Raw genomic sequence first — 72089 nt, forward strand, 5'->3', positions numbered from 1 at the left:
GCTATACCATGTACTGTCTTGTTCTGTTATACCATGTACTGTCTTGTTCTGTTATACCATGTACTGTCTTGTTCTGTTATACCATGTCTTGTTGTTTGCCCTGCTCTGCGGACCTCATGTGTCACTCTATAAATAAAGGTAAATATAATAATAATAATAATAATAATAATAATAATAGTAGTAGACTGGTCTTTAAAGTTGTATTTGTGCACTCTCCACCAAGTGAATTTCCATCAGGATCTATAAACCCTTAGGATTGATATAATTGGGGGATTTGCATCTATGTGTGTGCTGTACGGGCAAATAGGAACATTTGCTTATAATGAAATGGGTTACCATTAATAAATGATCATATATTAAATATAGTGTAAACTTAATTACTGTGACCATAGTGGTTTTCATAGTGGTCATTTTCTCATTACTATATTCTATCATCCAATTATAGTATATGGTCCTGAGTCATTAAGAAAAGTAAAGCAAAAACATGAGTAACCTTGGCAAAACCAAATTTACAACGCAAGGGGTGCAAATGAGTTTACTATTTGCACATAAGGAAAATACTGGCTGTTTTTCCATGTAGGACACAAATACTTCATAACTTTACTTTTACACTGACAATAAAAGTTGATCTTGGACATGTTCTATCTCAATTAATAATCTGCCATCACATTTTAAATTTACCTCCTCCTCCAATACAATATGGTTTTGCCAAGGTTCAAATTTACTCATTTTTTTTGCTTTGCTTTCCTTAATGAACGTAAAGCAAAAAAATATGTATATATTTTTACAAATCTATATATATTTTCATATATGTAGAACATTGCTATGCCAATAAATAATTAAAAATGATGAATGATAATATTTGGTACTTTATCCATTACAATAAAAACTTTCCACAACCTGTTTACATGTACAGTGAGGGGCTACAAGCACTTTAAGACCTAATTGAGTGTGTGAGGAGTCTGTGCTGTTTCATCTTGTTTTCAGCTGTACAAATATTACATACTTTCCTCTCCCCCAGGGGAACCCTACTGTCGTCCGATAAAACATTACCATGTACCGGGGTAATGATGACTGAGGTTCTGCATGGTGAACTTGGAATCATCAGCGGCTATCGCCTTAAGTCCAAACAAAGTGTCAAGGTTTATTTTTTGCAGTCCTCGTATAAATACAATTTCCATCAGTAAATGGGTACGGCCCATACAACATGTTTTAGAACATAAGTGTGCCTTGATTTGAGACATGGTGTTAATCAAATGAATAAGGAACTTTGATCTAAGTTACAGTTTATGAATATAGCCAGAACAGCTTATTCAAACAACCAGTTAAATGTGAAAAAATGTTAATGTGCCATGTTGATCCAATATAAAACGTTATTTCATAATAGATCCAATTACATAGGTAAAAATTCCCATACCAAAATTCTACAATATTTAATCTCATTAGCTATATTATTCCATTCCCATCGGCTACATTGATGGCACCGGCTCACGCATGTTGGTTCGATTTAGCATGATCTCTAGGCCATGGTCTACTCGTGACAACACTAAAAGGTCAGTTAGTAACCCCAACATTTGCAGATGCACAACACACTTAGATTTGTGCAAATGCATTTATTTAATGGTCTCGTGCACTCCAACTTCCAACTTCAGGAAATGTTACTGTGCAAATGGCTTGTGCAACCATTGTAGTATGAGATGCCCAAACGTGAATGCGGATGCTGGAAAAGTTAAAAACATCACTTCAAAGTCAGTCTACAGTCACTTTTGTATCACCCTTAATTAATTTGAACGTTTACATTTTTCATTCAAAAATACTACTTGCTTTTGCCTTAAAGAAGTCATGGGAGTAAGGTGACACTTGGACCATATTGATAATGTCACAATGTAGTTTTTTATTTTTTTATTCTATTGGTAGAACTGTGCCAAAAAATGTGTTTTTACAAATAGAATGCAGCAGTATGGTTCATCGTCATCATCATCATCATCATCATCATCACCATTTATTTATATAGCGCCACTAATTCCGCAGCGCTGTACAGAGAACTCATTCACATCAGTCCCTGCCCCATTGAGGCTTACAGTCTAAATTCCCTAACACACACATACACACAGACAGACATATAGACTAGGGTCAATTTTGTTAGCAGCCAATTAACCTATCAGTATGTTTTTTGGAGTGTGGGAAGAAACCCATGCAAACACGGGGAGAACATACAAACTCCTCACAGATAAGGCCATGGTCCGGAATTGAACTCATGACCCCAGTGCTGTAAGGCAGAAGTGCTAACACTTAGCCACTGTGCTGTCCAAAGGCTTCCCATTAAATGTGTAAGCTAACCGTTTATTATGGGCACAACATCATATCTCCATTTGCACTATTGGTAGACAGTTTTGTAGCTTTGCGAATGACGCTTTTGGCCTGATTCATTAAGGAACTTAAATGCCGAAAAGTACTGTATTTAAATTGCACTGTGTATGCCAAGAAACAAACTATACACCAGTGACCACAAATGTATGCAATTCATCTTCACGCACATGGGTGGAACAGGGTGATTGAGGGTCGTGTGCACATAGTTAATGTACAGTAAGGGAGTGCCAAGCTACAGCACATGCAGCAGCGTCTGATTGAATTATTTTTTATTGTTTTGTCATTAATGACCATATTATTATTAACAGGTGACATTCATTGATTTTTTTTTTGTGTGTGCGTTCTGCTGAGACATTATAATCCACATGTGTATTGTACGTACCCTGTAGTATGTTGTGTCTGTCTCAATATGATATGTACCGTATATGCAGAACGTACCTAGACCCGTATTCAACAAGAGATGTTTACAATTTTGTAGTTGGTAGAGGAAGTGGATCTTGAGAAGTAGGTAATAGTTTCATAGTTTATCTGGGCTTTTTTTAGCTGCACCAAGTTTATTTCATGCCCTTATTTACCCAAACACTGTCCCTGTTCCTGCCCAACCACTTACCCATTTTACCAACTCACTCCAGAGCTACTTCTTATGACTCTTGACCATTGGTTTGGACAGCAACTATCCTCTATTGTATTTTTTCTGTTTGAGTTTAATTCTTCCTTAAGATAACTGCTTTCATACTTTGGGATTGATTTTAGTACCGGTACATTGACTTCATATATTATACCCTCTAGGAGGAAATGACACGTGCTACCCATCACAATATTTACAGTGGAACAAAAATGAAGAAAGGAAGATCGTGGCAAGATTCTGGTGGTCCATCTTTTCTGTGGCAGATGGTGGCATTGGCAGATGTATTATTTAAAAATAAGAAACCATATGCATTTTTGTTATATCAGATAGCCTTATATAAGTGTTTTTATATGTCTAATCCAGGAAAAATATGACTGCCACTTTATAGCCCGGAAGAATTTCTTTTCCCCGTTGAGACAAATTGGCAGTGACTTCATTTGGTGTTTCTATTTGCTTTGCTCTGGATTAACTTCTTGATGTTTAGTAAAGGCCGAACTTGATAGATTTATACTGTACCAAACTATGTAACACTGTTTTACATAGTGACAAATCATTTGCCATAATGAAACATTTCATTTAACCAAAGCTATAATAAGCACGGGTTCTTCTACTCCCTCAGACCACTGAATAATTACAGTGTACAGGGTCAGTGATGTACCAATGTAATGGAACATTTAGAACTGTACCTAATAGCTGCCCAAGTACAAACACCTGCAATAACAAAATTATCCCTGTAAATTTGTCTAAGGCAAAATGATTTCCAGTAAGCTAAAGCTTTAATATGCACCCCATTTAGCAAAGTCCAAAAATAACAGAAATAACATATTGGGGCAGGAAAATATTAGAATAATGGATAGAGAATATGATACTTTATTTAATGTATAGGAATGTCATATTAGAAGTATTTTCTCAAAGAATAACATAGAATGTGAGATGATTAATAGTTATATAAATCATTGAACCAAAATTAACGTATCCGACACTGAAATGTGTGTTTTACCCACTTATAAATGGTTCAATGTATAACAAATGATTCTATTTAATTTTGTAAGGGTCATTTTGCTATGTATCATTTGTCATCTTGAAATAAAGAATAATATTAATAATATGAAAGTCATTAAAACTAAGACAAGACATACATGATATGTTTATGGGATGTTATATTGAAACATTGCTTTTTTAAATATTATATGCAGTGGTAATATACCAACAAATACAAAACTGCCAAAAAATATACCTGACACAACAGAGGGCATTCTGTGATGGGCAGAGCGCAATTCAGGGAAATGTTGTGAAAAATCTACTAGCGAATAAGTCGGATAGGTTAGTATGATAATGAGCATTTACCTTATACACAGATATCATGATTACAATGTTGTTACTTATAGAGAACGAGAGTGTCAATGCAGAAAACTGGAAATCACAGCTATGGAGCCTGGAATATGATGAAAGCATAAGCATAAACCAGAGAATACGGGAAATGGTACAAAACAAGTAATGCAGATACTGAGAAGGACTTCTGAGTGAAGCTGAAAACTGGTAACAATACGGAATACAGCTGATGAAGGTGGAATTACTGAGTAGAGAGAAATCCGGTACAGAGGTGTCAGCAGCTGCAAGTAAAAGTCCCAGAGAACAGGAGAAGCAGGAGAGCACAACAATAAAGAACAGCAGCATAACAACAATGACCAGCACAGGTAACTGAGAGACGCAGGTATAAATAGGGAGCCACCAGGTACGGGTGATTAATTAGAGCCTCAGGTTAACCCCTAGTAGAATGAGGTAGCAAGGCACAATAGCAGCACCTCTGGTGAAATAGAGGTACTACCGGATAATACATTCAAAGTAAAGTCCAATATAGTCCTAGAGGCAGGAGCTGCTAATACAGAGCAGTATGCAGATGTAGTAAAGGTGAAGGCAGATCCTGACAGAGAGAAGCGGAATTATGCAGTTGCCAATACAGAAACTAGACATGAGCCAAATTTTCAAACCTGGTCACAATATAAATTCGCCTCACTCAACATTTGCCATTAAATTGTGTACGTTTTGCTGACAAAATTTTTCCCTTGAGTATTCCTACTTCTACCTGAACCATACCACATACCTACTCATAGACTATAAAACCCATAAAATGTGAATTTACAAATAAGGCATGGAATGCAATTCTGCAGAATGGCAACACAAAAATGGAACTAGGGGAAGGTATTCTTAGAATTTCAGATTGCTCCGCTTGCAAAATGCAATATGCTATAAATGTCTAATACAAAGATGTCTAAAAAATAAATGACAATGTTGTGTTTGATCAATTATGTGATATGAAGTTATAATTGGATGATGTTGAGAAGCAGAATGTTACATTAGCCAATATATGTTGTGAGTTCCTTGCTTAGTATGAAGTAGATGCCCCGGTGTGTTTAGTGCAAAGATAAGGTTTTCTTTAAAGGACCAAGATTATTCAAATTAAATAAAGTGGTGGAGAGGGAGTAATTTTAAGCAAGTTCCTTGCTTTGCAGAAGCACTCCTAGGGGTAAATGTATCAATATGCGGGTTCTTCAACACCCGCGTGTTCAGCCTCTTCCGCGATTAAATTTCAAGCGGCGCTGTATTGTAAAGGGAAGTTAACCCTTTACAATGCAGCGCCGCTTGAAATTTAATCGCGGAAGAGGCTGAACACGCGGGTGTTGAAGAACCCGCATATTGATACATTTACCCCCTAGTCATTTTCACTCTATAAAGGCTCTTTAAAGTGACCTGGGTGACACACAGGTGCAAAATCAAAGAGGTTTGTGTTGCACAGTCAATGCTCTTTGTAAATGAGGTCCTCAGGCTCAAACGTACACAAAGACTCACAATGACACAACGAATCACAATGACACACAGAATTACAATGACACACAATCTCACAATGACAGTGACTAATACATAGAATCACAATGAGAAAAAGTCAGAATCTGACTTATTTTTTTTTTACAGACGTCCCCCAGGTTCATCTCCTGTCATCATTCCTGCTGCTCTATGTGGTGCCAATTAGAAGCTGTTGCCACTGATCCTGCGTTCCTGCCAAAGCAAAAACTGAGCAGAAAGAAGCAAGGGACAGGAAGTCACAGTCAAACTTCCTGTTTCTTACTACACAGGTTACATCCTTGGCCCAAGAACTGCTGTGACCACGATCAGAGCATGGATTTATCCTTCTCGCCAGGAAAATGTACCTTTCATGCATAATCTTCGCTTTCTGACATCAGATAATGCAGAATATACAAATACTATTTAAAGAAATGTCAATTAACTAGGTACTTAGATGTGTATATTATTAGTAATAGTAGAAGTAATGGTAGTAGTCATAATATGTTTTAGTAAACTCTGCAGGCAGAACTCCAGCAAGGATTAAAAATAATAAAATTAGCTGTTATTCCACAAGGACGGAAGAAGCTAAACAAAAAAAACATTGTTAAACTAAATATAACGAACAATTATTTTAATATAATATTTCTGTCAATTTCAATAGATAATAGTTGTAGTAGTAGATGGCAGAGCAAAGCAAGTACGACACAATTTTATAGAAAATACTTAATTTTACCTTAGCCATGCAAACAATTTGACAGCATTCTCTACTGCAAAATATTATACTACAAGTGACCATGTAAGTCCATGACCTGTGTATCGACATGAGGGCCTAAGGGGTATATTTACGAAGCTGCGGTTTTAAAAAGGGGAGATGTTGCCATAGCAACCAATCAGATTCTAGCTGCCATTTTGTAGAATGTACTAAATACATGATAAGTAGAATCTGATTGGTTGCTTTGGCAACATCTCCACTTTTTCAAAACCGCAGCTTCGTAAATATACCCCTTAGTGCCGTTAACGTCTTAACTCTGAAGTCTTCATTCATGTAGTTCTATTATATAAGTGAAGGGGAAAGTATTTCTTGTAATATGTATATTATCATCTTAAACATTAAATTATATATCGCCAGCATCTTCCGTAGCGCTTTACAATTGGGAGCAAACACAGTAATAAAATAATACTGGTTAATACAGATGGAGAGAGAGGTAAAAGGGCATGTATACAAGCACATATAAACACAAGCATATACTTTGTATACCTTAAAACACACACACATACATATCACAACATATAGACAATGATTGCAAAATATCCTTCTATGCACTAGTCTCCTGGGGACCAGAAACACAGATAGGCTTGTGAGATTGTAAAATATTGCATTATATTTGGTGTGGCGTATAATACATTATTTTACAGAAATATTGACACATGTATATCTTTAGAATAAATATTCCTAAGGTGTTAAAACTATTATATATATTTTCACAAAGAAAAAGAAGCTGCCTGCTTAGTGAATGTTTTTTTTTTCGATAAAACACTTGCGTGGGTTTGTATTATTCTGGGGTGGGTCTCAGCTTCTAATAATGAATATATTTTTTAAGTAGGGTGATTCATATGTAAAATATTTAAAAGTAAAGAGGTTTGTGGAGTTTTTTTGTTTCTTCTATAATGTGACAGTCTCTGTACAGTTGGTAAGTAAAAATGAAACTCTGTTAGTAATATTTACTGTTCTTTAGATTCCCGTATTCAACTTATTTAGAAAACAGGTGAGGTTAATATATACATGATATATACTATATACATTAGGCTGCTGGAAGAAGCAGCAATTTCTAGTATCTGGTTTAAAGGATCTTTAGGAATGAGGATTCCACACGGTCTGATGATGTTTTAAACAACCCCTGGAATAATAAACGTGTATCCTTTTCCTTCATGACTGGGGATAGTCATTATGTTTAAAGTTTTCCAGTCCAAACCATGTGTCTTATGCTTTTTTTTTTTTACACAAAATATGATTATGCCTATATTATTAATAGAGATGTGCAAAGGTTCAAAGGTGCACATTAAATGCAGGACTCCATTTATTAATAAATAATAATGAAGGGTTCAAATGTGCTGCAGTTCATAGCAACCAAACATCTTAACTTATATTATTCTTTGATAAGTGAAATGAAATATCTTGTCATTAAACAAAGTTTAAAATTTTTTGGTTCAGCTTATGTATGGTGGTTATTCGTTTTCAATAACTGATTTCACTGCATAGCTCTGTTTTCTAGACACTTTGTGGTAAAAATGAGTCGCTTTATCCACCGGAAAAATAGATTTGTTAAAATAATAGGCATTTTTTGGACCAAATTGGGATGTGCAGGCGTGTAAATACTGGCAGCTCTGAGTAAATGTGCTTCTATCTGTAACTGAAACAATTTAATGTAAAGGCTGGTGCCGTCAACATCCAAATCCTGTAAGTGTAAAAAGTCTATCTAATGAATTAATGAATTCAACATCAATTGCCAAAGTAAATTTTACTAGAGTCTATAAAGCATTAAGATATTAAAAGCAGGCTTGGAAGTTGGGCAAGACACTGTGCCACGCAATTACAAATCTTGCAAAAGCACATAGGATGCCTAACGATATATACTTCTGTGATTCATATTAGGTAGACAAACGCGGACAAACGCGTCAGTGGAAATTAATGATTGGAAAGGACACAGGACACCTTTACTTGGAATCAGCCAACAGAAGGCGCCAATAGTAAGTGTCAAACTGCAAATAGTGACTGTTCATGTGAAATCATTAAGAGTCTTTGTTGCACATGCCCGTAGGTCTGATTGGCAAATGGAGCTCAGGCCAATTGGAAACGTATGCTTATTAGACCTGGAGTATTGTCCACCTATGTTTTTCTATTGGAACCAGAGCCACTAAGTTTGACGCATATGAATTAACTCTTGATCCTTTTCCACTAGAGGAGTCACAATACTCGCCTATCAAGCAGGAATATAACGTATATATCATTTGGTTGATACCCTATAACAAGATGTTGCAGTTTTGTGGCTTTATCTTGTATATTTTCTTAGGTCTGATTGGCATTATAAATTCAGACCATTCGTAATTTTATGTATATATATATATATATATATATATATATATATATATATATATATATATATATATTATGGAAACATTGTCCATCTATACTCCCAGATTGGAAAAGTAGCTGTTAATCTTGGACTATATGAAAAATCTATAAACTATACTCTTCTCTTTTGCTGAATGTGATATACAGTGTCTCTCCATCCAATAAACAGGAGTGAGAGGATTTTATCTCAAAGTGACATATTGTAACATTTGCATTATAGAAGCCTCCAAACAAAACAACAATGACAACAATAGCAGTTTGCTAAAAAAAAACTTCACAATTTTAAGCACACGGGCAGTCACATTAAATTTGAATTTTTATGAATTTGCCAGCCGGTATATTTATATATTAACATTAAAGATGGATTATCACAGGGCTGGAAAGCCAGATATAAGGGATTTTTTCTGGTTCCACATGAGTGAGAATCTGATATATGTTTATTAATTGTAGTAGATATTTACAACCACAAGAGGAAAATTTATGTCCAATGATTCGATCATTATCGATATCATTTTTTACCAATTATTTATTTTTGACTGATAGTGGCTTTATATAGTTGTTGGGTTTTTTTTTGGGTTTTTTTTTTTCATTTTTTAATATTTAATGATTTTTTGAACAGTGGATTTTTGTCATATATATTCTTGTGGTGTGAAGGATATAATTCTCTACAAATCTTGCATGAAAAGATTGGCAAGCAAAGGCCCATGTTTGAGATATGGAAGAAGTATTTCTCCTCACACTTAAAATAGTCAAGGTAAATCACATATGGTCAACTAGAACATCAGCCAACGATTCATAATGGCATGTCAGTTGGCTATATATACATCGTCATCTAGTATATAGATTCTTAAAATTCAGGATTGAGGACAAAATAGGATCATTGAGAAATAACAATATTTTTATAGTACTTTAATAAATGTCCCAGAATCCTTCACATAAGATATTATGAATTTAAAGAAACTATACAAGTACATGGCCAAAGGCTAAAGTAGAAATTATAGGCCTACCCAGGAGAGACACCAGGGGGTAAATGTATCAAACTGACAGTTTTCCGGTGGGTTTGAAAAACCAATCAGATTCTTGCTATCATTTATTTAGTACATTCTACAAAATGATAGCCAGAATCTGATTGGTTGCTATAGGCAACATCTCCACTTTTCAAACCCGCCGGAAAACTCTTAGCTTGATACATTTACCCCCAGATCTGTATGAATTGCCAGATAGTGTATATGATAGGACAGTAATCTATTAAATTAAAACTAAATTCTCTATCAATTCATAACCAATATCTCATTTATAACTAAATACCAATTGAAAGTTAATCTGATATATACATTGCTCTCAACAAATTGACCAAAACGCCTCTCAAATGTCATGTTACTAAGGTTAAATGCTACATTGTGGAGTATTTTGGAGGGTTTTTTCTTTGGACACACACCTTTTTTTTACATTTTGGTCCTTTGGTGGTGAGAACTATGCTTTATATAATTTATTATGTATGAAAGCAATAGCATTATGTGTAAGTTTAGCCTGACAGTTAGTGTCAGAAGGAAGAGTTAGCTTAGGTTTGTGAATGGTCTCTGCCTTGGAGAGTTCCACTTTCAAACTGGACAATTGTTTGTTAACAAATTGTTATTGCCATTAGTTCAAAACTGTACTTATTCAGTATAGCTCACCATTCACTACAATATCCATCACTCTACCTGTAATGGTTATAATGCAAAAATCTAAAAAGTCTCATAATTATATCACTTCCTAGAGAACACTTTTACATACTGTTCATGCAACAAAATTCCAACTTCTGTTTTTTGCAAGTTAACCAAACGAGCTGGTTTCTTACCTGTCTGCTGCTCAACTGTGTGGTATCAGATTTAGTAAAAGAAAGCTCCTGTTTGGTATCAGTCATGGACACTGCAGAAGAATCATTTGCCATAATGAAACAAGAAAACAATCCAGAAATATCCAATGTATACACCAAACAAAAGTCCAAACGGCTGGTGCAGAGTGAGTACTACACCAGTTTGTGTAGCATGTTTTGTATGAAATCGCTCTGTGCATCCCCAGAAAATTAGATATACGCATATGCAGCCATGCATGATTCTACCACTTACGTCTGACCTGGATGGGGGCATTCTAACATAGGCCAAGTAGAGTAAGGACATGTTTGAGCAACTGCAAACAGATGCAGACTGGAGCACAGACTCATATGCCCCTGAGGAAGCCATATTATTTGTGAGTGGTCAGGGCAGAATTGTAACTAGAAATGTTGGCGTCTGATGCAAGAATAAAATATTATGCCCCCAAAACCTCAGTTTTAATCAAATTAATGTAAATTCTCAATAATTCCCTGTCCCCAGCTTTATGTTTGTGCCCTGCGCGGCCGCCCCTCTCGTACAGCCCTAGTTACGGCCCTGCGTCACGAGTGGGTGCAAATGTGGATGATGATGATGATGGTCCCCAGCACTAGCAATTTGCTTGTGAGTTTCTGTTTGCGAATGCTTCTCTTACGCTGATTGGTAATACCATATATTATGTTTTTTTGTGCATCTTTAAGCAAAATAATTTTTCAGTACACGATACAGGGAGATGTTTCTGCTCTCTTTAAGAGGTTTTAACCGTTTTATTGATTATTGATGCCTAATAGCGCATATGTTTGTTGCAAGCAAAGTAAATACTTAAAACATGGTGGCAAGTGGGAAATAAGGGTATGTGACTTATCGCTACCGTAAGCCGTAAGCTATTCATATTCTCCTATGATGTTAAAACCTAGTATGCACCAGCCTTAATTGCAGCGGTATGCACTGCCTTCAGTTTTTAGTAAATATGTGAAACACAAGAGTAAGCAAAAAATAATTGACAGCTGAAAATAAATAGCATATGCAAAAGTAAAAGCAAAAAACACTTGAGTGATTCACATTATATATTGTGTATTTTTGCTGTGTAATTTTACAATAAGTAGTTTGCTAAAAAGCATTTAGTAATGTAGTAATGTATCTCATGAAATAAATCTGATTACAATCTGCGTGATGACATATCATTTTCTAAAATAAAAACCTTGTATTTAATTTAGTTATTAATTTAAGAATTCTACACAAAAATAGAACACAAATATCGAACTTCCAAGTTAACATTACATACAGCCAGCAGGGGGAAATGTTGTCTAGCTGAACAGCAGGATATGTGGCTTGGTGTTGCCTGTAAATCTTTATTTGTGATGTATGTAAATACAAAAAAAGTAAAGTTCAAAAATATGAATATAATAAAAAAAAAGAATGAGAATACTATGCTGTATATTTTACCATCATATATCGTTGGAAATATAACTTTTTTTATTCTGGAAATTAATTAAATTATATTTTACACTGCTGAAATGTAAATTAAAAACATGCTAATGAATTTTGCACTGGACATCAGTATGTGAAATATTTAACTGTGTCCATGTAAAAATGCTTAAACATAATATGAACACTAAAAAAATGATATTAAACAAATTTAAATTGAAAGAATATGGATTGATAATTACAATGGTTTAGTTCATTTTTTAAGTGTATTTTTACATTAAATAGTTCACTTTTTAAGAACCTTTTTTCCAATAATTTTTTTCAGTACTATTGTCTTTATACATGTAAATGGTATGTGTATATAGCCGTGGACATCTTAATGGGCCTGTTCTGACCACTCAGAAAAATCTATTAAAGTCTATCATTTAAAAAGTAGACTTTCCTTTTAGAAGAATAGACAATATTTATGAAAATAAAATACTTTACTTTATTTTATTTTTTTTAAGCTGTTGCAATTGTTACAAATGTTCCAAATGAAAATTTCAATTATGTAACATTATTATTGATCTTGCCTATGCCAGAATAAAATAGGATATTTTTAGATAAGACAGCACTATTAAGGATAGGTGTAAAAGATGATATTTGCAAACAGGAAATATATCACACAGGTTATGTTTCAATGCATACTTAAAGACAAATCCTTTACACTGACTTAAATCTGATTACTGTATTATTTTAGTTATAGTTTATTAATAAGCAGTGCTAGTCTAATATGATCTATTATAGTACAATAATGTATGTATTTATTTATTGGAAATGATCTGAAAGTAAGCTTAGCTGTGCTAATATGATTTAATGGAAATAAAGTATAATACACAGCTCTAACATTTTCAGATTAAGCTGCAATGAATTTTCACTTTACATTATTTTTTTGCACAATGTTGTAAATTCTAAGAAAACTCTTTTAATAAAAACATCAACGTTTTGTTTTCCATCTACTTTTAAGTTATTAAAATTGATTGAGCATAGAAAAATATTTGTTACCTTAGTATCATTTTAATTGTATCAATTATAGCATATATTACTTATTTCTAATATAATACTTATTACTTATATAATATTCGTTTTGTCCTACACTGTATTTGTTAAGAGTGAATAACGTTTCAACAAGACTGAGCAAGTTAATGAAAAATTCTGGTTTAGCAACAATTAAATACTATTGTGAATGAATAGTGTATCTTTCTATAAGCTTGAATAACAACTAGCTATAAGGAGATCATCATTTACAGTGATTAATTTTGCTTGACACATATATTCTGCTTAGATGCATTAAATCACTGCTGCAATTGTTGATTTCATAACAGAGTGAATGGAATCAGTATTGCCTGTAATGTGCTACTTGTTTATTTTCAGTGTTTAACACACCCAACAATACTCAACACTTACAGATAAACATGACAACTTGAATCTTTCAGCTGCTCACACGATAACATTGCTTATGCTCATAACAAGGCATGTTTTTTAAAATAACTTTCTTAATTGCACTCGCTAAATGAGATACCATACACATATGTAAATAAAAAAAAATCACTGAATCACTGAATATTGTAGAATATTATGTTTGCAATATTGCAATTATATTACATATATTATTCTGTGCATTGTCATAAGAGTATAAAAAATGAGAATATAAAAAATTGCAGACTAATATTTTATATGGGATTTATATGTGTGTATATATATATATATATATATATATATATATATATATATAACTTTTATTTCTCTTCTTTTCATTTAATATAATTTTGAAATGCTAACATCCTATTCTATTATTTCATCAAGGCTTTTCCTACTTTTGTTGACATATTGTCCCATATATGCTGACTTATGTACTGTTAAACTATTTATTTTTAGTAAAAGCTATATAAAATGCAATGTGTAAATATTAATTTGTTACCAAATATAGTTCATATTCAATTTTTCTTTATATCTAAAAGAAACGAGATGGAGTGGGATCTTAAAAAGATATTTCCTAATATAATATAATATTTTTTAGTTTTGCAATGCACTTTCAGTCTGATCCCACTTAAAAACACATTCCAAACTGCACCTAGCTATTCTCTTTATGACATTTCACTGAAGTTCCTCTATTGTTTCATCGCTCCTGTCATCACTCCATTAGTACCTTCATCAAGGTTCATAGACCAATTCAGAAAATACACCTGAACAAGCATAACAAGAATGATTATTCTTAATTGTGCATAGAGCAAATGTTTCTTTTTAAAAACATAGCAACCTAATGGCAAAGGGAAAGATATTATACTTCTTTGAAACATGTTAAAGTAACATTGGATGCTTTCAAAGAAAATTACATGCCATAGCAATGTCAGCAGTACAATTGTTTACTAATTACTTCAAATCAATGGCAGGACTGTGAAGGTGAAAACATACAATTAAGTGTAATTTAACACACTTTCTTTAGTGTAAGACACATTATTGTGCACTGCAGACACCACAAGTAATAATTCAATAGTTAAATTAGTAGAATTTGTGCCAATTAAAATATAAATCAGAGGACTAGGAAATGGCATTCTATGAAGGGATTAGAAATATGTTTTTACAATATGTAACTACATATACTTGCAGTAGTAAAAATTAAGTTATGCTCAAACCAAATTTTGATAATTATCAAAAATATTAAAAACACAATAATAGAAAAAATATAACATTATATATCCAAAGGGTGAATGCTGTGTAAACAATTTGGTAGACAGAATACAAAACAAGTAATGAACACATATATATATACATATATATACATATATATATACACATATATATATATATATATATATATATATATATATATATATATATATATATATATATATCTTATATAAATATATATATATATATATATATATATATATATATATATATATATATATCTTATATAAATATATATATATATATTTACATTTACATTTTTGTGCTATAACTTTATTACATTTTCCTTTCGTGCCATTACATTCTTACATATGTTTCTATTGTATTTTTACTTTATATTAAAAAATAAAATAAGTACTTTATTTAAATTAAACTGAGCAAAATATTAATGGTGTGTATATGCCTATGGAATATGCTGGCACTATATAAATATATGTTACAAATAATAATAGAAATAATAATATGTCTGCCTGTTACATTTTAGTAGACTAAAAATATGCACTGTTTAAAACTCCAACATATCAATAAAAGACATAGACCAATGAAATAGTTCCCATATCCAGTACAGGAAAGATCTTTATGTAGAGTAATATTAGTAGACTTTCATAGATCTTACCATATTCAAAAAAAGGTTAAGAAACATGGTGCTCCAGTGATGACTCTTTTTGCAATGATTGTGTCAATGAACTTCAGCTCACATCTTTCATTGTACTTTGCATGAATTACAGCAGCATCTTTCTCTTTCCTGTTACATCATCACTAAGCTGTAGGCAGTATATTTGTATCAGTTAGTGTGTGAATCCTGAGAGTTAACACCTGCAGAATAGGAAACAAAAAATGGCGTTTGAGGTGGGAGTGTTTGGGCATAATGGTTTCAAAGTTAAATATCAGCGTGTGTTACAACCAAACCAAACAATATTACTATAAGAAGACCAGATTTAAAATCAGACTTATCTTTTCGCCCCTTGGCAGAATTATCCTTTAAGCCCTTGGATTATAAGATTGCTAAAAGTTTGGCCACTGTGATTGGTGGGTTTTCTTGTAGTGCTGCAGTGGCCACCAAGAAACAAGCAATGAAAAAGCCAGAAATAGAGGGAGGCTCTTTCAAAAGCCACAATCTTTATATCCCTGGGTCAGAAAAACTTTGGGGCACCCTTTTTTGGATGGTAAATGTTCCATATTTTAAACATTTTTCATCAGCAGACAATAAATAACATTAAAGCAGATGCAAGGGCTCTAAAGAGCTCTGATCTTACCTCCTTTGCTCCAAAATGAAAGGGAGAAACCCTTAATTTAAAGAGTGAAATTCCCTCTATTGAATGAGATAACTCCTGTTTAAGTATTGCCTGTTGATGAGCGGGCATTAAAAAAATATTACAATAGATAGGAAAATGAGGGCACCGAGACCTCGCACACTGCTCTGAAATAAATGAGGTCACCTTCAGTTTAAGGAGGGGAGGCCCCTCTTTAAAATTAGGGTGCTCTACTTTTTTAACTGAAAATTGGTTATAAATAGAAAGTGTTCTTCTGGAACCATGATCCTACTCCCCCATGAAGCAGCCTTACTTAATAGAGGGGAGTCTCCTCTTTTAAACTACGGTGTCCTTTTTCTTTCTTGTAATTAATCATGATCACAAAGCAAGTCTTCCCACACTCTTTATGTGAATATATCTGGTAGCACTTTCAAAAAACAAATTTCTGCCCCCTTTTCCTTATTCAATATATGTGGAGGAAGACACATTTAAAGAGGGAAACCCTCGCTTTCAAGCAACAAAGACACTTTTTATTTACTGTCTGCTGATAACTTGGGATCATCAAACAAACACATTTATGTAAATAAAAGTATTAGAGGCATATGTGCATTCCTTGTACCCCTTTATGCTAAGTCAACCAATACAAATGTTATATCATTCTGATGGAACGTAAATACCTTAAACGTGAGCTACAAATGTTTAAATATAAATTTGTATCGGGGTCTGTTGACAGTTGTACCCCAAACATTTTAGTGTTCATCAAACCAGTAAAATTGCAAACCATAGATACATAACAGTGCACTGTCGTCAGTTGCATAGGCGGATCCACTGCAATACCACATACAGACAACAGGTGGTGGTGCACCATAAACACTGACAATGGCATATTCTTTTTAACTAATTGCAATCAGCACTTTTTAGTTTCCTAGTTTCTCTGCTGGTGTTTCAAGAGTCCTGTTTTGATTGCATGTTTATCAACTGTGTCATTGTTTCTCTTGATTCTACACTCTCCAACCCATCTACTTTAGCTTTGTCTCTCACGACCTCTCATATCAGGAGTAAGTACAGTGGCCAGTTGTGGTGTGTCTCTGATAGCTACCCCAGACAAGTGGTTCTCTCCTGTGAATAACCAGCAATGTGACTTTCTTCTACATGTGTGTTACAAAAGGGACAGTGGGCTTGATAAGGACATGTGCCGTGGTTTGTTTAATGTGGGTGTGCTTGATATAGCCAATGAAACAGCTGGAAAATTGTTATTTCAAAGAACTATAATCACATACAACACATACCAGCCCCATCTGACTACTATTCCATTAGAGACCATTCTAGTGACCTACCAGTATATATAATACCAACATCATTTTGGTGAGCTATATACAGCGCACAGAAAATTCCAATAACATCGATAAATTACACAGAGCATTCTAGCTACATATTATACAATGCAAAGAGCCTTCTATATGCAAGGCACAAAACATTCTAGTGATCTATATACTACACAGAGCATTCTAGTGACCAACATAAAATGCAGATAATATTTTAATAAACAATAATCTAGCATTCTAGTGATCTCTATACAAAACAAAGAGCATCCTATTGACCAATATATACAATACAAAGAGCATCCTAATGACCCATATATACAATACAAAGATCAGGTAATGATTGATATACAACACAGAAATCATCTTAATAAACAATACTCTAGCATTCTAGTGACCTCTATACAATACAAAATGCATTCTAGTGATCTCCATAGAATACAGAGAGTATTATAGTGACTCTTATACAATATAGAAATAATTTCATTAACTGATATACAATATAGAAATAATCTTAATAAACAATATTTGAGCATTCTAATGATCTCTGTACACAGAGCTTTCTAGTGACCAATATACAATACAGAGAGTCTTCCAGTGACCTTTAAACAATACACAGTTCCTTCTAGTGATATTTATACAATACAGAGAGCACTCTAGTAACTGATATACAAGAACTAAAGGATTTTAATGATGATATACAACACAGTGAGCATCTTAACAATTCATATACAATACAGAGAACATTCTAGTGATCTCTTTATGTTTTAACCACCAGTCAAAACACATTGCACACTAATGACTACTATTCAATGCCAACCCTTCACAGGAGACAACTAAAAATGTAGACTCCCAAATCTCTTTTGTAATGCAATTTCTGGTGGCTTTACAATGCCGACCATTAAAAGAACTAGTGACTTTATAATGCAGACTACTGAGATATTTGGTGGCTTTACTATACAGACCTATACCTATGGTGGCTATAATGTAGACTCCTCCCCTAATCGCTGGTTGATTTACTATAAAAAAAAACAAGACCTGTAGTGGATGCATTATACAGAGCTCGGCTTTCTGGTGGCTTTACAATGCATACCTTACATTAATTTCTAGAAGTTTTACTATATATCCCTCAACCCATTATACCACTCTGTGTCTCCTGTCAGTCTCCCCTCACCGTTAGATTGTAATCTCCATTAAGCAGGGCCCTCTTTCCTCGTGTCCTCCTCCTCCTGTTTGCCTTTAGCCCTCTGCCTCTTCTCTCGATTTTGTCACTTGACTCCTGCTGCCATCTTTCTTCTTCTATAGTCCCTCCTCTTCTCTGTCTGCATTGATCCTGTAAGTGGTGCCCACTCTACTGGACACTGACCCAACCTCTTTTTCACTCCCCACCTCCCTCCTTCAATTCCCTCTCTATCTCTACACTTGAAGTCACTTTTACCTCTTTACTTTCACCTTTCTCTGATAAGTTGGTAATTATTTGTACTTATTGAACTTTGCTTTTACTGCACTTTGTTTCTCTAATACCCTGTATGCCATGTATCATTACCCTGTACTGTTATCCCTTGCCCTATGTATGGCGCTGCAGACCCTTTGTGGTGCCTCTTAAATAAAAGGTAATAATAATAATAATAATATACAGCCAAGGACAGAGACAAGAACATGATGCCCCCTGGACATTCTGATTAACAGACATGGAGCATCCTCTGCCTGCCACTCAGCCACCAGGGGAGGCCATGAACTGTGCAGCTAGACAGGGGCAGACCCCCCTTGTCCTGCTATTACCTGACTCCACAACAACTCCCTCCTTTCACGTGCTATACCAGAATTTTATACACAACAAACCGATTTACCATACATAATCTACCAACTTACATGTTTCTGCCCTTTTACTTTAGATTGTAAGCTCTTTGAACAGGGCTCTCATTGTCTCATGCTTGTTCAAATGTTAAACTATTGTAATTGTTATACTGTCCTGTATGTATTGCTTATTCTGTACAGCTTTAAAAATAATATTGGAACTTTATAAATATATTTATTATTATTTGTAAACTTTGTGCATTGCTTTGTCTCATTTATTTGAATTCCTACATAAACTACAGTAACCCTTATCTGAGTTATAGATCATATGTTATGCGCAAAAAATAAATATATCGCACTTATCCAACTTTTCACTCTTTCTCTCCTAGAGATCCCGGAGGAGAGGTGAAGTGTGAGGATGAAGGGGGGCGGGAACGCACCACAAGTTGCGTCATTTTTGGCCTCGTCTCTGAGATGCAATGATGTGAAAGTGCCATTTTTATGTAGGGGGTGGGGCCAAAGTGCTGCGATTCACTGTGAATCATGGCATGAAGCCTCCCATCCTGCTCATCTCACTAGGAAGTGGGTAGCTTGCAGAGAATGGCCTGCTCTCCCGGGAGTCTGGGAGACCTATCCAGAATTCGGGAGTTTTCTGGACATTCTGGGAGAATAGGCAAGTATCATATCATACATATAAATGCAGTATATATATATATATATATATATATATATATATATATAAATATACAGTCAAGTCCATAAGTATTGGGACATCGATGCAATTCTCATATTTTGGGCTCTATACACCACCACAATGGATTTGAAATGAAACAAGATGTGCTTTAACTGCAGACTTTCAGCCTTAATTTGAGGGTATTTACAGCCAAATTAGGTGAACAGTGTACGGACCAAAAGTAATGGGACAAACTAAACAATCCTGCATCAAACTTTCACTTTTTAAAACTTTGTTGCAAATCCTTTGCAGTCAATTACAGCCTGAAGTCTGGAACGCATAGACATCACCAGATGCTGGGTTTCATCCCTGGTGATGCTCTGCCAGGCCTCTACTGCAAATGCCTTCAGTTCCTGCTTGTTCTTGGGGCATTTTCCCAGTTTTGTCTTCATCAAGTGAATCGGATTCAGGTCAGGTGATATACTTGGCCATTGCATAACATTCCACTTGTTAGCCTTAAAAAACTCTTTGGTTGCTTTTGCAGTATGCTTTGGGTCATTGTCCATCTGCACTGTGAAGCGCCGTCCAATGAGTTCTAAAGCATTTTACTGAATATGAGCAGATAATATTGCCCGAAATACTTCAGGATTCATCCTGCTGCTTTTGTCAGCAGTCACATCATCAATAAATACAAGGGAACCAGTTTCCTTGGCAACCATACATGCCCACACCATGACACTACCACCACCATGCTTCATTGATAAGGTGGTATGTTTTGGTCATGAGCAGTTCCTTTCCTTCTCCATACTCTTCTCTTCCCATCACTCTGGTGCAAGTTGATCTTTGTCTCATCTGTCCATAGGATGTTGTTCCAGAACTGTAATGGCTTTTTTAGATGTTGTTTGCCAAACTCTAATCTGGTCTTCCTGTTTTTGTGGCTCACAAATGGTTTACATCTTGTGGTGAACCCTCTATATTCACTCTTGTGAAGTCTCTTGATTGTTGACTTTGACACATATACACCTACCTCCTGGAGAGTGTTCTTGATTTGGCCAACTGTTGTGAAGGGGTTTTTCTTCACCAGTGAAAAAATTCTTCTGTCATCCACCACAGTTGTTTTCTGTGGTCTTCCGGGTCTTTTGGTGTTGCTGAGCTCTCCGGTGCGTTCTTTCTTTTTAAGAATGTTCCAAACAGTTGATTTGGCCACACCTAATGGTTTTGCTATCTCTCTGATGGGTTTGTTTTGATTTTTCAGCCTAATGATGGCTTGCTTCACTGATAGTGACAGCTATTTGGATCTCATATTGAGATTCGACAGCAACAGATTCCAAATGCAAATGTCACACCTAGAATCAACTCCAGACCTTTTACCTGCTTAATTGATGATGAAATAACAAGGGAATAGCCCACACATGTCCATGAAATAGATTTTGAGTCGATTGTCCCATTACTTTTGGTCCCTTAAAAAGTGTGAGGCACATATAGAAACCGTTGTAATTCCTACACTGTTCACCTGATTTGGATGTAAATACCCTCAAATTAAAGCTGAAAGTCTGCAGTTAAAGCACATCTTGTTAGTTTATTCACGTTACAATGCAAGGGGTGCAAACTAGTTTTCTGTTTTGCACATAAGTTTAATACTGACTGTTTTTCATGTAGCACACAAATATCAACTTTAAATTTCAGTGTACAAATAAGCTATCAAGTATTTTTGTGCTACATGAAAAAACAGTCGGTATTTAACTTATGTGCAAAACAGAAAACTAGTTTGCACCCCTTGCATTGTAACATGGTTTTGTCCAGGAGACTGAAATACGATCCTTAATGAATCAGGCCCTATGACTGGATCAATTTGCAGAGATTTACTAAGTAACCGCCTCACTGTGACTCCCTCTCTCTCTCTCTCTCTCTCTCTCTCCCTCCCTCTCCCTCTCTCTCACTCTTCCTCTCCCTCTCTCCTTCTCTCTTCCTCTCTCTCCCTCTCTCTCCCTCTCTCTTCCTCTCTCTCTCACTATTCCTCTCCCTCTCTCCCTCTCTCTCTCTCTCTCCCTCTCTCACACTTCCTCTCCCTCTCTCCCTCCCTCCCTCCCTCCCTCCCTCTCTTTCACTCACTCTTCCTCTCCGCCTCTCCCTCTCTCTCCATTTCCCTCTCTCTCTCACTCTTCATCTCCCTCTCTCCCTCCCTCCCTCCATCTCTCTCTCTCTCTCTCTCTCTCTCTCAATTGCTCTCTCTCTCAATGCAACAGTGTGGAGGTTTCAAAAAAGTATTTATTCTATTGAACACGTATTACTCCAGAATATAAAGGAGCTTAGCAGGGTGCTGTCATTCCTGCTGTCAGTCAAGGAACATTGATTTCTACACTCTTCTAACAGTAGTAAGTTCACAGTCTTTCAGAAAGTACATTTGTCACTTTTGTTATTTGTTATATATCATAATTTAAAGAATTTGTTGATTAAAAAAAACAACACTTTGAAAAACTGTTCTGTCTTGAATTCTGAAAGTTTGCCGCGTCATTGATTTATCAGTATAACATATGCCTAAACTATTCCCATGCATTCAGCAAATCTTAATCTGCTATATTAAAAATTAATTGCTTGCAGGCATATTTATTTAGAATATTATGATCAGAATCTCCATATATTTTATTTGGAGCCTTTCACTTGGATTAAGAAATTAACCCCAGGATTTTTGTGGGATATTATGAATAAGATCCTTAGTGCTGAAAAATGTGGAAGGAATCCAGCTACCAGCTGTGTGAGGGGGTGTCCCAAAATATGACTTTTTGTGGTGGATGTAGGGCAAGTCTTTGTTTGCCTTAGGTTTTCTTTCTTAACATATGACAGGTTCCCAAATTAGCCAGCTTTCCAATAAATCAAACAGGAAATATGCATTTTAACTGTTGGTTAGAAATTTGTCTCTGGCGGTCAATTAAAATGCAAAAAAATTAAAGTAGAAAGTGCAGAAAACATTTATTCCATGTTGCATAACATATGCGTTTTATAGCAACATTTATTATGTTATTTTTGCATGCTCTGCAACTGGTTTATAAGACCTTTATTTGCTCTGTAAGATGAGCAGATCAGTGAGTGTAGGAGGGTTTCTATAGTCTCTGAAGTTTTACTTCTGTGCTTAGGGCAACCTACAAGAGCGGCAAGGGTTGAACAACAACATTTTAACTGTATTGCAATGGTTTGTAGAGAATTTGCTCCAACCACTAAAGGGTCTAGAACAGTGTTGGCTAACCTGTGACACTCCAGGTGTTGTGAAACTACAAGCCCCAGCATTCTTTTCCAGTAGATAACTAGCTGATAGCTGGCAGAGCATGCTGGGACTTGTAGTTTCGCAACACCTGGAGTGTCACAAGTTAGCCATCACTGGTCTAGAACAACCAACGAGAGCGTTAGAATGTTAACGGCAGCATAGAGTGCGGAATAGGAAGGTCTAGGGTAATATGTACCCAGTTCAAGCATCTAAACATTTGCAACAGCACAAAGTAGTGATTGATCCTCTCAAACTGGTGCAGGAAAAAGATGGTGTAAACTGCACATCTACATTGTATTCAGAGCCAGATGTATTTCTCTGGATCCTGTAGCTCACAAACCTTGTTACCATAAGCACCCTGCATAAATTTACATATTCCCCTTTTACAGTCATAAAAGATTTCACAACAGGAACATGTATACAGAGAGACGTATACATGTATGTAGAGTTGGACGTCTTTTACGCAAAACACACCATGCCATATTGAACATGAGCACAAAAAAAGACTTATGCTTCCGTTGGTATGCAGATTGGTTTACATTTTGCCGATTCGACTCTGCACAGTTAAAGAGGTTGAAGCGGGGAGGAGAGGGGCGTGTAGGTGAGGGTAGTACAGAAGAGGTGTGTTCTCATAAATGCTACTGAGTCAGACCTGGAAACAGACGTATATATAGGTATATACCAAATATACACCGATGATGTCGGCAGCTGCTTCTTATTGGATGATACTATATAAATCATTACTGTGTCTGCTGTGTAGTGCAGTCTACTACTTGATATTTGCATTCAGTCTGCTGCAGGAAAGAAGGTTCAAATTTGACTTTCTAAAGGGGAAGTCAAAGGGTGTTTGTATTTATTTGAATTGAATTTGTACTTTTATTTTGTGTTTATGACTGTATTTAATTGTATTTTACATGGCAAATGTGACTTTCCTAATTATGAATAACACTGTCCAGATGCAATCCTGTCTTATGTATATGATACTTCATTACAGTATTATGTTGTAAGCAAATTGGGTAAAGTGACTTTAACATGTACTACTAATACAGTCACGCCACGTTTGTTCATAGGCTCCTGCATTCTTCTGGTGTAAACCTAGAACATATGGTACTATGCAGAGCTGGAGTAGTCTTGAAATTCGTCGGTCTCAGAATACACACGAAATTGCTTATTTTTTTGGCCTCATATTAACGCCTGCATTTTTTATGTACAATGCATCCAGCTTTACATGAGCCCCATAATGCTCAAACCAGTAAAATGCCAATTACATACTTAAAAAAATATGGCTAGTCAATAAAATAAATATATCTCCCATCATTGTGCAATGTTGAGTAAAATCCTATCCCATCTTAGGTATTTATGCTGGTCATGAGATATCATGTATTATAATGGGGTGTAAGGTAGGAGTGGCAGTGGAGAATAAGCTAGCCGTCCTTTGGGTTCAGACGCCTATAGGCACAGGCTTTTCATGTAGCACACAAATACCAACTTTAAATGTCAGTGTACAAATAAGCTATCAAGTATTTGAGTGCTACATGAAAAAACAGTCAGTATTTAACTTATGTGCAAAACAGAATACTAATTTGCACCCCTTGCATTGTAACATGGTTTTGTCCAGGAGACTGAAATAAGAAGTTTCTCAAGTTAAGACCCTTAATGAATCAGGCCCTTTGTCCTTACCGTATAAAAATAAAGTGCATACATAGAGCTCTGTGTCCCATCATGTTCAGTGAAGTAGCATCCAGCTGTCAATTAACAAAGGCCAAAGGGATAGAGTTTACATAAGTCAGTATATAGTATAAATTTTAAATATAAGTAAAGGAGAGATTTATTGTACAGCAATTTTTTGCATTGGTGGAGTTTTGAAATTGGTTTTACAGAATTCAATAGGTACTGTTATATTTTTCAGTGTGGGCGCTGAACACATTACATCATTAGGGCATACTTGCCTACTCTCCCAGAATTAGTAGGCATCCTCCCAGATAGTTGAGCAGCCGGGGGGCTTAATGACGCGATTGCGTGAATTTCAGCATTTCATAGCAGGGGCCGGGGCCACGTCCCCTCATTCAGTGGTCACATGACCTCTCCTCCGCGAACTCCCGGAGGAGAGAATTTAAAAGTAGGCAAGTATGCATTAGGGCAGAGATACAGGTCAAGAGGATACTTGCACATAAAGCTATATGTTGTAGCTGACATACTTTACAGGCTAAGCATATATATGTTGTGACTATTGAATATACAATTCCCATAATATTCCTCCGGTTAGGGTCTGGACAGTGCTCCAAACCCTTTTTTAATGGACTTCTGACATAAATGAAACGTTATGCTGGCATGGCCAGCAAAGTACTTGATTAATAAAGAGTTTCACTGTTTTCAAACACATATTCCATGCAGGCTCATTTGAAGAAACCACAAGTGGAGAATGCTTTGCTGCTTCCAGTCACAAGGGGGTTGTGTATTTCAGCCCTGCTTACACAGTCAGCTTACTTTGGAGTCCTGCTAGGAAAGAAACACGACCAGGAGAAAAAAAAAAAAAAAAGCTACATTCACTGACCTTGCCCTGAGAATCAATTGGCCTGATGGGAGAATTATTGCTTTCCATTTGCTACTGTTTTCTTAGCTTTATACCCACTTAACCCCTTCACCCATGTAAACCACCATTGTGATGGAAGTAGGTAAGATTGCACAACACTGTAATAAAAACATTAATATCTAGTTCGGGTCAGTGATCAATCATCCCTATTGCCAGTTTACTCCTAATTTTAGATTAACGTCCACCCTTTATATTATGATATATTTAGCATTTGTTTTCCTTGCAGATATGTATATTATGGAGCGATTTACGATCAGTTGCATTTATAGGTCTCCTGAGGATGTGTCTATGACTGTATAAAAACAGTTTCTCTTTTACAATAAATTTTGTATAGTCCCTTCCCATTTGGGAGGTATCTATATTGTTACAGTCTTGTGCTTACAGCTGGTTATGCCCAAAGTTTTCAGGGACTCATGTTTAAAAAACATGTTGCTATGTGTAATTAGTTATAACTATGCCCATATACATTGCACAATAGCAATGAACTGTATACAGGAATGTATACAATGTAGACTCAACCCACTAAGGTCACCCACCTGGCATGGCATTGAGTCACCCATAGTGAGTGTCTCAGAGTCTAAGGGATAAATTTATCAAGCTGCAGGTTTGCCTATAGCAACCAATCAGATTGTAGGGCCTGATTCATTAAGGATCTTAACTTGAGAAACTTCTTATTTCAGTCTCCTGGACAAAACCATGTTACAATGCAAGGGGTGCAAATTAGTATTCTGTTTTGCACATAAGATAAATACTGACAGTTTTTTCATGTAGCACACAAATATCAACTTTAAATTTCAGTGTACAAATAAACTATCAAGTATCTGTGTGCTACATGAAAAAACAGTCAGTATTTAACTTATGTGAAAAACAGAATGCTAATTTGCACCCCTTGCATTGTGACATGGTTTTGTCCAGGAGACTGAAATACGTAGCTTCTCAAGTTAAGATCCTTAATGAATCAGACCCGTAGTTATCATTTATTTAGTACATTATACAAAATGATAGCTAGAATCTGATAGGTTGCTATAGGCAATATTTCCCCTTTTTTCAAACCCGCAGCTTGATAAATGTACCCATAGGAAATAGCTGAGGACATGCAACTGGTGTGGTGTTAGGTTATCCATGATCAAAATGCTCAGGGTACAAATGTACCATGGTAGTACTACCCTTAGTTACAGTCCTGTAATTTAATTGGATACCTTTTGTTGGCCACAGTATACGCTTCAGTTCGAGGCCTCCCAACAATTCCTTCAAGGGGCAGCTGCAAAAGTTTGATAGAAGGGATTCCAACATTGCATTTCACAGAAATATTTCTATTCTATGTTTGTAAAAATTACATATAGTATAAAATAATATATATACAGATGAAGCAAACTGAAGAGCGCTGGGGATCAATCTGTAAAATATTAAGTACATCTGTGAAACTACAAGTCCCAACAAGCCCTGCTTGGACATGCTGGCGCTTCCAGAAATACAAGTGCCAGCAGGCCCAGAAGCATGCTGGGGATTGTGGAACTACAAGCATGAGGATCCCTGGAAGCCAGGGCCCACTGGACAATTTAGTTCCACAAACTTATCTAGATAAAAAAAAAACACAAATAGCAACTTGCAGCATTTTAACAAAAACAAAAATTTCCCAATGTCCTTATTTACCATTGCAGCTAAATCCAAAGGGAATCTCCTTCTTGAAGTAGTCCATGGAAAGTTTGCATTCACACTATACTCCAAAGGGAAATACAATCATACAATTTAAAAATAAAACATAAAAGATGAATGCAATTGCTCTTCTTGGAGTCCCACCGCTAACTGAATGGAACCTGGCAAGCCTTAGTGTATGCCTGTTAGAATCATCTGTGGATGCCACCGATTGCTCATCTGGTTGCCTAGTATTGGCAAGCTGTGACATGTGACATCCAGCCAATCATCAACAACAGGCACCACCTCACTCTTGGCATCTTTGCTTTAATATAATGATTCTTCCGGTTTTGTGTCTGTTTTTAGGCAATACTATCTGGCATCTCCCAGCCCTGTCCTCTGATTGTTTATTGGACTTTTTGCTGCCTCCAACTGTGTTTTGTCCACTTATTATAGCCTTGCAATACCCAAAGAAAATAAACCCCTACTACTACAAGGTAAGACCAGGTCACGAACATAGCACTCTCAACAAGAAAAGGGCTGCTATATGGGAAGACCTCATGAAGTAGTTCTAGGGGTCAGATTACGTAAAATGGCTTTTGCTATAACAATGTCATGTACCTAAGTGTAGTGTTAGGTTCCACATATCACACATGTTATGCGCATAATGCATTTTCCTTACCTAATGTATCTGATTGCTAAATGACATTGATCTGAATGCAGCCAGAAGCCTTTCACATTTACCAGTGCATTGTTAGTTAATGCATATGATGTATCTTTGCACCAGACGATACAGTGTAGTGCAATTCAGTTTGTTTTTAACCTGTGTTTTGTTATGCATTTGATGCATTATCCATACCTACTGTATCTTACAATGTGTAGTGTTAATGATGAAAAAGCCATATAACTGTGTACAATATTTATTTTAATGTGAAATAAAAGTGAAATAAGCTCAAAGACTACCAATGTAATATGCAATTAGAGTTGCAAAATTTACAGTAGTGCATGTATTCAAAATATTACAAAAAAAGCAGACTGTTATATACACTTATGACCTCAGGTAGGCTAAAATGTGAGAGGGAGCCTGAATGATGTTACAAAGATCATTAACAAAGAATCCATGGCCTCCTAGCTCCTAACTGGAAGGAGTTGACTGCTAGTTAATAGGTATCTAGAGTCATCAACGGTCGTCCCCGTTGCCAGCATAGTACCAGGGAGGGCATTGGAATTAATATCATGGCATTTGGGGGGTAGTGGACATAATGTCAGTGATGGCATGTGGGGCAAAGTGTGCCATGTGGAAGTCATGTAAATGATAGCATATAGTGTTACAGATGTGGATGCATTGTCTCACTGTTGCTGAATGTGATGACATGTGAGAGCACAGGTACAGCATGGTGCTGGCCACACTATCAGTAAAGCATGATGAAAACCCAAGCGAGCTATAGCCTAACTCTGAGTAGTTTGTTCAAGAATGACAATTGTTAAAGTCAAGTTCAAATTCAGGCCCATTAGCATAGTCTTGACCTTGTCTAGTGGTCAACTGGAGTAAGCTGATCCAAGCACCGACAGTGGATACATTGAGAGAGCTGTAGTGAAGAATTAGCTGGCCAGTAGGAGTAGAGAATGCCATGCAGAGCTGCAGGGACATTAAGTACCTTTTCTGAAATGCTGGGACTGACAGTACACTAAGCCTGAAATTACTGATTCTAACTACAAAGAGAGCAAGACGACTGAACTAAATAATAGAGCTCAGTATCACTGAGATGTAAATTATGCCAGTGTCTAGTAAGAGGGACCCATGGACTCCTTGAATGCAGCCAATGCTGCACTATAAGTTAGTGGAAGGGATTAAAGACAAGTGGGACACTGCTTAGTATCTAAGTATGTGGAAGGGTCTTTTGTCTGAGAGATTTAAGTCAAACAGTATGTTGGGAAAGGTATTTTTGTCTATTTGATGCTGAGTTAAAACTGTCCTCCCAGGTAGCCATTACCCTGAGCTCCGGGACTCTGTGATTCATGTCACAGCCCAGCGAAAAACTCTGGCTGGCTGTATTTTAAAGTGTTGAACATAAATGTTCTGCCAATTAGGTGGTAGTGCAGCTTTAGTGTTAAGTCTGTGGACAGAGGCAGGCAGCTCTGCATTTATCTGTGGGGGATATGAGAACACTAGGTATACGTCCTGAGGGGCACTAGGCAATCCCTGTCTATGGCACTAGACATTCCCATTCTGGCAGCACACTGTTGCAAGTGTCCCACTCTAGAAGCTTTGGGTGCCCATTCAAAAGAGTGATTTAGGGTCATACCCCAGGATAATGGAGTGACTGCGCTGTCCTGCAGAACCCTAAGTGAAAGGTAGGTGCATGTATGGGAGCACCTACACCAGTCACCAATATGAAATTAATTGATTAGTTAGGTAAAAATTCAATCGAATGATTTCAAGAGAGTTAGCTCAATATGTGCGATTCAAGTAGCCTGATAGAGGAAGAGACTTAGTTGTATAAAGGAGGAAACACATTCATCTTAAGACTTCCTATTCTGGTTACAAAATCAATAAAGTTAAATCTCAAGTACTTCTTAATGTAAGTAAGCCTCAGACAGAACCAAAGCTTTCTAAATTGATTTTTGAGTTGCTGGCAGACCTCAGACCTCACTTAACTTAAAACCTAGATCACCACAGATTATTCATCACTTTATCATGTGAATTACTCATTCACTTACTAAGCTGAAGAAAGAACTTGGTTAAATGAAACTTTTACAATATATACTTGTTTGGCTGGATGGTGGCAGTCAAAATGGTATTATAATTCTATACCCATTTTGTACTTACCAGTTCATTGAGACAAAAAGTTAAAACTTCTGCAGAAGGCCATAATCTCTTGTTTGATTTGAAATACACCTAAACATAACTATACCTAATTTAATTGAGTGTTTGGCAGTATCCCATTTCCATTGCTATTGCCCACTCTTCTGAACTCCATATTACCTCAACTACAATATTTTGTTATTAAAATACCTTTCTTTTTCCAACCTTCACTCAAACATTTTTGTATCTGGAAGCTTTAATGCTTTTGGACTACTGTAAGGGTAAATTGAAGTTGTCTTCTTTAGACTCCCCATTTAAAATTTTTGTAGTCTTTCCTCCAGCATCTGACTCTCGATGAATTAATACTTTAACAAGAAACACATAACAGTCTTTTCTCAATTTGTATGTAATAAGTCTACTTTTTAATGCTTAGCATTCCAGTTAATATACATAAAGTTGTTTTGTGTTTTATCTTGCATCAAATCTCTTTGTTCATCCACCATGTGGAATATTTGACTGATTTCTTTTAGTTGACATTCCTCTTCTGACCAGACTTGAGAGAACTTTTAATGACTAAGGCTAGGTACACACTGGAGAATTTTCCAACCAAACTATTATCTACAACGATTGTACCTACAACTTAAGATCTGACCGGTTGGGCAATTCATGCATACACATTACACCCGATTTACCTTCAGATCTGTGCTCTTCATCCGATCGTCAATTAGTTTAGAAAATGACAGCACTATTGCATTGATTCATTCATTCATTCATTCCTGTCACACTGATTAACTGCCTTGTTATAGCTTTCTACATGTCCTCACGAATTTCGTTAGCTTCTGTGACTCTGAAACAAAATATTCAGTCTCAGAACAAACTAACGAATTATTTCATCTACAGCACTCTCTACATTTAGTCCCCAGGACATGTTCATTTCCGGCATCGGCTGAAAAGACCATGACTCTGTAAACTCTATGAAGATTGTGATCATGAGTGCATGGACACTACATGATCGGAAGGTGATTGGAACAAGATTATTAAACAGTATGACCAACCAAATGAAATGACAGCCGGCACTTGGGAAAGACTGTCGCTCACCGTATAAGTATACACACTAACGCAATGAGGCCAAGCGATCATTTATTGGGTGATTGGCCTGATGATCGGCTGAAAAACCTCCAGTGTGTACCTATCCTAATTGGGATCATAAGCTGCATATTCCCATTATGGATATGACCTGGTTGCTGTTGTGCACTGATGTAGAAGAGTCATATATGGCACTCTCTTAATCTCCCTAGGTTACTTGATAAAGCAAAAAGTATTTTCAAAGTCTTCTGAAGTAAGTATGAAGTCTTTATTCCTTTCACATCAGATGTGGCACCTCTCAAGCAGAGAGAGGTGTGTCATGGTGCACACAAATACATGCTTTTATACATTTTAACAGCATCTGTTAGACAATGTAAAGATCTATAATCTTATTTACAGTTTGCTGCTAATATGGTAAAGAAGTTTCTATTGAACATTGTCTACCTTGAGATAAGGAAACCACATAAACCAACATTGTTATAATTGTTGGGATTGCAAATCTCACTTCACTTTATTTAGCTTGACCTTTCTCAATATTCTTTAAACTTATACTGTAAATAAGATTGTCCTTTTGCACTAAGAATACGTCTACTCAAACCATGTCAAACTTTGATCCCTTCCAGCTTAATTCTGATAAGAACAGAATTGGGCATAAAACATAAGAATATTGTATTGCTTAATTGAAACTATATTAACCATAAAGAGTCAATATTGTGTCAATCAGGTTGGCTTCCACATCATTCCTCCCTTTGATCAATCTTGATCACATTATACAATAAAAGCTTAGAATAATGTATAAACATGGGTACAAACAAACAAAAAAACAAAAACATACAGGAATGGGCCCAGTGCCTGTATTTTTCATACAGAACTACAAGGTATCACTCACCCTCCTGATTTCTCAAAGTCCCTTGCATATACATATGTTCTGGAATAACTTTGATTCTATATGGTTTTCTACATATACTGGAAATCATTGGTATACTTTTTTTTTAAAAAAAAATATATAGATAATAAAGCATAGTACAATAAAAATAATCACATATTGGATAAAACCTGAAATCATATTTGATATTCCCTTGCCTAACTATCCAAAGGGATCCCATCCTTCTCCTGGTATATTCCGGCATCCATCCATCTATCTAATTTTGGATAATGTGTAAAATTACATTTTTGTAAGGTTGGTATTTCTCCATCTACAGGCCATGTTATAATCAAATGTAAGGAGGTCATTATTTTTCTCAGATGCCCAAAACCAAATGTTAGCTTGTGTGCAATTAGAATGGCCTACTTTTTATCTTTTAATCTGACATCTCTAATGACATTTTAAAATGTATGTCTATATTCCTTCCTCACTGGGCTCTTAAATTGTCCACAGATGCTAGGCCTGCCAGTCTAATATATTGATTTTGTAATGCATATGATGGAGTAGTATGCCTGAATTGGATTATGCCATTGTTAACCATAATTTCTTCTAGTGCTACATGAATAACATACAATACAATACCCCTTTCTGCCGAGGTGGGTATATGAGTACAAATCCAACAATCAGTTTGATTAGTCACATTTGCAGTAGCCAAATTAAGCTGGTGTATAGTGTTCTCAGTCCATGCTGCAGAAGCAACCACCATTGTCGTAAACAGAATACATTTTTTTAATTTTCACGGGTAGAGAGTACTCTTTTCCGTCTTAGGTGGTGACACATACACTGGGGCGTTATTATGGCCTCCTTGCTGAAGGGAAGTGCGGTCACTGGGGATTAGGGTTTGATCAGACTTGTCAGCACCTCCCTTTTGTTCTTTTATTATCTTTTTGCAATGCGATGTGCGGATCCAGGTGTCTTTACCTTTTACCTTTACGGCTGTAGGCGTAGCCAGTAGTACCTGTAAAAGTCCGTCCCACCTCGGGTCGAGGGCTCCTTTCCTCAGGAACTTTTTAATGAAGACCAAATCTCCGGGCTGAAAGGTATGACACTGCACATCTGGTTCGTTGGGGAGGGAGTCAGTAACCTGTTTATGATTGAAGACAAGAGTGGTTTGTAAATCCTCTACATACTTTACAAACAAGTCTTGTCCGATTTGAAGAGACACTTGTCCTGGGACTATGGGATTCAGTCCTTTGTTACCTGGTCTTCCAAACAGGATTTCACAGGGTGATAACTTGCACCTCTAAGCGTTGTTCTGATAGAGAAAAAATACCAAGGGTATGGCATCGGGCCAAGGCAATCCTGTTTGCTTCTGGACCTTTGCAAGTTTGTTTTTCTTCATAGTCCCATTGTAACTCTCGACCTTACCACTGCTTTGCTGATGGTAGAGGTATGAAGTTTTTGTTTTATACCTAAAACTTGACACATAATTTGTGTAACCTGAGCAGCAAAAGTTGTTGTCCTATCACAGGAAAGTACCAAAGGAAGTTCATATTTACAAACAAATTTAGCTAATAGTTTCTCTGCAGTTGCCTACACAGTGGCCTTTGCACATGGCCATGCTCAAATGTATCCATAAATAAACACATACCAGTATATATTCACATTGTCTTACTTTAGGAAGCTGAATGAAGTCAACCTGCAATACATTGAAGGGACATTGAGTTCTTGATAGATGGCAAGATTCTGCCACTGCAGTAGGTTTGCCTGGGTTGTTTTACAAGCATGTGTGGCATGAACTGCAAAAGGTTTGGGCAATGGAAGAAAAACCCAGGAGCAAACCAATACTTACTCACTGTACTAATCATTCCTTCCTTACCACTATAAGAAACACCATGAGCAGCAACCGCTTATGGCTTGAGCAGTGATTTTAGTCACACTACCAATCTCACTGGATCAACCCAGAATTCAGAATCAATTTTGGCACATCCATTAGATACCCAGTGTTCCTTTTCTTGTTTTATGAATAGGGTCATCAAAATTTATATTTAAAATAAAACATTTTTTTTCTTACTTCATGACATTTTAAACACCAACAACACTTCATTTGATATGTATCCTAAACTGTCACAGTGGAATCAGAGAAAGATCTGACCATTCTCACAAGGACCCATTAATTGGTTGCGCATGTCACTTGAGAATATCTTCCTTTTCACAGGATTCCCTACAATTCTAAAACATTTTCTATGTTAAAATAAATACTTCCATTAATCTAACATTTTCTAATCCAGACTATGAAAAAAATGTCTTTGAACTCATTAATTATAATATATATAAGCCTAGTGGCGTGTGTTAGTCTGTGTGTGGAAAAAAAACAACCAAGCTGCAGCGCCACCTGCTGGGCGGAGTTATACACTGACCTACTAAATTCTTAGTGTGTGTGGGGAAAAAAACTCAGAAAGGGCTGAAATTTGGTATACTAAGATGTTTTTAATTTGTTAATTTAATTTGTTAATTGTTAAAAGTGTTTATAAAGATTTTAAAAAAATATTTATATATTTCTTGAAGGAGAAGTGACAGTTGGGAGTGGTTGGTGGTTGCCGGGGGTGACAGTTGGGAGTGGTTGGTGGTTGCCAGGGGTGACAGTTGGGAGTGGTTGGTGGTTGCCGGGGGTGACAGTTGGGAGTGGTTGGTGGTTGCCGGGGGTGACAGAGCGAGAGGAGTGTGATACTCAGGACCGCTGAGAGAGATCCCTGTGTCTGTATAGACATCTGGCGATAAAGATGAAGGATGAGGTGATGGAGAAAAATGATGAGGTGGTGACATGTGGATAAAACCACGTTAAAAAAGGGCGCTTGCATCGGGAAGTAACGCTCTTCCCCTGAGGAGGCCTGGCCTAGCCCCAAATGCATGACAAGAACCTTTTTAACACCTAAAGTAGCTTGATTTGACTAGAATGCATGAGTATCATGCACGGGTTAACTTGTAATTGAATATGTATGTACAGACCAGAAATATCCTCACTGAATTTTAACAAACATTGTCTTGTTTAGATGAAACACAATGCAATTTTCATATAAAATATCAGTAGCAATAATAATCATGTCAACAATTGTCATACAAGGAAAACAAAAACACATTGGAGGTATGTTACCTCTAATGTACCCCCAGAGTCTAAAAAGACACTCACCAGGCGACTCTTGACCATTAGTGAGGCAGAAAAAAACAAAAAACAAAAACCGACAAACTGTGTGTTAGCATTAGGGGTATATGCCAAGACAGCTTGTGGTCAATACAGACACAGGTATGCCAGTGTCCACAAACATAATTTTACCAGTTAGCAATCTCATCTTTCCTTCTAAAATTTGACCAATTATTATTGCAATACCACAAAAAAAAATAAAAAAAAATAAGCAAGCAGAAAATTTTAGGAATACACCATCATGCAATTTTAATTTTCTCTAATTTAATATAAGAACTTCTGATGTAATAACTGACTGGTGCAGAGAGAGGATGGTGTTTAAAACTCTCAAAATGTTCTTTAACTAACTACCTAAATTCTTGCTGCATGGGATTCCATGCTCTCATTTCTGTATTACAACCTGATAAATGCTCTTTGTTCTGTAACCTCACTGCTGACCTAGGTGTGCCCCTCCCTTGTATCTCTCTGTGTGCTATGCTGCTAGATGAGCAGTATTTATTTTACATTTCTGAACACTTTTTCAAAAACTCAACTCTAAAAGAATACTTTCCTATCTTTTCCTCTTTCTGCACAGAAAATGCAATATCATGGCATAGTACTACTTCCTTGCAAACTTCTCACAGAAATTTACTATCTATGAAACTCTCTGTTCCTTCTGAGGAAGGGGGGCTGTGGGTGAAGCTGCAAAACTTTCCCATTGTCACTAAAACCTGTCTCTGTGACCGTTTTGTTTTTGTGGGTATTCAGAACACTTGCTCTAAGATTTATCACTTATAAATTTAACTTACAGTGGGTTAGAGGGAGACAATACAACAAATTTTCACAATGAAAAATACAAGCAAGATACAATACAATAACATTAATATGAAATGAAATATAGAAAAAACTTTTCTTTTTATTTTATTATTTTACTGCTCCATGGAGACCATTTAATTAACCTTAAAATACAAGTACCCCCAAAATAAATAAATAAATTGATATAAACATACTTGCAAGTTTTTGTTTAAACCTTTTTAACTCATGCTTTACCAAGAATGAATTTCCAGTGGCTTATTATTATTATTATTTTTCTTTCTCAAAACACTTAGCATATGCATTTCTACAATGTATCCAAATTTTTATTATTGTCGTCTTTCATTTATTTTACATTATTGGGTATAGCTTAGGGCATTGCTCGTTTGCATAGGGGTAGAGGGCATCAGTAAAGGGTTAGTTTGCCCCATCTAAAATATATAGTTTTATAGCATATTTGTTACTACATACTGTCTTGTCTAGTAATTTTTTTTTCAGTTGTCTTAACACATACACATCAAATGTCCCTTCTGTTTTTTTGGGGGGATTTTTGTCTTGCACATCAAAGAGTTCCATTTATGCACATACTTACATCCTCTGTGACCATATTTATGAAACATTATCAAGGCAGGTGACCCCGCAGGGAATTCTACCACACTAGTGTTGTTCTGCCCCATAATTAAATCCTACCTTTCTATAATATGGCACGTATAAGAACCCCGCAGTTTTCTTATAAAATTATGCAGAAACCCTAGGTCTCGTCAGACTGTAGAATTTACAATGATAAGTAACAATTTACACTTCTCATAGGTCACTCAAACTCTATATCTAATCCCAATAGATTAGTTTAGGATTTACTCTGATGAGTATTCTAAGAAATCACACAGTCTTTCACACTAATTTAGAGTACGTCTGATCCCGTGCGACCAGCTCATCAATTACCTGACCACTTTCACCAGCGATGCAATCTGAAAGCAGAAATGCAGGTATTCTACTTTACACATTCAAGGCACTGAAATAGCGCCTGCTGACCCTTATGGACGCTCACACACTTTAGGGAATGTTTGTGGAACCTCATTCAGTGGCGTAAGGCATGAGGTTCAGTCTGAGATCTGGGTTTAGTCAAATCCCAGACATATACTCCCAGCCTTGGTCACTTCCACTTATAAACACACATGCAAATGACGCAAGGTCCTTTTCACTCATTCTTAGACAGCTAAATATACTAAACCCAACTACTAACAAGAACAGTATAATAGCAGCAGCAAAAAGAACATAAAAACTACAACAATTACACAACTTAGCTAATAACCAGGTTATAAGCAATAATTTGAGTTCATCACTTACTTCAAGCTCAAGATTTCGTCACTACAATCATCTGATTCTTTCTTCCTCTGGGCCCGCTAAATAAAATAGGGTAAGAGCTTACCTTCTGGCCAGTAGATTTTTCTCCAATGGGCGCCAGAGGATAAGGGGTTCAGGTGAAATGTAGATATTGAAATCCCGGACGAAGCCACCAAATGATAAAGCAAAAAGTATTTTCAAAGTCTTCTGAAGTAAGTATGAAGTCTTTATTCCTTTCACATCAGATGTGGCACCTCTCAAGCAGAGAGAGGTATGTCATGGTGCACACAAATACATGCTTATATACAAATAAGATTGTCCTTTTGCACTAAGAATACGTCTACTCAAACCATGTCAAACTTTGATCCCTTCCAGCTTAATTCTGATAAGAACAGAATTGGGCATAAAACATAAGAATATTGTATTGCTTAATTAAAACTATATTAACCATAAAGAGTCAATATTGTGTCGATCAGGTTGGCTTCCACATCATATTCTATTATCATCCTCTACACAGCTAACACAAGACAACAACCCTCTGACCAAAATAGTATGACTGATCACACAGCGCACTAAATACTTTGTAACCTTTGCATTCTAGATGGAGAAATATTCAATATGATGTAGTACTTACCCTTGTGTATCAAACCATTGTCCAATAGATTGTAAGCCTGTGAGCAGGATCCTCTTACCTCTCTGTATGTATGTAGTACCCAGTATTGTTTTATTACGGTTTGCTCCCAATTGTACTGCTATGGAATCTGCTTGATGATGATGGTGATGATGATGATGGCACAACTAACTTTTCATATATCTGATAGATAAATTAGTGAAGAGTGACACATTTTCCCATCTAGTGGTCATTTCCAGTAGATATAGGGTTTTAGTGAACATTTCTAACACTTACTCATCTACTACTCAGTGTGCATTGTAAATGAGACCTATTGTTTTACTTGCTCCCTCTTGTCTCTTGCATACCCACCTTCTTATCTATGCCTCTTGTATTATATGTCTGTCTTTCAGTTATTGAGGCTGCAGATCCCAAGGCCTCTGAACCCAATTTGCCATTGCTTCCACTGCTTCCCCTGTTGCTACAACAAAAAAAATCTGAAGGAAGGTGTGCGGAAACTAGGTTAGAAAGATACGTAAAATTGGATAGTTGAGGTGGATTTTCCTCACTTGGTGATGTGCAGATGATCAAGTGAAAAAGAAAGTTAATTGTGGAACATCTGAATTAAAATGTGATATACTGTATAAATGTATATTATTTTAGCTTAATAATACATATATAAATTACATATAATGTAATTATCCAGTTATGAATTTGCAAGTAGGCTTACATAAAGAGTATGAAAAATGCATAAGATGAAATTCAGGTAAATACCAATATAACAATATAAAACATGCATACAACAAAATAGAAAATAAATATATATAACAATTAAGGAGATTTGACAGGTGAATGATCAATGACAGGAGATGAAATCTCTGCCATATAGTTATTTTTCGAAGTATTTTTAGGGAAGACAAGTCAAAAGCAATAACATTCAGCTAACATACGTGCAGGGGGTACAGCTGCTAAGGGGGCCCACTCTCCCTGTCAAAGTCCCACGTGTGTACATGAGTTATTTGACATTGGGCGGTACATTTACAAAATTTTGCAATGGGACCAACGAATTTCTAGCTATGCCCATGTTTGCTATTGCAATTAGTATATCATAATTGTTTAAAGTGGGGTCCTGTATTCTTGTCCTACATTATGTAAAGTTAGTCACAGCGGTTATGCACAATTTCTACGTTTGACATATTTGACTGTGCAGACTAAATCCCCCATATATACTGTACATATTGTGACACTGGTACCTCCAAGACGACACTCACAATGTATTTATGATGTAACAATCTTCTGTTTTATTGTCAGGATGGCAAACAACATTCAAACACACATCCAGTTTTCCCTTGGCGTGCACTGGCACAGATCTAACACAGTTCTCCTATCTATTGGATTGGCTAGCTTGTCCAGCATCACCTTCCCCACCCACAGGAACCACAAGCCTTTTAAATCCTAAGATCTTCCCCAGCTCTATCATGATTAACAGGTGTCAAACCAATGTCTTTCACCCTCTGAGTCTGACACCACCCACCTCCCCTAGATAAAGCTGCATAGAGCATGTGCTTTGTTTTGCCTGTCTGTAAGGCCTAATTACATCCATGCCCTGGAGCCTGACACTGCTAGACATAGGTGGTAAGTTACTCACTTTACCATTTTATATACATGACTCAACGGGTTGGGCACGATTGATCGATGAGGAAAAATCCAACATTGACAAGCCCTACAAATAAAATCCGAATTTCTGCAAAACCGATTGGAAAATAAACGCTGGAGATCTCCGATTGGATCACTGTGCAGACAGCAAGTTATTCCGATTGGAGAAGTGTTGCAGCTTGACGTCATCGCTATGTGTGTCAATAGAAATTTAAAGCGGCAATGTGGGGACCCCTAAGGTTAAGTGTTTCAACACTTAACCCGACATTGCCGCTTTAAATTTCTATTAACAGGCTGTAGTGCAGATCACTTGTCCAATCGGAATAACTTGCTGTCGGCATGGTGATCCAATTGGAGAAATCCAGCGTCGGGTTAAAAGTAAGTCTGTTTATTTTCCAACCGGTTTTTCAGACATTTGGATTTTCTTTGTAGGGCTTGTCGATGTCGGATTAGTGGTAATTGTGAAAACGATTACCACCGGACTCAACACAGAAGACCTTTTTATAGTAAAACTTTTTTTCTAATAGTTATTTAAAATGAAAGACAAATTCTTAAAGTTCTAAAGAGAACTTACTGACTTACTGCACCCTACTCTACCGTGACTCCTCTACTATTTAGCCGAATGTGAACAGCTGCTCCTCATACTGGCCAGCCCCCACCCCAAGATTAATGCCTGAAATGTGCCACATGCCTGGAACCTAGTAATCTCCAGTGCTTAAATGTATTTATTTTTTTAGCTTAAAAAAATAAAATGAAATAGGCACAGTGACCACGTCAGCACCCCCTGTATGTCAGTCACATCACATATAGAATAGGAGACAGCACAATGAGCAAAGAGAGATATGACACACTATACAGCATAGAGACAAAACATACAGCGGAGAGAGGATAATGCAGCCTTTATAGATACCTTACATATCACCATGACATGGAGGCAGGACTCTGCACTGCAGCAAATCAGAGTTCCATCTACATCCCAGATGTAGATGTCTAGATTCAAAAAGTTGAGGTTAGACCAGGCACTATTTACAGCTCAAGGAATCTCTCTTCTTGTACCAGAGCTGTGTTCTGTCCAGATGATTTCTTTGTCTTCTGTCTTGTGAGACACACTATATTCTTGGGCCTCAAAGTGGCCATGTAAGTTGCTGCGCCTATAGTAATGCCCCTGAGGTTCAGTGTATTGGAGCACTATTGGGTATAATATTGTATGGGGGTCACTCAGCACTCCTGAGTATTTATTGTTGTCCACCGTATAAGCATGCTGTGATGGTGGCACATGTTGGTATTGCTCATTGAATTTAATGCCCCAAATTATTCAGGAATAGGCCAAGGTCAGGGCAGTTGGACAAAGCTCAGGAGTGAGGAGCAAATTCTATGCAACAGTTGTGGCCAGGAATGTAGCCAGGTCAGATACAACAAATACATAAGACACAAGCACAAAGTGAACCTTTGATCAGATCCAGAAGGCAGGTAGGGCTGAGTTCTCTAGAAGTGAGGTGCCAACAATGATACTCAGCAGCTATCAAAAATGTTTGAGTACTTACACACAGTAGACAGAAAGAGCCAGTGGGAGACTGATAGGACTATGGTCATAACTCATGGAGACTTAATCAGCAGGGTTCCTATGTTTATTGGAGAACCTCTGGGTCTAGTACCATCAGCTCTCACCACAATACTCACAGTGGTAGAGCATGTGTTTATGTCACAGCATTTTACAACATGTCCTTGTAGTTAAAAAAGAAAGAAATCCCGATTTGTCTTAAAAAATTTACTTGAATAGATTAGGCCAGTGGATCTCAAACTTTTTCAGGTCGAGGCACCCTTAGGGTCTCCATAATTTTTCAAGTCACCCCTAAGTCAAAATAATTACCAAGTAGTCTCCTGCCATGCTTACCACCGGCCCTGCCTGCGGCACCCCTTTGAGATCGCCGCGGCACCCCAGGGAGTCGTGGCGCACAGTTTGGGAACCACTGGATTAAGCAATAAACTCTTATTCCCATCATTGTGTATTTGACGTATGGCATACATGTGGGAATTACTCTGGTCATGAAGATGTAAAAGACTTCTGGTTATATAGGGTTGCAGGAAAATACACATTTTACCATACAGTATTTCTTACTAACATTTTTTTTGCTGTAGTGAAGCTTGACTGTGTTGCATAGTTTTTTATGACTATTGTAAATTTCAAACGCTTATTGACTATAACACAGTATTTGTAATAAAAATCCATTCTGGCATTTCATTTTAACATATCAGAAAGTCAATTATTACATAGTTCTTAACAATCCAAATGTGTGTCAATTGCTCAGAATGCATATATTTGTATAGGAACACTATGAAAGACCTAATAATTATTCCAGCTGTAAATTATTCCTAATAGTGTTTTATTAACCTTAAGTAATTATTCTGTTTTTACCACGGCATGCATTAACCTAGTTATTATTCTTCAAATTCACTACTAATCCGATAGTGATTGATAATTGCTAACAGATATCTCAAACATATAGATGGTTATAAATAATAGCAAAAATTTGTTGTAACTAGGCTTGGTAAGGGGTTCCATATGAGCTGGCTTAAAAAGGCCGCAGTGCAAAATGTCTGTCCCATTCAAAGTGTATCTGTCTGTCTGTGTCATAGCTTACCAGTTCAAGTATATGTACTCTGATAGCACTGGCTCACAGGAGCTGTAAATTCCATACATAATATTACATCAACAATATCTTTCTTGGATCTTGTGTAAGTTGGAACAATGCCAAGATGAGGACGTGTGGATCAGTGTCAGACGAGGGTACTCCGACCCCACGAGGAAATTCAGGTGCAAGGCCCACTGTAGAAAAAATAATTAAATTTAATTAGCAGATATATTTATAAGAAACGTAAAACACATATCAATGCATAGCACTTGCACTAGAAAGAAATACTGCTATATATACATATATATCTATTTATATATATATATATATATAGATATATAATAAAAAAAACAAAACAAACAAGAAACATGGAGAGGAAGATCACATGTCCTCCTTTTCAAGATTGGAGGCGATCTCTTTACTCCATAAATGTGATTTTGATTTGAATTCACTTCGCAGTAGCTATGCCTTTCTGAGGCGCACGAATGGTACTGTACAGCAGCCACGGCGCTGTCAAAGAAGCGGTGGTGCTGTATTGTACTACAATACAGCACTGCCGCGGACGCTTCTTTGACAGCGCCGCGGCTGCTGTACAATTCAGAATCGCCGAATTGGAGCGCATGCGCGGCCGCATGCGCAGCAGCTCTCTCTTCCTCTATTTTTTTTTGGGGGGGGGGGAACCCCCTTAAAAATCCTGCGTTTGCCCTTGCCTTTCTTCAGATATCAAGTTACTACTGGTTCTTTAAATGAATTGGGATTATGCTATATTTTGTATAGAATGCACTGTTTCTCCATGCTTACTACTTAAATTGCACATCTTTTACCCCCCTCCCCCGAAAAAAAAGCAATTTATTTTGTAAATGTAAGAAGGTTTTTTTTTTTCACTTTTTCACACAAGCTTAATTATTTCCAACACTCATTCATGAATATTTGTGCATAGTCAATTTTCTATACAATAAAATCTGCACCGTTTTATAGCCATGGAGAATTTTATATTCTGTAACCATTTTTTACACAAGATTATGCTAGCTGCCAAAGTACCATATTTTTATTTGTTGCAAAATCAGGGCTTTGTTTTATAAAAAACCATTTTTTAACCATATCCTTATATATAAAGTTTGTTTATGATCTTTCTTTCAAAATGATTTAACGATGGACCCTACATAAGAAATGTCCATTTGCTACAAGCACTAATCCCTGAGGACATCGTGAAGCTCGGTATCAAGCTTTAGAGGCTGCCAAACCCGGAAGAAATATTCACAGTGTGTGTTCCACTGTGTTTCATCTGTCGATCGTGATCAACTCTCCAGCCACAGTTAGTGGTCAGACATCCGGACCATCTTTAAATAAGGCTCCAGGAACCCCTTTCTGCTCACCACCAGGGCCGGATTAAGGGAATGGAGGCCCCTGGACTAAGGGCGCCTCCATTCCCCCGTGAGGCCCCCAATGTGAGCCGCCCACCGCCCCCCCGTACCCCGTGAGGGCCCCCCCAAGCGCTTACCTGTCACTGTAGTCCTCTGTCCCCGGCGCGCTGTAAGCTCCTTACTGAGGAGATCTCGCGAGAGTTCACTCGCGAGATCTCCTCAGTAAGCAGATTACTGAGCGCCGGGGACGGAGGACGACAGTGACAGTGCTCAGCAGCATTGATCTAGCTGGGGGCGCCCCCGCCCCCGGACAGATCAATAATGCTGCTGAGGACTTTGAAGGGCCCCCTGGATGCCCGAGGCCCCTGATCTATAGCCCAGTTAGACCTCGGGTTAATCCGGCCCTGCTCACCACCAACAACATTCAAATAAGGAAAGGGGTGCAGGACTTTCTGAAAACAGCACCTCCCAAAGACACAATACTTATATGTTTAAGGACATTGCAATTCACAAGCACTGTATGCTGTGACACAAAGACTTGTCATTGACCTTGAAAACTATAATGAGGTCTGCCTCATTGTTACGTATTATGTTTTACCCACTATTTAAACATATATGTAACGCCACCTCTGGCATTGTTACTTACACCTCCTGGTGACTGAATGTGTGGCCCCTGGACTAGGACCCAGAGGAGAAGCATCAGGAATGGTTGGTTACCAACATAAGGCTGGTTTGATCTGATCAGAACCTGTGTGGTGAGAGAGTGACAGCAAGGGACGTAAGACGGAGGGGAGGAGATCCTGTGATCTCCCAGCAACCTAGGGAGTAGGTCCGTGGTTTGCTGCCTCGAGGGCCAAGTACATAATGACTGAGAAAATATGAGTGAAATGGGACACGCTTGAGGGAGAATTTACCTCAGAATGTGGCTGTATGATAAAGAGCAGAGTTCAGTCAGGGATGATATACTGCATTACTTCAGAATATAACGGCATGACTGAGAGACACAGCATCTGAGTGAGTAAACCCTGAGGCATCCTGCTGGGAGCAGAGAGCCTGTGTTGTAAACATTGAAGCTGTCACGACTTGCACTCTGCAGCTGCTGTCTGCAGTGACTCTATTGGATTTGTTATGCTTCCACTTGTAGTACCACTGCCCACCAAAGGGGCCACTGTGCTACTTGATTATTCTCCTTGATCACTGGGAGTGGTTTCAGCTGCATGAGGCCTATTTATACCTGCCTGCTTCAAACAGTCTGGGCCAGATCATCAGGTCATTCTGAGGAGCATTCCCTGTGCTCAGCTTCTATCTGCTATCTGGACTCCTGCATATTTCTTCGTTGAAATCCACTATTTGCTGTTACCTGTGTCCTGGACTCCTGCATCTTCAACCATTATACCTGGTACTTGTAGTTCTACGCTGCCTGTTGAAATCCACTATTTGCTGTTACCTGTGTCCTGGACTCCTGCATCTTCAACCATTATACCTGGTACTTGTAGTTCTACGTTGCCTGTTGAAATTAGAGATGGGCGGGTCCGGTTCTCCGAGAACCGAACCCACCCGAACTTTGGGTATCCGAGTACCGAGCTGAGCAGCTCGGTACTCTCCCGCCAATTCCGAATCCAAATCGAGGCCGAACGTCATTGTGACGTCGTCGGATCTCGGGACTCGGTTCTCGCGATACTTCAACTTTATAAATACACGCCTCCACAGCAATCCATCGCCATTTGACAGAGGGAGAGAGCAGGGTGTAGTCATAGGCTAATTAGAGCAGGGACAGAGAAAGAATACAATATTGTTCTTGCAATTGCTCTAACCAAAATCGCTAGTGCAGAGAGGAGGATAGAGGTTTATTATTTTTTCTTCATATTTGGCACTCCCCAGCGCTTTTGGGTTGTCCCCCATAATTGTGCATTAATATTTCTGGCTGTCAAAAGTCATATCTGTCAGCAGTATCTACTCAATAAATGTTAGCACTCCTCAGTGTTTTTGGGGTGTCCTCTCTAATTGTGCATTAATATTTCTGGCTGTCAAAAGTCATATCTGTCAGCAGTATCTACTCAATAATTTTAAGCACTCCTCAGTGTTTTTGGGGTGTCCTCTCTAATTGTGCATTAATATTTCTGGCTGTCAAAAGTCATATCTGTCAGCAGTATCTACTCAATAATTTTAAGCACTCCTCAGTGTTTTTGGGGTGTCCTCTCTAATTGTGCATTAATATTTCTGGCTGTCAAAAGTCATATCTGTCAGCAGTATCTACTCAATAAATTTTAGCACTCCTCAGTGTTTTTGGGGTGTCCTCCCTAATTGTGCATTAATATTTCTGGCTGTCAAAAGTCATATCTGTCAGCAGTATCTACTCAATAAATGTTAGCACTCCTCAGTGTTTTTGGGGTGTCCTCTCTAATTGTGCATTAATATTTCTGGCTGTCAAAAGTCATATCTGTCAGCAGTATCTACTCAATAAATGTTAGCACTCCTCAGTGTTTTTGGGGTGTCCTCTCTAATTGTGCATTAATATTTCTGGCTGTCAAAAGTCATATCTGTCAGCAGTATCTACTCAATAAATTTTAGCACTCCTCAGTGTTTTTGGGGTGTCCTCCCTAATTGTGCATTAATATTTCTGGCTGTCAAAAGTCATATCTGTCAGCAGTATCTACTCAATAAATGTTAGCACTCCTCAGTGTTTTTGGGGTGTCCTCTCTAATTGTGCATTAATATTTCTGGCTGTCAAAAGTCATATCTGTCAGCAGTATCTACTCAATAATTTTAAGCACTCCTCAGTGTTTTTGGGGTGTCCTCTCTAATTGTGCATTAATATTTCTGGCTGTCAAAAGTCATATCTGTCAGCAGTATCTACTCAATAAATGTTAGCACTCCTCAGTGTTTTTGGGGTGTCCTCTCTAATTGTGCATTAATATTTCTGGCTGTCAAAAGTCATATCTGTCAGCAGTATCTACTCAATAATTTTAAGCACTCCTCAGTGTTTTTGGGGTGTCCTCTCTAATTGTGCATTAATATTTCTGGCTGTCAAAAGTCATATCTGTCAGCAGTATCTACTCAATAATTTTAAGCACTCCTCAGTGTTTTTGGGGTGTCCTCTCTAATTGTGCATTAATATTTCTGGCTGTCAAAAGTCATATCTGTCAGCAGTATCTACTCAATAAATTTTAGCACTCCTCAGTGTTTTTGGGGTGTCCTCCCTAATTGTGCATTAATATTTCTGGCTGTCAAAAGTCATATCTGTCAGCAGTATCTACTCAATAAATGTTAGCACTCCTCAGTGTTTTTGGGGTGTCCTCTCTAATTGTGCATTAATATTTCTGGCTGTCAAAAGTCATATCTGTCAGCAGTATCTACTCAATAAATGTTAGCACTCCTCAGTGTTTTTGGGGTGTCCTCTCTAATTGTGCATTAATATTTCTGGCTGTCAAAAGTCATATCTGTCAGCAGTATCTACTCAATAAATTTTAGCACTCCTCAGTGTTTTTGGGGTGTCCTCTCTAATTGTGCATTAATATTTCTGGCTGTCAAAAGTCATATCTGTCAGCAGTATCTACTCAATAATTTTAAGCACTCCTCAGTGTTTTTGGGGTGTCCTCTCTAATTGTGCATTAATATTTCTGGCTGTCAAAAGTCATATCTGTCAGCAGTATCTACTCAATAATTTTAAGCACTCCTCAGTGTTTTTGGGGTGTCCTCTCTAATTGTGCATTAATATTTCTGGCTGTCAAAAGTCATATCTGTCAGCAGTATCTACTCAATAAATTTTAGCACTCCTCAGTGTTTTTGGGGTGTCCTCCCTAATTGTGCATTAATATTTCTGGCTGTCAAAAGTCATATCTGTCAGCAGTATCTACTCAATAAATGTTAGCACTCCTCAGTGTTTTTGGGGTGTCCTCTCTAATTGTGCATTAATATTTCTGGCTGTCAAAAGTCATATCTGTCAGCAGTATCTACTCAATAAATGTTAGCACTCCTCAGTGTTTTTGGGGTGTCCTCTCTAATTGTGCATTAATATTTCTGGCTGTCAAAAGTCATATCTGTCAGCAGTATCTACTCAATAAATTTTAGCACTCCTCAGTGTTTTTGGGGTGTCCTCCCTAATTGTGCATTAATATTTCTGGCTGTCAAAAGTCATATCTGTCAGCAGTATCTACTCAATAAATGTTAGCACTCCTCAGTGTTTTTGGGGTGTCCTCTCTAATTGTGCATTAATATTTCTGGCTGTCAAAAGTCATATCTGTCAGCAGTATCTACTCAATAATTTTAAGCACTCCTCAGTGTTTTTGGGGTGTCCTCTCTAATTGTGCATTAATATTTCTGGCTGTCAAAAGTCATATCTGTCAGCAGTATCTACTCAATAAATGTTAGCACTCCTCAGTGTTTTTGGGGTGTCCTCTCTAATTGTGCATTAATATTTCTGGCTGTCAAAAGTCATATCTGTCAGCAGTATCTACTCAATAATTTTAAGCACTCCTCAGTGTTTTTGGGGTGTCCTCTCTAATTGTGCATTAATATTTCTGGCTGTCAAAAGTCATATCTGTCAGCAGTATCTACTCAATAATTTTAAGCACTCCTCAGTGTTTTTGGGGTGTCCTCTCTAATTGTGCATTAATATTTCTGGCTGTCAAAAGTCATATCTGTCAGCAGTATCTACTCAATAAATGTTAGCACTCCTCAGTGTTTTTGGGGTGTCCTCTCTAATTGTGCATTAATATTTCTGGCTGTCAAAAGTCATATCTGTCAGCAGTATCTACGCAATGGATTCAAAGCAGTCCACATATGATCTAAATGAGCAACCAGGTTCTGTCACCAGTCCTGATGTTAGTGTTCCCAGTACGTCATCTGGCCAAGGCGATGTCAAACAACAGAGTGTTTTCAAATTAGTGCAAAAAACAAAAACCAAAAAAAAATTTACTGTATTGAAGCGAAAAAGCAGTGTAACTGAGCAAAAGTTAAGTGACGATAAAAAAAAAATTGCAAGCATGCCATTCTACACACGCAGTGGCAAAGAGAGAATGAGGCCTTCACCTTTGGCTATTAGTGGCAGATCCCAAAAAGTTACCCAGCCTACAATTGGTGCACAACTACTGTTACGCGTCAAAGCCGAGCTGCAAGATAACAGTGAGCCATTACAGGAGAATATTTGCTCTGATTCACAAATGACAACAATCCCTGTGGAGAGTCCATCCAACAGTGGGATGTCTAATCGTGACCATTCTGTTAGTCTACCCATAAAGAAGGGCCCTTTCAGCAGTTCTGCTGATATGTGCCTGAACAGCCCGAGTGTAGCCGGTGATACACCAAGTGAGGATGACACTTTGTCTTTAGAAGAGGATGTGGGGGAGATTTGGGTATCCGACGATGAGGATGCGGTTGATTGTGTAAGTCCTGCAGCAGTGTGGCACCAGTGGGAGCAGTTCTGGCATGTGAGGTTCTGGCACCAATATGCACTTTCCAAACACAAGCAGGGATGACGCAGGGGGCAGACCACAACAGTTTGACATCTGGGCTGGTTTGAAGGATTTGTCAAAAAAATGTGTGACCTTGACCATAATTCCAACCAATCCTACTATTAACATGCAAAGGATGGTGGAGGGCCTATCAGGGATTAAACTGTATTTTTCATAATTTTCACTAATAATGTTTGGGTGTAATATACACCCAAAGACGAGTGCTCAATTGCTAAGAGTCATTGATGGAGAGGAAGACAAGCAGGCTTGTCTGTAGAATTTGCAGGCAAATTGTGCTGCGTTATATAGGTAACACCCAAAGAGAAGAGCTCCATTGCTCCATTGCTAATTGTAATTGCTGAAATAGAAATAATAGGGCTGACAGTCTTGGTCTAAATCTGCAGTTACATTTTATTGTACCATAGCTCACTGCGAAACTGGAGAGGTGGCAGGGTTTAGTGATAATCTTCCTCCAACAATACTAATTCATCCCAATATCCCAATATCATAGAAGTCTGTGTAGTATGATGTAATTGCTGATAATGGCCTTCCAAAGGGAATGACTAGTTGATTTTAGGGCAGAGCTGTCACGGTTTTTGGGCAATTCTTTTACAGCACAGCAAATATCAAAATGTTTAGCGGACTCATCTGCATCACCACTGGGTGTCTTGGGAAAGCAATTTCTTTTACTACAAGCAGTTGCCAGAGAAACTGAAGGAGAAGACGTCCCAACAAGATGTTGATAAGTCTGGGATCCTTGCAAAGAAAATTAAGTATTTCATCTACAATTAAAATATAGTTAGCACATTTACTTTGTTTTATTGCACACTATAATTTTATGTAGCACCTTTTCAAAATCTATTATTAAGGCAATCACTTGACTCAAGCTAACCGTGTCTGCACTTTCTTCACAGGTAACTACTTCGCTGGACTAAAGTATATTCCCCTCAAATGCTAATCTTCTTGCAGCTGCTGTATTCTCCTACATGCTGTTGCAGAAACCACAAATTGACCCTAAATGTTTATGGACACAAACAGCATCTCCTGCATGTCATTTTTCAAAAGTTCTGTAACACCAAGTTGATAGTGTGTGCAAAACAGGAAATGTGATGGAATTCAGCCCCGCTGTAATGCTGGACCAATATTGGGGTCGTAATCAGAAATGACATATCCTCAGGAGACTCCAAGCAGGATTAGCCATCTTTCAATGACATCCCTTAGTTTTTGGAACAGTTTGTCAGCTGTATGCCTCTTAGTGAAGCTGCTGATACACAGAGTAGCCTACTTCTCAAAAATGTGATGTACCTGGGTACATGCTGCTGCTGTCCATGCTGGGGAAGGCGAATGACCAACCCAGTGGGCTTTCACAATCATATAATATTTTGTTTGCCCAGTTACGCTTGTACACATATCTGTGGTTAAGTGTACAGTGGGTAGAATACCATTTTGTCACCCAATAATGACATTTTTAGTAAACTTTCGGTACAGGAGAGAATTAGCTTTTCTAGTAAAATGGTATAGTGATGACATTTGCTAACAGGGACATAACACCTCAATTAAATGTCTTAAACCAACTGTATTAATAGTGAACATTGGACGCAGATCTAACACTAGCATAGTACCCAGGGCGTCTGTGATCCGCTTTGCGACTGGGTGACAGGTTTCATTCTTGCTTCCTCTTGCAGAGGATTGTTTAACTGCCAATTGTTGGGGGGGAAGACTGCAGGTGCTGGGATGTAGATGAGAGAAGGGAGGTAGATTATGCTGGAATGCTTGTTGTTATTTTTTTTTTAACCGAAGTTTCTGATTTTCCCAACAGTTTTCCAATAACTCGCTGAAAAATGACGAAACATGGATGAGGATCCCAGATGGTTAAGGTCCCTACCTCTACTGAGTGTGGCTTTCAAAATGCTACAAATGGATAGACAACTCTTGCCAGGATTCGTGTAAAAATAATTCCACACTTAAGAGTGGATTTTTGGTCTTATGCCCAGGCATGACAATGGCCTTTTTGTTATCACTGGCAAGAACTGCAGCAATTTTTCTTTTCAAGTGTATGAAAATCATATTGTGACATAGGAGGTGTTCAAAATTGAATAAAAAATGACTGGAAATTAGTGTTACTGAGGTTAATAATAATGTAGCTACAAAATAATACCTAAATTATGTTATTTTAGCACCAATAAATGTAATTTTTATAACAAATTGCAAAACAAAACCAAACAAAACCAAAACCAAAACCAAAACACGCAATGGCGGTTTTGCAAAACCAAAACCAAAACCAAAACACAACGGTAATCCAGATCCAAAACCGAATCCAAAACCAAAACACGGGGGTCAGTGACCATCTCTAGTTGAAATCCACTATTTGCTGTTACCTGTGTCCTGGACTCCTGCATATTTCTTCGTTGAAATCTACTATTTGCTGTTACCTGTGTCCTGGACTCCTGCATCTTCAACCATTATACCTGGTACTTGTAGTTCTACGCTGCCTGTTGAAATCCACTATTTGCTGTTACCTGTGTCCTGGACTCCTGCATCTTCAACCATTATACCTGGTACTTGTAGTTCTACGCTGCCTGTTGAAATCCACTATTTGCTGTTACCTGTGTCCTGGACTCCTGCATCTTTTACCATTATACCTGGTACTTGTAGTTCTATGCTGCCTGTTGAAATCTACTATTGCAGTTACCTGTTTCTCATCTGCACTTTGAACTGTCTCATGAGTTACCTTGTCATCTCTGTTTATTAATAAACTCATTATAACCACTTATCTCCTCTCCGTGGTCATACCTGGGAAATCCTGACAGAAGCATATCGATGTTAACTACCCCGACAACACTTACCCCCGACATTTTACTGAAAGAATAAGCAACTGTCAGAGCCCAAACATGTGAAGTGTCACCACCGCAAGGAGGCGTGAGCAGGGCTGAGGGTTGAGAGAATAGTAGCAAGTAAGTGTCAGTGACCAAACAAGCCATATTACGCCGGCTGAGGAGGTGTGAGCTGCTGCTTAGAGTGCACCAGAGACAGTGCCAGATGACGTCAGTTACATCCGCAACGCTGTTATCGCTGCTGTTGAGAAGGTAATATAAGTATGAATGCATGTACAATACTTACATTACCCCCTTAACAGCAGCCATAACAGCGCCGCGGATGTAACTGACGTCAACAAGTTGCGTCGGATTCCTGCTTCATCGGGACCACACACACACAGTGACAAGGGGTTACATATATTTTATATTCTTATATCTAAGTAAGAATAAAACTTTGTTTTTACAATGGACAATGTACTTTGCAAAGCGTTGTACATTGTTTATGGCCGCATACTTATATTACCCCCTTAAGAGCACTAATAACAGCGTTTCCCTCGCCGGTGACGTCATCAACTGTAGCCGGGTCTTAATTGATCGCGATCCCTTACAGTCGTTGGTCACATCAGTTGGGATGGAGCCTGGTCGGGATGGAGCCGTTCTCTGTCTTCACATCGGGGTAAGTGTTATCGGAATAATGAGCATCATTATTCCGTACCCACCCTCACACCTTCCTATGGCGAGTGTGATTTAGAACGCTTTTTGCACTAATTGAGGAACGTTACACCCCATATAAAAATGTTATTTACTTGTGGTACCTAGGCACTAGATTTATGAGAGATCTCAAGATACGTCCTGCTCGAAAACAGTAGCATCTGAACCAGGCATACGACCGATGTAAGAAAAGAGTACCCACCATAGCCCAGAGCAGGGTCCGGCAACCCCCGGCACGTGTGCCAGACATAGCACGCTGACCACTTTTGTCTGGCACGCTGGCGCTGAACCTGCTTCAGTTAAGCAGCCGATGATGGCCGAAACTGAGCTTCTGCGCATTTGGCCATCACCGGCTGTTTTATTGAAGCAGTTCCCAGGTTTCTGGAGGAAGACATGTCTCCAAAGGTAAGTAAAAGCAGCAACTTGAGGAGCACATATACTTGGCATACTATATATTTGTAGGGGCAACTGTGACATACTATGTATTTGTGGGGGCAACTGTGGCATACTATGTATTTGTGGGGGCAACTGGGGCATAGTATGAATTGGGGACACGATTATGAGGCATAAGATGAATTGGGGGCACAATTATGAGGTATGATGTGAACTGGGGCACCACTGTGCGGCATAACGTTTTTTTGCTGGTCCCTTACGCTTAATATGATATTAGCCTCATAAAATTATACATATTTTATATATATATATATATATATATATATATATGGCCGCCGAGAGGGGAGGGGGGGCTACAAATTGCCCGCCCCCATTTGTACGAACACTTGCAACATTTTTTTTACCATGATCAACTATAAGGGGGGGCCACATGAAGTTGCTGTACTGGGGCCATGAATTTCTCTAGGCAGCCCTGTGTGTATATATATATATATATATATATATATATATATATACACACCCAACTGGCACACCTAGGCTTGACTAGATTTTAGCCGGCACTCTGATAGACAAAGGTTGCCAACCCCTGGCCTAGAGATAGTGTAGAGACTTGGCTTGACAGTGTTAAAGTTGCAATTTCTTAATTTACAAAATATAATAATGTAATGTGTACAATGTTGTCTTGACAATTATTAATAAATGCAAAATTCCCACTTAAATATAAGTGTAATTACATATAAACACAAATACAAACTACAAATTAAATAAAATGATTCAATTAAATACAAACATCTGTTATTTTCAGACATGAACCTTCTTTCCTACAGCAGTCCAAATGGTATTATCAACTAAGTAATGTGAGACGGATAACACTGCAATGCTAATGATTTAATTAGGTTCAGCTGGAGAGGTCAAGCTGATTACCAGTACACTATTACAATACACTTTTCATCATCTTTACGAGGGCAGAGGAAACTAACATTGTTTTGACCACCACCCTTAACTAGTTTAAATAAATACTTTGCAGTGGGTGTGGCCACTAAAAGGGCCCAGAGGTAAGGAAGGTATAGCAATCCTATCACTCTCCTGAGGCCCCTGCTCTTTTCTTCAACGAGCAAAGCCGGGGCTTTATTGTCCATGTTCAGACCCAGTCTGAAATTCTCCCTAAGAACCTCTAGTACCAGCATGTAAATGTAGGAGATTGAATCTGGAGTGCCCCTGGAGCAGTTCCCATGAAGAGGGCCAAGAAGAGGATCCACACACAGAAGTCAGCACTGGAGCCAGCCCGGAGGCGAAGAAATTTATATTAATTTATCATCATTTATATTACCCTCTTTAAATTTACCATGACCCTCTTTACCTTTTGCCTTCTTTTGGTTTTTCCTCAGCATGTAAAAATGAAAGAGGTGTACCCTCATTTCAAGGACAGGATTTTACCCCTTCAAATGATGGTGTCTCCAATAACATTAAAGTAACATTAAAGAAGGAGGGAGGAGGTTCTTAAAGAGCGTCATTTTTGTCCCTCTGGCTTCAAAATTTATGAGGGCATCCTCATGTTAAAAAAAAAGTGGGTGCTGCTTTTTATTTATGTTAGCATTTCCCCACCTGCAGCTTCAAGTTATTCCGCTACCTAAAGTGTGAATTTTAAGTGTGATTGGTCAGAGCCATCTTAACCTTCTGTTTCATGTCAATGTACATAAATTATTTGTATTATGATTCACTGAATATACAGTGCTTTGTAATATCTTTGTGTTTTACAAATACAGGGTAATAATAATAATAATATTAATTAACTGCTGATCATTTTTAATTAGTGGGCAATGAATAAGATTGAAGTCGATAGGAGAAGGACTGAGCCCAGATATCACCCTTCACTGGTTCAAAATATAGGGGAAAACCTCATTTTAAGGATTGGAGCCCCCTCTCACAAATAAAGGTGCCTTTTTTTATTTAACACATATATAAAGTAAAATTAAAGTTTTCAACTAGGGGGATGCGTTTTGAGCCATGATCCTACTCACCCACATTCCTTAAAGAAAGGGCACCCTTGCATGAAAGAGGGGAGTCTCTTCTTTCAAATTAGGGTGTCCCTTTTTATTTGTTCTCTAGTGATGAATCCAGGTCACCGAACAAAGCAAAAAATAACAATAATTAAAATACAAGGGGCGGCTCTTTTAGTTCTGCTTCCCATTTCTAAAATGCGCAGAGGCGCAAACATTTGAAGGAGGAGAGTCCCATCTCACAAACAAGGAAGCTCCGTTCCATTGGTTTCTATTATGATAAGTTTCAATGAAACACATATGTATGTGTAAATAAAAGTGTGCCTTTGTGAACTTTACAAAGCAATCATTTTTTAATTGAAACAAACTAGAAATCAAATACAAAGTGGTAGAAGCATATGGGTTGCCAGAAATACAATTATACAAAGTCAAAACATGCAAATGATCTCCCATTCTTATCAGGAGACATGAAGGTAATTAGAAAACCGTGGAATGGGCATAGAACTTATCGGGAAGTTTCCCGGTAGACAGCAGCAGGCAGCCAATCGCGTGGCTGCCTGTTGCTGAATCGTCTGAGGCTGCCTGTGCTCAGACAGGAAGTGGTCACTTCACTTCTTGTCTGTCTGATCTGAGCAGCGAAAGGCGATGCTGCAGAATAACACCTAAATGTAAATGAAGGGGCTGCACATACAAAACTATAGGGAGGGGGCTGCACATACAAAACTATAAGAAGAGGGGCTGCACATACAAAACTATAGGGAGAGCGGCAGTACATACAAATCTATAGGGAGGGGGGCCTGCATATACAAAACTAATGTGTGAGTGAATGGAGGAAGCCTTAATATAATGTGTGAAATGAGGGAAGATAGGGGTGATGTCTTAATAGTGCTTGGGTGGGAGGTTTGCTCATATTTAATGGTGGAGTTTAGGTGGGGAGTAATTATTTAATGGGTGCTATTTTGTTTGTGGGGTTATGGTGGGGCAATTTAATTTATTGGTAGGGTATTTAATTTAATACTGGGACTTATTAAATTAAAATGGTGTGACAGGACTTTTAATTTAATGCTAGGGTGTTTTGGGGCTATTATTTGAATGTGGAGCTGAGTTTGGGGAGTGGGACTATTTATTAAATGTGAATATTAATTATTTAATGCCAGGCATGGTTTTGGGAAATAGTTATATTAAATGTAAATGCTATTAAATTTACGTTGGTGCTGGAGGAACTACTAATTATTAAATGTGGGTGCTAATGATTTAATATCAGGGATGGTTGGAGTTTTCTAAATTTCATGTATCCATTTTTTTCAAAGAAGGGCATCCAACATTCCAGGATCCAGACAAGCAGCAACTGAGTTGAAGACACCAGCAGCCACAGGTGATGAAAGGGACAAGAACAAGGAGAAGCGAGCAGGACAGTCTGCCAGCTGTCCTGAATCTGGAGGGACAGTCCCGAATTTGGGTGACTGTATTAGTCAGGATTTGATCTGACTACAAGAAGAGTTGGGAGGTATGTCCTGCTTCACACTGTACTGCTCGTGAAGGCAGAGCTGCATGCACCTAACACTAGTGCACACAGTTTTGCCTGTGTATTTGTCTGAAATGTATCTCTAATGATAATGCCCCTGTTTTAAGTGCCCCGGACCTCTAGAGCCTTATTCCAGCTCTGGTGATACTTTAGTGGTATTTGCATTGATTCCATTGCCTGCCTACTACCTTGCACTGGTCACATTCTCAGATCACTTTGTTGAACATATGGCCAGCCCCCACTGCACTAGCAATATCATTAATCCTTCCTCCTTTGCACTTAGTATATCACCAGCAAACCCTTGGAATAGCTCTCCCCTTCACTAATACCATTGTCTGCCAACCCTCCCTGTACTGTTATTAATTCAAACCACCACCAATCACTGGGCATACTTAGGGCTCATACACAATTGTATAAAAGAAGTGTTTTCTTGCAGATGCTTGAAGCATTTCACCTTTGTAGTGATTGCACTGGATAGCCATTTATTATAAGGATTATTTTAAATGCATTTTTGAAGCACACAGTACACATTTTCTATATTAAAGAGAGAGATTTTACTGGTAGTTTGCATCTCATGACCTTAGGGGAAGATGCAACAACGCGGTGATTGTGCCAACGTTTCCTAATGGTTAAACTTATTAAACTTATTGAACAAAGTCGTATATGTTTCTATGAAGAGAATATTGGAAGGATGTGTTAGTAGGCAACTATACAGGTTTGAGCACAGAGGCATAAACCAGTCTCAGTCTCAGATCATGCAAAAGGATTCATGTTACACAGGACTGGCAGTTTTTTCCCTGCATTGCTTTAGAAATGACCCACTGTGTATTAAATCATCACATCTAGGTCTACTACAACCAAATTCCAGTACTTCTAAATCCCGCCTACTTTTGTGTTGGCCCCACTTACGGTTGATTTGATCCCGCACACATGAGGAAACTTCAAGACTTTTTTCCAGAGCCACTTTAAGTTCCCAATCCACCCCTGGCTGTGACAGTTCCTTCATTTTAACTGTTTGCTCAACTTTTTTAGTAAAAAAAAAAAATTGTATTGTGTTCTCCTTTTGAAACAACTGTGCATTCTAGTCTTGGGTTTTAAATACTCTAATCATATTTTCTGAAAGAACAATGTATGATTTTGTGTCGGTACTGCCCAGAAAAAATACTGATACGTAAAAAAAGGGTCAAAAGAAGCTCAGTACAGGAGTTGAAAAATACTTTAGTAGTGAAGGGGTTAAATACAGTGTCTGATTACAGGGTATGATTTTACTGAACAGACTTTCTAATCATCCACTACTTTACTTAATGCAGGTGCAGTGGGGTTGTACCAGTGGTTTATGTTCGGACTTTCGTCCGTTTGTGTCAAATCGTTCTGCGCATGCCCAAAAACATTGCGACCAATGAACGCAATGGCATGCAATTCATGTCTAAAAAAATATATATTTTAAAATATTAAATTAAAGTCACATGCAAAGTAATGTAATAAGAAAAGCAATGCACTCAGGACAATGTCAAAGATTTCCTGTTACGTAAATGAAATCATCAACATTTCGCTTTTAATTGATACCGCAAATCAGCAAAGGCTCTGCGGGCAAGACAACATTTGGTTATATAGGGAAATACTAGGTTCCCAGATGCTGAATTTATGAAAGCCCAGTTACTTGTATAACATAACAAAAAATTAACTACATGTACAACATGTAAACTGTGAATAATAAACTTTGACTTAACAACATGTGGTGGAGGGTCCTATGCTTTCCTCATTGCTCTTCGGTGGGTTTTAAAAGTTTTAAAAAGTGTGTGGAACCCCCTTATCAAAGCAGGTCAATTGGTTACTTGGAGAATCATTGACTATGTTAATATTCGCAATATTTAGTAAGTAGTGATTATTTCTAAAAAAAAAAAAAAGTTTATCTCTTTTAATTACTAAAAAAAAATATTTTTACTTAAAAGATATTGAAGGATTAAGTGGGACTTTGGTGTGAAAACTAGCTATGTGGGTTTATCTGAAATGATGATGGCTAAAAGGCTAGATCTTTATGACCTGCTCAGTGGCAGGTTTACATTGAAACTGTTATAAATTATTACAGAGGTAAAGCCAATCTAAACAGTCCAACATAAATATATCTGCAGACATGCTGGCTACTACATATTCTAAACACTGTCTGTATATGAATAAACAGTGCTTTTCTAAATCATTTAGGAAAATGTATTTATTCATAAAATCAATAATATTTATTTTTAAATCTTAAAAGAATTATATTATTTTAAACCTATTAAAGTTTAAAAGTTTTAGCATGTTGTTTAAAATAATGGCTTCCTACCGTAGACCATGTTGCTAACCATTAAGGGAATGTTATTTCTTATTTATTGCTTGATTTGCTCATGTATATTTTTTATTAATTGTAGTTGGATGTGTAAATTCATGAACAGAACAGCTACGACAACACATTTTTTTTTTTTTACATATTTGCAACATAAAAAAAGTTCAGAATTATAATATAATAAAACTGATAGAAGGATAGAGAGTTAATTTAGAGTGAACCTACAATTTCATTGCAATTTTCAACTTTTGTATAATGGGGAAATATGTTATAAAATGACATATTAGACGTGAAGGTATTAATAAAAACAATATTTAATGTTCTACTTTTTTATTAAGCTTATTTTCAAGATTTATTTTGTATTTTGTTATTTAATCTTTTTACCCAATGTAACCTGGCCAAGATGAAAGTTTTTTGAATCCTTAGCCTGATGACTTGCACATAACAACTCTATTTATAGTATTCAGGAAAATGATATTAGGGATGAGAAGTCTTTTTAAATTGTTTCTGTGCTGTAAAAATGGATTTTTCATAATCAAAGAGCCTGATACTTCTTTATTGCACATTCACATATTTTTGAAATGTTTCACTTTTTTAAAACTTTTAATGGAAATATTTTATTTTGTGATTAAAAATCCTATGTACTATATATCAATATGTGTTACAGTATGACATAGACATTTTGATAATTGTGTATTATTAGTTGCATGGAAAAAAAATTGTCACTAGTTTACCAAATCTAATTGCACTCATTTATTATTTATGCAAATGTATACAAATGTTTTTGTTCATTGCAACATTGCTAAGTAATAAAAGGCAAAATTTATTAACACAAAGCTTATAACCAAATTTATACATGCAGTGTTGAGTACTCATTTAGCAGCTACTGGTTCGTATTTGTTACAATAAATTAAGACTGCATTGAATGGTTCTGGAATATAGTTTTAACATTTGCCCCAGAAAGCAGCCATCCCTCTCAAGCACATGACAAACAAGTATATGAAGAATCCATGACAATTTTTTCTTCCAAATACAAAATATTATATATATATATATATATATATATATATATATATACACAACGCTGCCATTTTTACATAGTAACAAAAATGTGTTTGGGGATTGGTTATACAGACATGTGCAGAGAACAATGCCTATTCCATGCATGCTTATACTTATTTTTGCGGGCCAACCATGACTTTCTTTCTATTTAATAGAAAGTATTTTTTTCTATTCTAACTTACAATAATTAGGTATATATATATATATATATATATATATATATATATATATAACTGAGTTTGTGTTTTTGATCATTTTTTTCTAAGCATGTTTTTATTAAAAAGTGTTTATAATGAATGAAATGAGGGGAAAGGGGGGCAGAGGGTTGACTAATTATCAACAAAATGTTTAAAAAAATTGTTTTGATCATTTTTGATACTTTTCTCTCTACTTTATCCACTTCATGAACTGAAATCTTAATATTAATCTAATTAATTATCATTTGTTTATACATATTTTTATATTACTGCAGACACAGAAATACTATGGCTGACTGCACAAAAGATTTATAGGGAAGTTGACAGTACTGGATGGCTCAATCGCCTATCATTAGTTAAAATACGATATTTAACTTTCTTTATGTCTTTGTATACTGTATATATTTATTACTAGAATATATTACTAGAATATATTAACATGCAATTTGCTCCATGACCAATATTTTATAAGTATAAGTTTATATACTTCAATATATAATTAATGCAAACATAATAGGTCCATCTAGTGAGCAACCATACAAAATTGAAAAATCATGTAAACCAATTATGGTATTTCAATATTTTACTCAGCAAGAACAGATATAGAGTATACATATACAGTTGTCTGCAACAGTTTGGGCACCCCTTTACATATTGAATGTTTCACTGAACCTCTAAGTAAATGATGTTAACACAACCTTAAAGCTGTACTACTACCTATGAATATGGTTTTCCTAAGGTGACCCCTTTCCCTAGCCAGATACACGCAGCCATATTTCCGGGGCTCTAAGGGCTCTATAATACAGAACCGACAAACCAATTAGGTTAACCATCTTTAAATTTCTGTGAAGGGAGTGCGTGATTGGGAGGACCAATCACACCCTGCAATTTCTTCACTCCCCTACCCTGGTTTTCAGCCAGTACTGGAAGAGAAACAAGGGTTGCTCCATGCTGCTGCTCTCCCAGGGCTCTGGATAAAAGGAGGGACCATGTTAGGGAAAATGTCTCTTAGCTGGTAGTATAGCTTTAAACATATTTCTGCACATTTTAATTAGGGATGAGCGCGCTCGGATTTCTGAAATCCGAGCCCACCCGAACGTTGCGGATCCGAGTCGGATCCGAGACAGATCCGGGTATTGGCGCCAAATTCAAAAGTGAAACTGAGGCTCTGACTCATAATCCCGTTGTCGGATCTCGCGATACTCGGATCCTATAAATTCCCCGCTAGTCGCCGCCATCTTCACTCGGGCATTGATCAGGGTAGAGGGAGGGTGTGTTAGGTGGTCCTCTGTGCTGTTTAGTTCTGTGCTGTTTAGTTCTGTGCTGTTTAGTTCTGTGCTGTTTAGTGCTGTGCTGTGCTGTGCTGTGCTGTGCTGTGCTGTGTTCTGCAGTATCAGTCCAGTGGTGCTGTGTGCTGTGCTCTGTCCTTCTGAGGTCAGTGGTGCTGCTGGGTCCTGTGCTGTGTCCTGTTCAGTCCAGTGGTGCTGTGTCCTGTGCTCTGTGCTTCTAAGGGCATAGTTATTTCCCCAATATTCCCCTGTGTTTAAAAAAATAAAAAAATTTTTTTTTATAAAATACCAAAAACTACTTTAATATTTTTTAATTACCACAAAATTTTCACAACCACTCCTGCAGTATAAGCCCATTGGTACTGCAATATTACCAAGTTCACACATTCAGCAGTAAAAGTCCAGTGGTACTGCAATATTACAAAGTTTACACATTCTGCAGTATCAGTCCAGTGGTGCTGTGTCCTGTGCTCTGTCCTGCTGAGTTCCGTAGTGCTGCTGGGTCCTGTGCCGTGTCCTGTTCAGTCCAGTGGTGCTGTGTCCTGTGCTCTGTGCTTCTAAGGGCATAGTTATTTCCCCATTATTCCCAAGTTTGTAAAAAATAAAAAAAAAGTAAAAAAAAATAAAAAATTTAAAAAAAAAAAAAAAATATAATAATTATAACCAAATTTGCAAAACCAATCCAGCATTATAAGTCCATTGGTACTGCAATATTACCAAGTTCACACATTCAGCAGTAAAAGTCCAGTGGTACTGCAATATTACAAAGTTTACACATTCTGCAGTATCAGTCCAGTGGTGCTGTGTCCTGTGCTCTGTCCTGCTGAGTTCCGTAGTGCTGCTGGGTCCTGTGCCGTGTCCTGTTCAGTCCAGTGGTGCTGTGTCCTGTGCTCTGTGCTTCTAAGGGCATAGTTATTTCCCCATTATTCCCAAGTTTGTAAAAAATAAAAAAAAAGTAAAAAAAAATAAAAAATTAAAAAAAAAAAAAATATATAATAATTATAACCAAATTTGCAAAACCAATCCAGCATTATAAGTCCATTGGTACTGCAATATTACCAAGTTCACACATTCTGCAGTATCTTGTGCTACATATAATGGAGAGCAAAAATTTGGAGGATAAAGTAGGGAAAGATCAAGACCCACTTCCTCCTAATGCTGAAGCTGCTGCCACTAGTCATGACATAGACGATGAAATGCCATCAACGTCGTCTGGCAAGCACGATGCCCAATCTCCTAGTACAGGGCATGTAAAATCCAAAAAGCCCAAGTTCTCAAAAAACAGCAAAAAAAGAAACTTAAAATCATCTGAGGAGAAACGTAAAGTTGGCAATATGCCAATTACGACAAGTAGTGGCAAGGAACGGCTTAGGCCCTGTCCCGTGTTCATGACTAGTGGTCCAACTTCACCCAAGGATCAAAGCCCTCCTCCCCCCCCCTACAAAAAATTTAAGAGAGTTATGCTGTCAGCAACAACAACAAAACAGCAAAGAACTCTGCCTTCTAAACAGATGACATCACAAATCCCCAAGGCGAGTCCAAGGGTGTTGTTGGTTGTGAACCCTGACCTTCCCATCACTGTACGGGAAGAGGTGACTCCATCCAGCATTTGCAGCACGCCCTCTGCATATGCTGGAAGGATCACCCACAGTCCAGTTACAGATTTGGCTAATGAAGGTGTGAATGTTGTGCACTGGGAGGAGGATATTGATGTAGCTGGCGCTGAGGAGGATGTTGATGATTATGATGCAGACAGATACCAAATTGCATTTCTCAATTTCTATTTATATTCTAGATTATATAACGGCTGAAAAGTTTTCTGTTTTACTCCTAGTGGAGAGGGGATCTGATGCAGACAGATACCAAACTGCCTTTGTCCATTTCTTTGTATATTTGAATTGCTAGTTCTACAGTCTATGCAGGCTGTTTTATTTATATTCAACTACAAGTGTAGGGCGGGGGGGGGGGGCATAGATAGCCACCAAAGTAACGTGGTCCATTTAATTTCACTTTCTAGCTCCACAGTCTGTGCAGCCTGCTTTTTTTTATCTTCAAAGTATTTATATTTACAAGCCTTGCAATCTAAATTAACTAGAGGTAGTGACGTGGTAGAACTCCAAAAGGCAGTTTGGAAGCCCCTGTACAAACTGGCTCTATTTTTTAACTGAGTTGTCCCCCCTCCAGTGTGTACTCGGAAAGAGTTTTTAGTGCAGCGGGGAACCTGGTCAGTGAGCGGCGAAGGAGGTTGCTTCCTCACAACGTTGAAAAAATGATGTTTATAAAAATGAATAATCAATTCCTCAATGAAGTACAGCACTGCCCTCCAGACAGTACAGAGGGACTGTGGTTGTGGAGTCCAGCGGGGACGAATTGATAATGTGTGAGGAGGAGGAAGTACACACTGTAGGGGGAGAGGAATCAGAGGTTGAGGATAAGGACGACATCTTTCCTCAGTAGAGCCTGTTTAGTTTGTACAGGGAGAGATGAATTGTTTTATTGGTGTGGGGGCCCAAACAAACCAATCATTTCAGCCACAGTTGTTTGGTAGGCCCTGTCGCTGAAATGATTGGTTTGTTAAAGTGTGCATGTCCTATTTCAACAACATAAGGGTGGGTGGGAGGGCCCAAGGACAATTCCATCTTGCACCTTTTTTTTTGGCATTATGTGACCATTCAACAGTCGTTTGCCATGTTCAAAAAGTAAAAGAAAATGCCAACAAATTCAATAAATTAAATCAAAAGTTAAATGCCCTGTCATTATTTAAAACAAGAGGTTTTGACGTGCTAGAATTAGTGTAGTGTTAAGATGTTATAAACACTACACTTGGAAATTGGAGGAGGTAATGTGGCCCCGGTATCAAATTGGGTACCGGGGCCACCCCACTATGCAGTCCAGATACTTGTTTGGTGGAATTCCGACACGTGGAGGGTTTTTAAATTATATTGTGGCCTCGGTACCAAATTGTGTACCGGGGCCACCACACTACGCAGTCAAGATACTTGTTTGGTGGAATTCAGACCAGTTGAGGGTTTTATTATTATATTGTGTGGACCACTCTATCTATACCACACTACAACTCTATACCACTCTATTTCCTACTTTAATTCTATTTAATTCTATTTCCTACTTTAATTCTATTACTAATTAATTAACATAAAGAGGAACAAAAAAAACCAATTTTACCAAAAGTATAATATGACTTAGACTTACAAACACTACACTTGAAAGATCGTGCCTTTAAATGAAAAAGTAAGTCTTCATTGCACGACTATGTGCAACAGGGACAGTTTTTTTCTTTACAAAGTCAACTAATAACACTTGGACCCTGTCTGTCTTTAACATACTTAATGGGATCTCAATGACGAATTGTCTGTAGCATGTTTGGAGGAGGTATTGTGGCCCCGGTATCAAGTTGGGTACCGGGGCCACCCCACTACGCAGTCCAGATACTTGTTTGGTGGAATTCTGACACGTGGAGGGTGTATTTATTTTATTGTGGCCCCGGTATCAAGTTGGGTACCGGGGCCACCCCACTACGCAGTCCAGATACTTGTTTGGTGGAATTCTGACACGTGGAGGGTGTATTTATTTTATTGTGGCCCCGGTATCAAGTTGGGTACCGGGGCCACCCCACTACGCAGTCCAGATACTTGTTTGGTGGAATTCTGACACGTGGAGGGTGTATTTATTTTATTGTGGCCCCGGTACCAAATTGTGTACCGGGGCCACCACACTACGCAGTCAAGATAGATAGATGCGTATCATAGATAAAGTACATTCAGTGGTGTGGGGCAAATTGAAAAATATTCAAAATGCACTGACATTATCAAAAACAAGAGGTTGTCACACGCTAAAACTCCAACATGTATATGATGGAGAGGATGGAGGAGCAGCCGTATGTGTAGTGTAATGCAGACCTGTTGAAGGTTTTTTATATATTTTATTGTGGTGCCCAGTGCCCACTCCTCTACGCAGTCCAGGTACATTTATTGGTGCGATTCATAAAAGTTCAGGGTTTTTAATATATTGTGGTGACCCACTCCTCTACGCAGTCCAGGTACATTTATTGGTGCGAATCAAACAAGTTGATGGTTTTCTTATTATATATATTGTGGTGACCCACTCCTCTACGCAGTCCAGGTACATTTATTGGTGCGATTCATAAAAGTTCAGGGTTTTTAAGATATTGTGGTGACCCACTCCTCTACGCAGTCCAGGTACATTTATTGGTGCGATTCATAAAAGTAAAGGGGTTTTTAATATATTGTGGTGACCCACTCCTCTACGCAGTCCAGGTACATTTATTGGTGCGAATCAAACAAGTTGATGGTTTTCTTATTATATATATTGTGGTGACCCACTCCTCTACGCAGTCCAGGTACATTTATTGGTGCGATTCATAAAAGTTCAGGGTTTTTAAGATATTGTGGTGACCCACTCCTCTACGCAGTCCAGGTATATTTATTGGTGCGATTCATAAAAGTTCAGGGTTTTTAATATATTGTGGTGACCCACTCCTCTACGCAGTCCAGGTACATTTATTGGTGCGATTCATAAAAGTTCAGGGTTTTTAAGATATTGTGGTGACCCACTCCTCTACGCAGTCCAGGTACATTTATTGGTGCGATTCATAAAAGTTCAGGGTTTTTAATATATTGTGGTGACCCACTCCTCTACGCAGTCCAGGTACATTTATTGGTGCGATTCATAAAAGTTCAGGGTTTTTAAGATATTGTGGTGACCCACTCCTCTACGCAGTCCAGGTACATTTATTGGTGCGATTCATAAAAGTTCAGGGTTTTTAATATATTGTGGCGACCCACTCCTCTACGCAGTCCAGGTACATTTATTGGTGCGATTCATAAAAGTTCAGGGTTTTTAAGATATTGTGGTGACCCACTCCTCTACGCAGTCCAGGTACATTTATTGGTGCGATTCATAAAAGTTCAGGGTTTTTAATATATTGTGGTGACCCACTCCTCTACGCAGTCCAGGTACATTTATTGGTGCGAATCAAACAAGTTGATGGTTTTCTTATTATATATATTGTGGTGACCCACTCCTCTACGCAGTCCAGGTACATTTATTGGTGCGATTCATAAAAGTTCAGGGTTTTTAATATATTGTGGTGACCCACTCCTCTACGCAGTCCAGGTACATTTATTGGTGCGATTCATAAAAGTTCAGGGTTTTTAATATATTGTGGTGACCCACTCCTCTACGCAGTCCAGGTACATTTATTGGTGCGATTCATAAAAGTTCAGGGTTTTTAATATATTGTGGTGACCCACTCCTCTACGCAGTCCAGGTACAATTATTGGTGCGAATCATAAAAGTTCAGGGTTTTTAATATATATTGTGGTGACCCACTCCTCTACGCAGTCCAGAAAGATACCTTGTTGCAACGTTTTGGACTAATAACTATATTGTGAGGTGTTCAGAATACACTGTAAATTAGTGGAAATGCTTGTTATTGAATGTTATTGAGGTTAATAATAGCCTAGGAGTGAAAATAAGCCCAAAAACTTGATTTTTAAACTTTTTATGTTTTTTTCAAAAAAAATCCGAATCCAATACCTTAAATCCGAACCGAGACCTTTCGTCAAGTGTTTTGCGAGACAAATCCGAACCTCAAAAATAACGAAAATCCGGATCCAAAACACAAAACACGAGACCTCAAAAGTCGCCGGTGCACATCCCTAATTTTAATGCACAAATATGTTTTATATGTTTTAACTTAACAGATTAAAAAAAATAAAACAGCAAATGTGGCACATGCAAGAGTTTGGGCACCTTCCAGTTTATCCATGAACAATTTTTAAGGCCTCAAAACTTGATTGACTCATCAGGCCTTAAATTAAACCAGATGAAAACTGTTCCTTCTTACCTCTCAGGATGTTGCACCCACGATCAACAAACATGAGCTATGCAGCTGACTTCAAAATATAAATAATTGCCTGTTACAAAGCAGGGATGGCTATAAAAAGATATCTTGGAATACCTTGGAATTCCCTCTGTCAGAAACATCATTATGGAATGGAAATTAAGGCAATTTCTGGAACACCTACAAAAATGTTTGATGTAACTGTTTGTAAAGTAGTCCTATATGCAAAACTGAAACCACATATCACTGCAAAAAGAACTGCAGAAAGGTTTAGCTGACACTGGAGTGCATGGGTGGATTGGGAACTTAAAGTGGAAAAAATTCTGAAAGTAGGCTTTAGTAGGTGGGACCAAGTAAATGGTAGGCGGGGTTAATTGTAGGCGGGGTTAGTGCACCATTATTCCTAGCCACATCAGTTTTAGGCAAGGCAGATGCAATAAGCAATGGAAGGTAGAGGCCGCCTGTCACTGTTGGTGGAGCTAACACACAAGTAGGCAAAGTATTGCACACGTAGGTGGAGCGAACACAAGTAGGTAGAGTCAGCACACCAGTGGGTGCAGTACATGCATCGGTTATGTGAGTGGAGCAGATGAAATCAGCAGCAGGGAGTTTCCAGGGTTAGCATTAATGTAATAGTAGTTGGGTCTCCCACCAGTTCAAAAGTCTCCCTAACAGATTAAATTTAGAAGAAAAAAAAAAACCCACATTGCTTCTGCATACCTTTATGCAAAACTTTATGGTGATGTGTGCCCTAGCCACCAAGTAGAGGTTCCACCCTACCAATGTCCTCTATTCCTCCCAATCCTCTCATCTTGGGGTTAGGAGTAGAATTTCAAAGATAATAAAGCACATACTTCGATTACTTGTACACACTAGCATGAGCAATTATTTTTTTTCCCGAATTAAACGAAAATGCTCCCATGGATGCATCATAGAAATAATATTGCAAGGTTGATACTGTTTTGCATAATAATTTGGAGAGTATTTCAGATACATACAAAATACAAAGAGCAATCTAGTGACTGCCATACAATACATAGAGCATCCTAGTGACTGTCATACAATAAATGGAGCATTCTAGTGATCATCTTACAATTCATAGAACATTCTAATGACTGTTATACAATGCAAAAAGCATTCTAGCGATCACCATACAATACAGAGAGCATCCTAGTAACTGCCATACAATGTAGTGAGCATCATAGTGAACACTATACAAATGCAGAGAGCATTCTTGTGTCCTCCATACAATTCAGAGAGTATTCCTATGGCTGTCATACAATACAGAGAGCATTCTTTTCAGAGCAATACAGAGATCATCCTACTGACTCCATATAATACAGAGCATTTTTGTGACTGCCACACAATACCAACCCTTGATCAGGAATTAACCCCTCCTCAAAATCAATTCTAGGCTCTTCATAAAAAACCTTCATCATTAATCCCTTTATAATCATTAACTCCCTCATCCAGTTTAATTAGTAATTCACACATCATCAATTAATTTCAGTCATATTCATTAACCCCTCATTACCTCACTCAGCTTCATCAAAATACTGTAATGTGTGCCCAGAGTGTCTGTCCCTGTATGTGTGTGCCCAGAAAGTCTGTACGTGTATATGTGGGCTCAGAGTGTCTGTCGCTGCATCTGTGTGCCCAGTGTATCTGTCCTGTATGTGTGTGCCCAGTGTCTGTCCCTGTATGTGTGCCCAGTGTCTGTCCCTGTATGTGTGCGCCCAGTGTCTGTCCCTGTATATGTGTGCCCATTGTCTGTCCCTGTATATTTGTGCGCAGTGTGTCTTTCCCTGTATATGTGTGTGCAGTGTGTCTGTCCCTGTATATGTGTGCGCAGTGTGTCTGTCCCTGTATGTGTGTCCAGTGTGTCTGTCCCTGTATACGTGTGCCCAGTGTATCTGTCCATGTATGTGTGTGTCCAGAGTGTCTGTCCCTGTATATGTGTGCCCAGTGTATTTGTCCCAGTATGTGTGTGCCCAGTGTCTATCCCTGTATGTGTGTGCCCAGAGTGTCTGCCCCTGTATATGTGTGCCCAGTATATCTGTCCCTGAATGTGTGTGCCCAGTGTATCTGTCCAAGTACGTGTGTGCCCAGAGTGTCTGCCCCTGTATATGTGTGCCCAGTGTATCTGTCCCAGTATGTGTGTGCCCAGTGTCTATCCCTGTATGAGTGTGCCCAGAGTGTCTGCCCCTGTATATGTGTGCCCAGTATATCTGTCCCTGAATGTGTGTGCCCAGTGTATCTGTCCAAGTACGTGTGTGCCCAGAGTGTCTGCCCCTGTATATGTGTGCCCAGTGTATCTGTCCCTATATTTGTGTGCCCAGTGTCTGTCCATGTATGAGTGTGCCCAGTGTATCTGTCCTGTATGTGTGTGCCCAGAGTGTCTGTCCATGTATGTGTGTGCCCAGTGTATCTGTCCATGTACATGTGTGCTGAGAGTGTCTGCCCCTGTATATGTGTGCCCAGTGTATCTGTCCCTATATGTGTGTGCCCAGTGTCTGTCCCTGTATGAGTGTGCCCAGTGTATCTGTCCTGTATGGGTGTGCCCAGAGTGTCTGTCCATGTATGTGTGTGCCCAGTGTATCTGTCCATGTACGTGTGTGCTCAGAGTGTCTGCCCCTGTATATGTGTGCCCAGTGTATCTGTCCCTGTATGTGTGTGCCCAGAGTGTCTGCCCCTGTATGTGTGTGCCCAGAGTGTCTGTCCCTGAATGTGTGTGCTCAGTGTATCTGTCCAAGTACATGTGTGCCCAGAGTGTCTGCCCCTGTATATGTGTGACCAGTGTATCTGTCCCTATATTTGTGTGCCCAGTGTCTGTCCCTGTATGAGTGTGCCCAGTGTATCTGTCCTGTATGGGTGTGCCCAGAGTGTCTGTCTATATATGGGTGTGCCCAGTGTATCTATCCAAGTACGTGTGTGCCAGAGTGTCTGCCCCTGTATATGTGTGCCCAGTGTATCTGTCCCTATATATGTGTGCCCAGTGTCTGTCCTTGTATGAGTGTGCCCAGTGTATCTGTCCTGTATGGGTGTGCCCAGAGTGTCTGTCCATGTATGTGTGTGCCCAGTGTATCTATCCAAGTACGTGTGTGCCCAGAGTGTCTGCCCCTGTATATGTGTGCCCAGTGTATCTGTCCCTATATGTGTGTGCCCAGTGTCTGTCCCTGTATGAGTGTGCCCAGTGTATCTGTCCTGTATGGGTGTGCCCAGAGTGTCTGTCCATGTATGTGTGTGCCCAGTGTATCTATCCAAGTACGTGTGTGCCCAGAGTGTCTGCCCCTGTATATGTGTGCCCAGTGTATCTGTCCCTATATGTGTGTGCCCAGTGTCTGTCCCTGTATGAGTGTCCCTGTATGAGTGTGCCCAGTGTATCTGTCCTGTATGGGTGTGCCCAGAGTGTCTGTCCATGTATGGGTGTGCCCAGTGTATCTGTCCTGTATATGTGTGCCCAGAGTGTCAGTCCCGGTATGTGTATGCCCAGTGTATTTGTCCTGTATGTGTGTGCCCAAGGTGTCTGTCCCTGAATGTGTGTGCCCAGTGTATCTGTCCTGTATGTGTGTGCCCTTTGCCTGTCCCTCTATGCAGGGTCTGATTATCCAATAAGCTGTCTAGGTTGCAGTCTAGGCTACAAGATTTGCAGGGCTAGTCTAAGTCCTGAGTCCTAGTGATGTCAGCATCGTATGCATCCATAATATGTGTCTGCAATCAGAAGCAACTTTAAAAATGTCCATTATAGACAGTAGACATTAAGGGCAGCCTAATAAGTGTTTTTCCAAGGGAAATGTTTGGTTTTTTTTTTAAATCATTTTATTTAAAATTTCCATTTATAGTCATAAATGACTATATTATTGACAGGTACATTAATTGCTTAACTTATTTTGTTCTGTGCGTTTTGATATTTTATATTCCACATAGATGTTGCACATATCCTGCAGTGTCTGGTCTAGTGAAACTATACCCGTAGTCAACACCACATGTATCTTTAGATCCATTCTTTGTTGACTTTGGGTGTATGGAGAGACGATTTACGAGCGGTTTGTAACAAACGCACAATGCGCTCAGTGTGCGTGACTTGGTGACTCAGGCCCTTACAGTCTACATATGGTGCTTGTGAGTATGTGATTGGATGTACCAAAGTTAACATACCGTACTATGTACTGTATATTTTCTTCATGCGAAGGAAGTCTGAGGAGCCATCCCCCCTCCAACCCACCCCCCCTGCGCTGATACACTGGATCTGCACATATGTGTGATGTTCAGCCACATGCGTGTGATGTCATCACACATACACGGGTAGCTCTCTCTCTCTCCTACTTGTCCTCTTGAGCAAGGGAAAAGAACAGCAAAGATCTTCTCCCATCCAGCAATAGGATTCGATCTTTCGATTGCCAACCCACGTCCCCCCACCCCTCCGCTCATTGCCCTAAATGCCGTTCTGCTCCGCTCATCGTTCCAAGCTCCGCTCTCCGCTCAATGCCACAAGTGCCATCCTGCTCCGCTCATCGCTCCAAGCTCCGCTCTCCGCTCAATGCCACAAGTGCCATC

This window comes from Mixophyes fleayi, chromosome 1 (assembly GCF_038048845.1).
Source record: "Mixophyes fleayi isolate aMixFle1 chromosome 1, aMixFle1.hap1, whole genome shotgun sequence".
Classification (NCBI taxonomy): Eukaryota; Metazoa; Chordata; class Amphibia; order Anura; family Limnodynastidae; genus Mixophyes; species Mixophyes fleayi.